This window comes from Lolium perenne, chromosome 7 (genome assembly GCF_019359855.2).
Source record: "Lolium perenne isolate Kyuss_39 chromosome 7, Kyuss_2.0, whole genome shotgun sequence".
In the NCBI taxonomy this organism is placed as follows: domain Eukaryota; kingdom Viridiplantae; phylum Streptophyta; class Magnoliopsida; order Poales; family Poaceae; genus Lolium; species Lolium perenne.
The window spans coordinates 223,564,713-223,634,541 of NC_067250.2; the positions used below are offsets into that span (position 1 = coordinate 223,564,713).

General features: G+C 45.5%; 6 protein-coding genes and 1 long non-coding RNA gene across 10 annotated transcripts; 4 read left to right on the forward strand and 3 right to left on the reverse strand.

Annotated features, from left to right (window-relative positions):
• The first annotated feature begins 2,733 nt into the window (after positions 1–2,733).
• LOC127313688 (transcription factor bHLH144) lies at positions 2,734–5,983 on the forward strand. 2 transcript variants are annotated; one of them, XM_051344166.2, is made up of 3 exons: positions 2,734–3,023; positions 3,110–3,318; positions 4,502–5,983. In XM_051344166.2, exon 3 carries the CDS (start codon positions 4,771–4,773, stop codon positions 5,575–5,577), a length of 807 nt encoding a protein of 268 aa, XP_051200126.1. In that variant the 5' UTR covers positions 2,734–3,023; positions 3,110–3,318; positions 4,502–4,770; the 3' UTR covers positions 5,578–5,983. The 2 variants fall into 2 exon arrangements, with proteins under 2 accessions (XP_051200126.1, XP_051200125.1); XM_051344165.2 differs by having other exon boundaries at positions 3,113–3,318.
• Positions 5,984–12,011: 6,028 nt separating this feature from the next.
• On the forward strand, positions 12,012–14,951 carry LOC127313690 (F-box protein At4g09920). Its single transcript, XM_051344168.2, has 5 exons — positions 12,012–12,290; positions 12,365–13,279; positions 13,390–13,551; positions 13,637–13,787; positions 14,584–14,951. Exons 2-5 carry the CDS (start codon positions 12,392–12,394, stop codon positions 14,598–14,600), a joined length of 1,218 nt encoding a protein of 405 aa, XP_051200128.1. The 5' UTR covers positions 12,012–12,290; positions 12,365–12,391; the 3' UTR covers positions 14,601–14,951.
• A 186-nt stretch (positions 14,952–15,137) lies between these two features.
• Positions 15,138–21,367, reverse strand: LOC127313689 (pyrophosphate--fructose 6-phosphate 1-phosphotransferase subunit alpha). The gene is made up of 19 exons (XM_051344167.2): positions 21,014–21,367; positions 20,548–20,717; positions 20,313–20,425; positions 20,136–20,210; positions 19,930–20,043; positions 19,766–19,833; positions 19,600–19,683; positions 19,430–19,483; positions 19,255–19,335; positions 19,079–19,172; positions 18,858–18,931; positions 18,669–18,779; positions 18,528–18,572; positions 18,388–18,444; positions 18,202–18,306; positions 17,982–18,098; positions 16,151–16,254; positions 15,613–15,778; positions 15,138–15,528 (listed from the first exon to the last, which is right to left on the reverse strand). The coding sequence occupies exons 1-19, from the start codon at positions 21,104–21,106 to the stop codon at positions 15,391–15,393; spliced, it is 1,863 nt and encodes a 620-aa protein (XP_051200127.1). The 5' UTR covers positions 21,107–21,367; the 3' UTR covers positions 15,138–15,390.
• A 7,014-nt stretch (positions 21,368–28,381) lies between these two features.
• LOC127313691 (large ribosomal subunit protein eL20z) lies at positions 28,382–36,061 on the reverse strand. The gene is made up of 4 exons (XM_051344169.2): positions 35,819–36,061; positions 35,626–35,746; positions 34,976–35,090; positions 28,382–28,747 (listed from the first exon to the last, which is right to left on the reverse strand). Exons 1-4 carry the CDS (start codon positions 35,967–35,969, stop codon positions 28,688–28,690), a joined length of 447 nt encoding a protein of 148 aa, XP_051200129.1. The 5' UTR covers positions 35,970–36,061; the 3' UTR covers positions 28,382–28,687.
• A 575-nt stretch (positions 36,062–36,636) lies between these two features.
• LOC127313692 (uncharacterized) lies at positions 36,637–39,470 on the forward strand. 3 transcript variants are annotated; one of them, XR_007859176.2, is made up of 5 exons: positions 36,637–36,896; positions 37,070–37,213; positions 38,087–38,638; positions 38,759–38,898; positions 39,000–39,470. It is a non-coding gene; the product is annotated as an uncharacterized lncRNA (long non-coding RNA). The 3 variants fall into 3 exon arrangements; XR_011749747.1 differs by lacking the exon at positions 39,000–39,470 and having other exon boundaries at positions 38,087–38,263; positions 38,356–38,638; positions 38,759–38,930; XR_011749746.1 differs by lacking the exon at positions 39,000–39,470 and having other exon boundaries at positions 38,759–38,930.
• An 8,399-nt stretch (positions 39,471–47,869) lies between these two features.
• On the forward strand, positions 47,870–49,206 carry LOC127313694 (uncharacterized). The gene has a single exon (XM_051344170.2). The coding sequence runs from the start codon at positions 47,931–47,933 to the stop codon at positions 49,146–49,148; it is 1,218 nt and encodes a 405-aa protein (XP_051200130.1). The 5' UTR covers positions 47,870–47,930; the 3' UTR covers positions 49,149–49,206.
• An 80-nt stretch (positions 49,207–49,286) lies between these two features.
• On the reverse strand, positions 49,287–50,987 carry LOC127313696 (uncharacterized protein At2g34460, chloroplastic). Its single transcript, XM_051344171.2, has 4 exons — positions 50,640–50,987; positions 50,433–50,549; positions 50,041–50,313; positions 49,287–49,710 (listed from the first exon to the last, which is right to left on the reverse strand). Exons 1-4 carry the CDS (start codon positions 50,937–50,939, stop codon positions 49,543–49,545), a joined length of 858 nt encoding a protein of 285 aa, XP_051200131.1. The 5' UTR covers positions 50,940–50,987; the 3' UTR covers positions 49,287–49,542.
• Positions 50,988–69,829: the final 18,842 nt, after the last annotated feature.

The window sequence follows — 69,829 nt, forward strand, 5'->3', positions numbered from 1 at the left end:
CATGCCTTTCTCCTACTGGTCGATTAAACCTTGGTTTCGTACTGAGGGAAAACCTGCTGATGTGCTCATCACACCTTGCTCTTGGGGTTTCCCAATCGCTTCCACAACAACTGCCAACAAGATTGTCTGACACCATCACCGGAGCACCATCAGATACCATATTCTGTTTATCTTGAAATAAAGCCCGATATTGATCCTATACACATGGAGGAAATAGGTATAACTATTCAACTTGCTAACAGAGAATTTATTAGACCTCTTGGTATGGTGAGAGATGTTGAAGTATTAGTAGGAAAGATTAAGTATCTCGCCGATTTTATTGTGCTCCGTTGCTCCCAAGATGCATTTTGTCCTATTATATTTGGTAGACCTTTCTTACATACTGTTGGTGCTGAAATTGATTTGCCAAAAGAGAGAGTGTTGCCAAAAGCCGATGATGTGCCTTGAACGAGCAGACTCCCCACGGTCTGCGCCAATTGACGATGGAGTTCCTCGGCAATGCCCACCATGAGGGGCTTAGGGTTGATGGAATCCTGCAGGTTAGCACGAGACATCAGATACCAAACGAGCGAGAGGCGAGTTACCCAGGTTCGGGTCCCTCGATGAGGTGAAACCCTTACTCCTGCTTGTCTGATCTTGATTATCGATGAAAAAAGTTATAATGGGGCAGCCGATAGGCTGCGTAGTGGGGATCTCGCCGGGTGGCAAGATTTATAGGTGTTGGTGTATGCGTGATTGTGTAAGTTGTGTAGCCAGGATCCGGCAGGCCCTCTCGTGGCCTTTATATAGAAGGCCAGGTCCCAAGAGTCATGCATTGATTCAACTAAGTTACAGGTAAGATCTAATCTATCTTTTCCTTAATCGACATCGCCTTGCCTTGTCCATCAAGAATCCGCCTTTTTCCATCTTTCCACCGCTGCAACCGATATATTGGTCTATCATGGGCTACGGTGTCCCTCGTGGGCCCCTAGTTGGGCCAGAGGAGGTAGACTAATGTCGGGTACCCGAAGGGTAACGCCCACATCACCACTTGGGGAATTGGGGGCATAGGTGGGGTCGCCCTGTAGTTCATGTAGGGCTTGTTGCCGCAAGTCTTGGAGCGGCACGCCGACCGTGAGGATGGAACATGCGACACCTGGACCTTGTCTTGGTTCAAATGCCACCTGCACGGGAGTTGAACATTTGGGTATGACACTGGGATCTTGGCCTCCCAGCACATGCGGGCCACCTCCTCGGTGATGTAGATGCGACCGTGCACCCGTGGCTCCGACGGTGGCGGCGCCCGCAAGGCGAGCCGACCTCATGGTTGTGCCGGCCCTTCTTTCACGACCAGCTGCTCTTGGTCAATGCCGACATTGTGGGATCAGCTAGGGTTCGCGTGTGGACTGTGGTGGATGGAATTAGGGAGATGGGGAACGTGATTGTAAAGGTATGACGGGGCGAGGAGACTGTAGGTCGCTGGCACGGGGGACCCAGAGACATGCCATTGGTCCGCCTTTTATCATTTGATGAAACGTGTTTTTTTTTGCGAAACACAGTACCGATTAAGTCGCTCACAAATACGTTCATACACTCATTCGGTCATTCCTATGAAAGGACTTGCACTCAACCTTCTTATGAGCACATTCGAGTCTAAAAAGTAATTCGGTGGATCTTGAGATTGACGAAATCAACACAACCGCTTTCCTACCGCTCGAACTGAAGAATATTGTGGCCTTTTATGTGACAGCAAAAGTGAGCCAAACTGATAAACTGAAGCGATTGCCTAAGAGTTTGTTTCTCAAAAAAGGAAAAACGTGTTGCACTAGAGATTTAGTCCACCTGATCTGAGACGCGGATGACTTTTCGTTAGCGGGAAAGAGAAATTAGTCTACCTGAGACAGGACGGATTTGAGGTAGCTTAGGTGGCTAGCTAGCGTGTCACGACATGCATGGAAGCAAAGAAACAAGAGGGTGGTAGAGTAGGCAGGGGCGGGGGCGGGGGGCGGGGGAGAGCAATCCGTTGCAGTGTTTGCAAGGCGACAGCACGTGAAGTACAATCTCGATGGGCAATCTCGCATGTCCGGTGGTCCATCGGGGGCAAAGCCCCGCTGCCAGTACTCCTCCGCCATCATGCCTGTTCCCCCGCGTACGCCGTGGCGCGCCGCCATGACTAGCTACCATCCCCGTCGTCGTCGTGGGGCCCGTCTGCTCGTCCGGCGCGCGCCTACCCTACCACCGCCGCAGCAGCAGCAGCAGCGTCCCTAGGCCGGCCGGCCAGCCAGCGAGCGAGAGCGGCATCGATGGCCACGGCGGGCACGCGCATCGGACGGCCCGGGCGCTCGGCCGCCCGATGGTCGATCGGACGGCGCTCCCGGGGCAGCCGCACTCATGGTGGACGCGTGCGTGCGTGCGCGCGGCTTGCTTCGTGCTTGGGACTATGGGTGGATTGCGCCTCTGCCACGATGCCCACCTCCATTGACCGGGGGCCGAGCACATCATGGCCTCGCCCTATACCACACGGACATGTGGGTCACCAGTTCCGCCATGGCCCGCGTGTCATGCGGAGCTCCGGTGGCGAGGCGTGGTGGGGTGGTGCTTGTGCTTGTGCTCGGGGCACGTACGGTGGGAAGCGGCACGCGCACCCACCAGTAGCAGCACGAACCCATCGAGTGCGCACGCCACCTCATTTATTTCGACCTCCTTCCCCTTCATTCATTCGATTCCATCACTGCGCTGCGCCGCTCCGCTCCGCTCGCCATCCTCCTCCTCCTTCCTCTCTGTATCTACTCAAAAGGAGCGCACGCAGGGAATAAAAAGAATCATACAGCCACAGACACACACCAGCCAATCCCAGCAGGCATCCAACGCTATCCAACCCTGCTCCGTTCCTCCCTTGTATAAAACCCCCTGCCCCGCCAAGCCAAGCGCCATCCATCCCCTACCTCCATTCCACCTCCATCTCCTCTGTCTCAGAGATCATCAGCTAGCTGCAATTCTTCTTCAGAGATCACCCACCCTCGCCGACTCTTCTTGCCTGCTTGGTACTGCTGCACACCGCCGCCATTGCGCCGCCTCCTTCCGCTCAAGCACTCCCCTGCCTGACAACGCTGTTTCTTTCTGTCTGAAGCAGAGGACGATGCCAACGGCGCAGCTGCCGGCGCTCTCCGGCGGCATCCTCTGATCGGCCGATCGCCGATCAACCACCGGCCTTGGCATGCGCGCTGGGTTCAACCGGAGGGGCTAGACCGTTATGACAAGTACCGCCGTCGCCTACTACTACAGATTGGCGCAGCTGTGCCAGGCGAGGACGCACCCTCGCGCGCACAAGAACTACTCGTAAGCTCTACTGCTCATTTTCAAACTCATTTCTCTCATATATTTTATTTCAGCACTATCATTAATCTGCTTGCTTGGTAGTGGGCGTGAGGATGGTGATCATCATCACATCTTGCTGCTAGTTGTAGATAACCAACTTTCCTTCGTATTGCTGCTGCTGTGCGCCCGCCGCTAGTGTAGTGTCGATAGGAAAGCAAGTGCCGGCCCGAAATGCTGCGGCATGCAGACAGGAAAGCACCACGATCAGGCCCACCTTTTCAGCGCACGCACCCGTGTTGACAAACAATGCCTTGTGGGTCGTTGTTAATAAAACAAACAACAAAAGAAAAAAGATGGCCTTTTTTGCTCTCTGTGTTTTCAAGTGCATGCTATGCTACTGTCCTTTTGTTTCTTGTTCTGCGATTTGGTCAAAAGACATACAACGCTCGGATTTATGTATTCTTTGCCTCACAGAGGGGAGCATGACTATCTGCTTGTCGTTTGCTTCATATGATACAGAAATATCCTACTACGCCTAGTATACATGCATAGTTCAAACAAATAAATACACAAACTTCAGTAACAATAATCTGTAACATGAGAAAATACTACTTATGATTTAAACACAATATCTGCCTTAAAACATTTCGTTTGATTTATAATGCCATTTGTCACATCGCTAGTAGACCTGGCAAGCGTAATTTTGCTTAATTGTACACTTATATGTAGCTCTGCTTTTATTTTCGTAACAAAAATAGCCACTATCATGTTCAACATTCTCCATTTTGCTTGATTCTGCCGATAGTAGAAACTCAACTATTTCAAATTTTATTGAATTTTTTCTGAAACTCCACTATTTCAAATTGTTAATACTCACATTGCAGTATTTATAATGGAGTGGGCTGGCTAGTTGGCATTACATTTTACGACTGCAGTAGGCTCTATGTGTACTGTCGCACACTGCCCGGACAGATTTGTGCTCTGTTCTCACATTGCTTCAGGCATTCCTCGTCTGTGCTCTGTTCTCACATTTACAATCTCACCATACTCTTGAACGAGTTGATGATACATAAGACGCCTTTATCTTGCCCCTTCAGGCAGCATCACTTGTTCACAAGCACCTTTTTTTGTCTTCTGTTTAATTGTCTGCTTGTGAATTCTACGTGGTGACTAATGTATATTCCACTTGTGCTACTGCTTGCAGGCCGAATACTTCCGCCAGCCGCTCAAGCCAGTGACGTAGATTCGGCCAGAAATCTCCATACACCCCATCCAAAACAGCCTCATACCCAAACATCAAACTAACCAAATCAATTTCGAATTGAACCATCCAAACTCTGGCTCCAGTTAACCAAACACCCTCGAATTCTTCTTCGTTTCCTCTTCAGTCATAAGTAAACACCAATTTTCTTGATTTCCCCACAAAACCCAGCCAAAAAACCCATACAAGTCGAGAGCAACAAGAGGGAAGCGATGCAGGGAGACCCAGGCTACGGCTACGGTGGCTACGGCGGCTATGGCTACGGCTACGGTGGTGGCTACGGCAGCGGCTACGACATGGCCGCGTACGGCAACGGTGGAGCGTACTACGCCAACGATCACCGGTACCCCGCGGCGGCACCGCCGGCTCCGGCTGCCTATGAGGACCCACTCGCCGGTCGGAGGCAGCACGATTTCCCGGCACCGCTCACCGGGCTGGAGTTTCAGCCGTCGGACACCTGCCCCAAGAACTACGTCATCTTCGACCAGACCTACGACCGGAGCAGGGTCATGTACCACCCGTCGCTGGCCAACAACTTCGGCTCCTCGGGCGGCTACGACCAGCACTGCAACAACAACAACGGCGGCTACGACCAGAACTACGTCGGCAAGAGCACCTACTACGGCGGCGGCGACGACGGCGGCGGTGAGTGCTCCATCCGTCAGAAGGAGGACACGGACGAGATCGACGCGCTGATGAGCTCCGGGGACGGCGAGGAGGAGGACGACGTGCTGAGCACGGGCCGCACGCCCGGGTGCCGCGGCGGGGGCTCGCCGGACTCCACGTGCTCCTCCGGGTACGTGGTGAGCGTCAGCCCGACCGGCAACAACGCCACCGGCAACGGCGGAGGCGGCGAGAGGAAGAAGGACAGGATGAAGAAGATGATGAAGACGCTGAAGGGGATCATCCCCGGCGGCGACCGGATGGACACGCCGGCCGTGCTGGACGAGGCCGTGAGGTACCTCAAGTCGCTCAAGGTGGAGGTGAAGAAGCTCGGGGTGCGCGGGTCGAGGAGCTAGCTAGCTAGGTAGCGATCGATCGATCGGTCCAGCTCACATGCATGGGCCATGGCAATGTGGGCTGAGCATGGATGGACGAGCTCAGGTCATGATGGAGGCAGCCACATAAGACGAGGGTTGGTGCTCCTTTTTGCACTGCTGCCATGATATCATTCTCGTGAAGCTCTCGAGGATGTCAGTGGAAAGGGCAGGATAGAGTGGAAGGATCTCAGTTGCCGCGCGCACGCGTCTGACCTTGCGCTCGAGTTGCGCGCGTGCGTGCGTGCATCCATGGATTGTTGGTTTCTTTTGTAGTAGAAGTTGCTGCTTTTCTCTCCCCCCTTCTCCCCTCCCTCGTATCTGCTGATGCGGGCCGGCTGGTGTTGTAACTATCATGCTGATTATATACACCGTGTTTTTGTTTGCTTCTCCTCGCCATGAACGTCGGGCTTCGCCTTGCCATTTTGTTGCAATGGCGATTGAATGAAAATCTCTCGTAATACGACTTTGTTGGGGTCAGAAAAAATGTTGTACTCCTCCTGCCCCAAATTAATTGGCGCACATCAAGTAATTTCTATGAAATTGTCTAAATTTATTCAAGTTTTTTTTCTTTAAAATGTACTTCCCCACTTTTCTGATGATTACACTCGTTCAATGCTAGGACTGTACTATACCCCCAACATGTGTTCAAATCTTGCACGGCTTAAATTGCATATTGGACCACCTATTTGAGTCACTTGATGGCAACTCCACCACGTTAACTCCACTCACATGTACCCCTTGCTCCATTGCCTTTTTCCTCGTGCTTGACTTGTTATTGGAGGATGGTGTACCAGATATGAATGGAGGACCTGTTCAGCTAGTGTACATGTTTTCCATCAACAATCTGAATAGTGTCAAGTACTAGATATCGAAGAAATTTCAACTTTCATTTATCAAAGTGCTCTGATTGTTATATGTGTCCGCAAACTATGTTGTGTACTCCTCGTTGTTGTAGAGTTTTTTTTCACGTGTTTACATTTTGGTCATGCTAAAATACTCTATGACATTCGAGTTTAAGTTCAAGACAAAAATTCAATTTCGGCATAGAAGACCTCAAACCTGTAAAACCATCCAAGAAACACCGACCGTCTTAGACCGGTTTTGATACTTCAAACGACCAAATATAAAAATATACGACCAAAATATGTGTAACATGGTCAATAAACCTTTGACCTCAGGGCCACTAGCCATCTGAGCCTTCCAAAGCCTTATTTATCTCCTCATTCGCCCATAGGATCGAACTACGTATATACATCAAGTACAAAAAGAGGGGTAGAGTCAATTCCGTCACCACCACTTTCAGACTCCCATAATGGCAAGTTTTGGTAGATAAAGATTTAGATGACCAAGAATCATACAACTATCATTTAGACGCTTAAATATGAATTAAAAAGCTACAGACATGAGGAACAACCTTCATGCTTTGACTTTATCTCCACCTTAAGGGGTCAAAATATACGAAATCTAAGAACTATTCATGTGGAGACATATCTTGAATCAACTCCGAATTCCGCCGCACCTTGAAATTTCATAGTGATTCATCCAGTTCCAATAAAGTTCATGCATATTAGCGAAGAAAAACAAGAACTTGTGCATTTTTTTCAACTATTAATAGCTTAGTCCTTCATAAAAATATTAGAAGTTGGTACATATTATTGGAGATATGTCATTGTACTTCAAAGGGATATTTATGTTTACTTGTATAAGGAATAATTGGGATTGTTGCCTACTCATGCTCAAAATTGCTTCTAGCATGTACATGTTTGAATGTTGCGATAACTTTGGATGATTTTGGAGCAAAATACATTGTTATCTATAAATTTGAATGGAATGAACATTGTACTCCAAAAATTCAAGAAATGCATGCTTTGCCATTTTTATACCACTCTCTTTCACTTACATGTGATTTTTCACTTAAACAAGTTTATGGTGCTAAGACGGTGTTCCTTAATTTCGTGGACCAATGGCGTATTTTGCTCATTGTGTTGGAATTTAAGAACCAATGGTCTATTTTGTTCCTTATTTTGGTTGGGTAATAGGAGCAACGCAACAATGTCACACACACACGAGAACATCTTGCATGTTGGGATTTTATGGTGCATGCATCAGACGCCTTGATTGTGAAGGCAGCAGATTCCCTGAAAAATATCACCAAGACCGACGCCTTGTGTTTGACTTCATTTTAACCTACTACAACCTCTCCATAAGCTGGAGTGACTCGAGTATCATGTTGCGAGCCACATGTAAGACGCATTGTGTGACCCACCCTAGTGTTTATCTAGAAAGAAGCATTTAGGGAGGGTGGCTAGCAATTGATGGCAACATTGCGTGAGAATTTGATAATTGATTACGCATTATGTAGTCACCATAATCGGTGATTGGTGTATCGAGTTCCATTAATGGATGACTGATATTGGACATGACTTAATAGATAGTTTTTCAAGACCCATCTGGAACCGGCCCATTAATTCTCCACGTGGCACAATGAATGGTTATCTGTTGTACTAAACTTTTTTTTTATACTACATTACTTTGCTTATTACATTTAGCATTGTACAACCTAATGTTCTTTGTTATACAATTCTAGCATATATCGTCACAATTATTGTAAATTTAAAACTTGGTTACAATATACTCCCTTCGATCCATAATAAGTGTGAAGGCTTTAGTTCAAATTTGGACCAAATTGAACTAAAGCCCAGACACTTATTATGGATCAGTGGGAATACCACATATTAACTTATTTCACCCTCTAGACACTTTATCTTAAAACACACTTCATTAAACCTGGTCCTTTAGATCTCAGAAAAATAAAATAGAAGAAAATATCCATAGAGTAATAGTAGGATTAGATGAATTATGGTGTATATGTATGCATTCACCATCACCGTAGAATCTTTAATGTCTTTGAAGGTAGATTGGAAATGTATTGCATAATAAATATCTGGGTAAAGGTTTCTAGAATGTTATTGTGTCATTTCGTCTAAATGTAAATAAGATACTAAATTTGGTGTTCACATGGCGCATGTACACCCCGGTATAGAACGATATTCTAAGACATATAGACCCATTTTAGTATGTTTCCAAGTAGAACACATAATTTTATGCACCCATAGGTTTTCAAATTTACACTTTGAAATTTTTGGTCAAAGTCAAAGCTTTGTTGACCTTTTTTTTACAAAGGGAGTTGACTTTGACCGTAAATATACAAACCAAAAATTTGAAAACCGACAAGTGCACGAAATTCAATGTTTGCGAGAAAATAAGCCAGAAATGATTTTATACGACTTGGAAAATTGTTTCTAGGGAGTGTACACACACACCCTCGGTACCATGACATTTCCAATGTAAGTACAAAAATAATTCAAAACTGTAAGAGGTGTTTGTCGTCAACTTTTTGCAAAGATTGTTTGTTGGTTTGTCTGTAGCTGGCAACACATACATATTCAACATTTGGTATCTTCTGTGATATATGTATAGAAAAAATAAAACAAAATATAAGATTATAGAGGTGTGTATTGGTTTCTTATCTTTGTTTGATATACATATTTTCCCTGTGCCAGTTATAGATTCAAACTTTGTGCACCTTGGTCACCCTCTTATCATTCCAGGGAAAGATAGAAATGTTGCTTATAATTTTATACTAGATAAATTTAAATCCAAACTTTCAACTTATAAAGCAGATCAACTTTCTCATGCTGCTAGATTGGAGCTTATCAAATATGTCTTCTCGTCTATCCCTGTCTACTACAACTTTCTCATGCTGCTAGATTGGAGCTTATCAAATATGTCTTCTCGCCTATCCATGTCTACTACATATTTAATATTCTCTTCACAGAAAAGTTTATTGCAAACCTCACTGGCATCATTAGGAACTTCCGGTGGACAGGTATCGGGCAAGAACCAAACTCGAAAAGTTTATGTCTAAGAGCTTGGAAAGACATATACACGCCAAAAAAAGAAGGTGAGTTAGGCATTAGGAACTTGCAGGCCATGAATTAAGCTCTTATTGTGATGGCAGCTTGGAGACTAGCAGATCAACCAAACAACTTTCTCCACCTTGTTTTAAAATCAAAATACTTCCCTGATTCATCTATTTGGCGCCCAAATTCAAATGCTCCAAAATCAGCTTTCTGGGCCACCATTCTCAAAGTCCTTCCTATTCTCAAAGCCCATTCCTTCTATCAGATCACTATGGGCCAAATATCTATTTGGTGCACTCCGTGGTGTGAAAGTTGGGCTCATATTTATATGACAATCTTATAATCCAGCCCGAAAACTACTCTTACCCCAGTCAAGTCAAGGACTTATGGATACCTGGAATTCTCAACTTATTGACACTTTGTTTCAGGAACAGATGGCGGAAGAAATAAAAAACACTGCAATTATTACTGCTCAGGATGAAGATTGTCTTTGCTGGAAACTAACCCATGCAGGTTAATGTAGCACCAAAAGCACGTACAAAGCATGTCTCGAGCGACTGTTTGAACAGGGGGAGCCAAGGCCAAGACAGGTCAGTACTTCTACCAAACAATTACTTCAAACTATTTGGAAGAACAACAACATTATACCCAGAATAAAAATCTTTGGTTGGAGAATCATAAGACAAGCCATTTCCTCGGGTACCAGAGCGGGTAAGTACAGTAAACATATAAGCAAACTATGTTGCATATGCCATTTGGAAGAAACAGATCAACATTTATTTTTCTTGTGTGCTTTTGCTAGAGCAGCATGGTCTATGCACCCATGGCACTTAAGTGTTGACCAATTTGCTTCTCCATCTGATTCTATCTCTCAGATTCTTACCAGACTTTTTAATATGAATTGCCCCAATGGTTCTATTGAAAACTTCCTTACTTTTATGTGGTGTCTATGAAAATCTAGAAATGATTATCTCTTTAACAAAAAAAAAAGATTCTACTCATCTCCAGAGATACCCAATGACAATTGCTATTAAAAAAACCTGGAGGATGTTGTACATGTATCATGACCAGGTTACAGGCTAGGTTGAATACACATGGAGATCAAACTAGGTCGGATTTACATATAGAAGGAAGCAAGATCTTCACGGACGCGGCATGGAAGAGAAGGAAATCACAAGATACTCAAGAAAATTGCAAGACCGGAATTGGAGTCTACTGTCAATTTCCCGGACAAGGTCGAGAAGAAACGGTCATGATTCAGGCCTCGACAACATACTCTTCTTCGCCATTGCTTGCGAACGCTGCTGCACTTCTGTTTGCAACAAAAGTTGCTGCCCAGGTCCAAGCACAAGGAGCTACATTTTTTATTGACAACCTCGCTCTGGCAAGAGCAGCTTCAGTGACAGCAGTTACAAATGATCAGGTACCATGGGAACTTAGACAACAAATAGCAGACTATAAAAGAGCTTCACAAGAACTCCAGTCCAAGATATATCACATAAATAGAAATCTAAATGGAGTAGCCCATGATTGTGCACAACATGCAACTCGACGGCCAATGTTTTTACCTATCTTCACTTGTCTAAATTCAGTTCTATAATGAAGTGCAACTTAACCAAGACAAGAAAAGTTACACTCAAAGTCTCAGAGAAGGGTTGTTAGAACCGGTTCAAATGGAAATGTGTCAGATTTTGGAATCGTTAGTGTTTTGCTACTATGTATTGATTCGTCCGTGAGTTTCACACATGCATGCTATTTTGTACTTGCTTCAGCCTTTCTCTCTCACATTTCTGCCAAAGGCTCCACGCATACATGCAAAGAAGCGCACAATAAAGTTGATTCGCTTTTGTTGTTAGAGTTCATGAACCTGTCCTTACTATGTGTTGAATCGATTCTTTAACCTCTTTGAATCGTTTTTGGTGTAGTGCATGGTCTTAGGGCCCACCACACTGGACATGCATCTTGCAATTATATCACTGACTAGTGGATTTTATCATAATCGAGTAAATCTGCAATTGAACATATCTGTGTGACATATACTACACTAAAAATCGGTGGCTTGTGTCATTGGAGAAAAAAATGTATAGTGAGTTGTCCAGCGGAAAGTCATTTTGGCTCCCGAGCACGAGTAATCTCGCCATATTAGAAAATTTAAAAAAACATTTAATTTTTTAAACAATTATGAAACAAAATTCTAAAAACAGATAATGATATATCCCACTAACACCCAAAATCTCAGTTTAAAATATTTTGTATTCAAAGCTACATAAATAATGAAAAAGTCTGCATTTTCTTAGAGATTTGAAATTGCTGTGCTCAGATCTACACTTTTGTTATTTTCCTGTAGCCGAATCTACACATTTTTTTCCAATTAAAAACTTGTAGGTTTGTAAGATATATTACTGGTTCCATCCTACAGAAAAAATCGAAAAAATTTAAAACTATTTTTTTAATGAAGAGTGTCCATATGGACCAAATCTCTGTCTTGTACGATTTCCTCAGTGGTTTCTCTCTCTGTCCCGATCGACCAAAATAGGCGGCGAGCTAGGTCAGTGGCCGGCTGGCTGCTGCCGTCGCCGTCACTGCTTCGGTGTACGGATCGCCGCCGGTCCGGCGATTATCGCCGCCCTGGTCCTCTCCTAGGTCAGAGGCAGGGTTGCCGCAGGGAGGGATCCCAATTCCCAAACCATCCTGCGGCGGCTACTCTCGGGGAGTCCATCCTCTGCTTCTCTGCTGTTTCCTGTGACAAGCGAACTCGCCGGCGGCCAGGTGAGGTCAACGCATCAAGCTTTCCTGCCCCACTCTCTCCACTTTTCTGTCATCTGACATTTCTTGCTTCCCAGTCCGACGCCCGACGACTGTTCGGCGAAATGCCTCCAGGGGAACAGAACAGGACTGCGCCGCCGGTGAGAGCGGGCGACCGCATCGGCGCCCTCCCCGACGATATCCTCCACCACCTCCTCTCCTTCCTCCCAGTGCAGTCGGCCGTGCGAACGTGTGTGCTTGCTCGGCGCTGGCGCCACCTTTGGAGGTTCACCACAGGTCTGCGCATCGTCGGCATTCAGAGACAGGGGCCTGTCCAGGAACTGCGGAAGTTCCTGGACCATCTGCTCATCCTGCGTGACCGCAGGGTCCTAGACACCGTTGAGATCGAATTCAGTGAATTCTTGAAAGAAGACGTGCCCTATGTGAACTTATGGACCCGATTTGCTGTGCTATGGCAAGTACGTGAGCTCAGCCTTCATATCAATCACTGTGAATTTCTCCACCTGGACGGCCTGCCTCTTGTCTCTCAGCATCTGAAGACATTAGACCTTCATGGTGTAGGCCTACAAGAGACCTTTCTTGACTTTTCTAGCTGCCCAGCATTGGAGGATCTGAAGATGAAAGATTGCGAGATCAATGTTCATAAGATATCCTCCTGTGCCCTGAAGCGCTTGAGCATCATTTATTGCCAGTCCAAACTGAATTGCCAGGCCCGTGTATGTACTCCATGCCTCATCTCGCTGGAACTAGATAAGTTTGCAGGTAGAACCCCTTTTCTTGAGAACATGGTGTTGCTAGAGAACGCACGTGTGGATCTTGGCAGTTCCTGTGAAGATTTCTGTTTGAATTATGACGAATTTGGCTCTTTCTGTGGAGATAATGATACTGGATGTGAGAATTGTGTTGCTAATAATGATGGCAGCAACGAATGTGTGCTATTGGGTGGTATCTCAAATGCTACACATATGGAGTTGATATCTGAATCTGACATTGTATGTTACTCGTCTTTGGCTCCTTTTTATTACCATTTCAGTGTTGCATTATCTACTATATCACTCGACATTCTCAGCAGTGTTGCTCATTTGTTTTGTATTTATTTCAGTTTATTTTCACAAGAGATTTGAAGCGGTGCCCTACATTCAGCAAGTTAAAGACTCTATTACTCAATGAATACTGGTGCATGGCTCCTGACTTGGATCCATTAGCTTGCATTCTGAAGAACTCACCAATTCTAGAGAAGCTCAGTCTTCAACTTTTTTCCAGTGTATGAATTTTCTAAATGGACAATTGCTGCATCTTAAAGTTAGTATTGATTATTAATCTTGGTTAAATATCTCTGCTTACTGTAGGGTGGAGATATCATTGAAATGATAGGAAGCTACAGTTCAGTGGAGAGGTCGTCTGCAATATCAGAGCACCTTAAGATAGTTGAAGTCAAGTTTCATGAGATGGACATGACAACTCGCAAAGTTCTGAAGTTCCTCTGTACATTTAACATACGTAAGCTAACTAATGACACTTTATATGCTTTCTATACTGCGAAATTAGCGTTCATATGTGGGAAAGAAAGAAAGGAATGAAGAAGAAACTCCTAAATCATGTATTAAGGATCATGTTGTAGGAATACAAAATTATTTGAGGCATAAGATATCTGGACCACATCTGGTGAGATGAAAAAGGGGAAATCAATATAATCCATTTTGCTGGCAATTTTCTTGATGTGATGCATAAATGGCAACACAACATTGTGGGCTTGTTGATTCGTTCTGGTCTTGTGGGCACTAGCACTAATGTCTGGATTGATTACTTCAGAGTACTCGCACAGTATCTTGGAGTGTTGCTTAGCTGTAATAAAAATATTTTGACTCATGTTGTTGAATAGTTAGTTTCGACAATTAAGAATTTTTATAAGATCATTAGATATGAGCAGCTCCTTGCCGTTATGGGCTTAATTAACTGCTTTGTGAAGTGTGATGTCCTTAGTTCCTTACACTATATACATGTAGTTACATGTACAGCTGTGTGATATCCTTAAATTCTTTTTCTCTTGGTCCCTCTCTTTGTTCTTTGGAGGTCTGGCTGTCATGATTGTTTGATTCACTTTCTCTTGCTGCAAAGTGCTTATAACACTTTCTGCCTTCTCATTTGGAAGCAGTTTAGCGAGATGTTTTTTGTTAGATTATCAGATTAAGATAGTAGCCATATCAAAGTATAATGAAAGTTTGTGCCCCTGGTATAGTGAATCTCCTTCATAGCCTTACGTAATCCCTTATCGTGACTTTCCATTTGTGTACAGGATTCAGCATCGAGTAGGGGTGAGAAGACCAGGGTTGTTGGTGGATCTACCAGTTCTTTACTATTCGGAACAAGGCTTAAGTATAGTGCAACTGTCGAGAAGGTTTCCATATATTTTGGCATGTGTATCTTATGCAATTTCTGCTCAGAGTAGCGGAGTATCTGCAGTATAGCTTATTTTGACCACTAGTCTATCTACTTGGACTTCGTTTTGTCCTATCATGTAATTTGTACTGCACCTTGATCTGTTTATGCTGGATTTCTTCAGATCCTGAATTGGTCAATGCTCTCAGCAAAGGAAAAAAACAACTACCTCGGAGTGTAACTTGGAAAAGTGAAATAAGAGGTGTTAAGTTGCAGTGTACATCATTGATCACCATTGCCCGGTTCAAAAATTCCAAACTAAAGAAAAAAAATTCAGTTTTCTCCAGAATCGAAATTTGTGAACTTAAAGCAGAATGAGTTGTTGGAAAAATATGTACAACTTCTTGGAGATGTCTCACGCTTCCAAGTACAATTTTCTTGGTTACCCAGCTTTGCACAGTGCAAGTTCAGTTTACTACAAACTGAAGGTTCACATTAATTTAACTCAAATGCATTGTTTGCTTCCAGTCTCATACAAGGACCGACTTCTATTATTTCAATTTTCAACATAATAACAGAAACTGATATGCTTTCACATGCCTGTCCTTCAGAAAAGGAACAGAAATGAAAAACAGAATAGCTGAAGAAGCCAGCCTCCTGTAGTAGAAACAAAACTGGGCTGTGGGCTCACAAGTCACAGCAACTGTCATGTAGTTATTCACGCTCAGTTGAAATGGTAGAGAGGCAGTTCAGCATTGAGAGGGTGGGACATCACTGTCAGCACGTCCGTCACCGAGATCATTGAGCTTATCGCTGCTTTCAGGGTATCCCTCGAGCAACCAGGCTTCACGATTGTCCTCACCTGGAAGTAAATTCATTGGTAGGCTTGGCACTGTTAGAAACATGAGACAAGCAAACAAAATGCAACAGGGTTTCCGTCATGAACCTTGTCAAGATATAGTTTTAGCATCTCAATGTCGCCCATGTAGTCCTGGTCTTCAATGGTCAGCGTGATGGGCTTTGCATCTGAACCAGGTCCTGCAAATTGAATACCTCCGGGAGTCCTGTAGAAGTCGTCAAGGAGAAAACTCGAAGCTTTTCCTCTCAGTAACCTGATCAGTCATACAGAAGAAAATTCAGTCTGTATAATATATAAGACCGTGAGGAGATAAAACATAGGGCAATTGTTATTAGGGACTAAGCAAGCATTATTTTTTCCTTGCCTTCTTCTTTTAAATTATATCTGTGACCATATAAATCATCGATATAACTTTAAATGTGACAATCTTATCAATAATTAAACTAAGCAGTTTTGCTATAAGAAGTACGAAGGTTTCTCCCAAGTCCCAACAATATGAATAATGGTTTTGGTAATAAGAGTTCACATTACTTATTTTGGTGTAATAAGTAAGGAACAATCTTCTATGCTCCATGGCATTCCTTTTGTAGCCTTAAAGAAAAAGGAAAGATACACATAGACTTACTCGTATGCCTTCCCTTTCAGGTCAATAGGGGAAGGATGAATGGCAGGCTTTCCTGTAGGGATTGCTCCAGGGCCACGTAAATGCCTCTTGACACTCATCATTGCCTGGTGATTGCAACACAACATATTACTGAGTCAGTCAGGACTACTTAAGCATATAGTAATATTTCTGTATTTCATTCAGATAATACTTAAACACAACAAATCAAATAGAAGTGGAAGGAGTAGTCTATATACTAGAAGCGTGTGGCGACCTAACCTCCTCTCCCCCCGTGCCGGCGGCGCCGCGCCACGTCGGGGCCCAGCCACCGGAGCCTCACTTCGTCCTCCCTAGGGCGCCCCCCTCCTCCGCCGCCGTCGCCGGAAGCGCTGCCGGGCAAAGCCCTGCGGCGTGGCGGTGGCGGCGGCCGTTCCTCTCACCCCCACGACCGGAGGGCACGGCGGCGTCGTCCGGCCAGGCTTCTCCTTGATGCGGCGGCGCAGGGAGGCGACGGCCATGGCGTCGATCTGCATGCGGCGGCCGGGCGGCGGCTGTGAAGATCGGGTCCAATCTAGGTCCGTTTGGGCCGCGGCGGGCGTCGATCTGCATGTCGTGGCTCTGCCTCCTCCTCGGCAGTGAGGCGTTCGTGGGCATCTCTCGCGTCATGAGGAAATCTGGGGCAGCAGCCCCGGGCATGGTGGTGGTGGTCATCTTCTTCGTCGGAGGTGGTCGGCCAGGCTGGTAGTCTTGTGTGGGGGATCATGGGATCTCACACAGGTCTCCGGCAGTGGTGATCTAGTCCGGGGTGTCATGGCGGCGGTGAAAACTGAGCCTCGATCTCGATCTTGGCGGATGATGGCGGCATCGGTCGACGTCGTTACCTTGTCGAAGGCATCATCTTTGCCCGTCTTGGCACTACACTCGGCGAGTTGGGGATGCGCGACTGCCGGTGAAAACCGTGCTCCGACCTCGGTTGGCGGACGATGGCGAGCCGCTACCTTCTTGAAGGCATCGTCATCGCAGTCTGCGGTCTCTCACTCGTGCTGCTCCAGGGGAAACCCTAGGTCCGGGTCTCCCGGATCGGACGATGGCGGCGCGCCCTGCGTCGTTCTACCTCTTGGGGCATCGTTTTTGGAGCAGCTGCTGGATGTTGGCAGATGTCGGTGGAGTGGTATTCATCTACCACATTGTTGGCGCTGAGTCTCAGTGGCATGGTGCTGCAGGGTATCGACGGCAGATGTGGGATGATGTATGCGTGCAGGATGGTGGAGCCGTCTGGCGTCATGGTGGCATCGACGGCAGGTCTTGCAAGGTGTCTTGCAAGGTTAATGCCATGATCTCTCTTGAAGATGGAGTCCAGGAAGACGGCGGTAGCAACTTCTGTGGCGTGTGCGTTGGCGTGCATTGAGAGTCTGCTCGACTGGATGTGCTTCTCACCTGCTATTGGGCGGTTTGAGAAGGCATTTAGTTTTTTGGATGATGTGAGTTGGTGTATTGTCACCTTCTTCATCCCACTGTAGGTATAGTAAGGTTGCTTCGAGATTGATCTTTTGTATTGTTCTTGTAAGGTTTTTGTGAATAATCTAATAAAAAAAGTCGTGTGCATCCTTTGGATGCAGAAGCTAGGGCGATATTTCCCCCATTTCAAAAGAAAAAAAAAACTAGAAGCGTGTATTATCGAAGCAATTCGTCATTACAATACCAGTTAGTGCTAGGGGACAAAGATAGCTCAATCAAGCTGTATGTCCGGAAAAGTAAAACAACCAATTTTTTTTTGTAAAGACCATGCTTTTATTGAAGTCTAAAAGAAAAGTTGAAGGGATAAGAAGTAAAAAAAAAAAGGAAATCTTACCGTTAGTGGAGCAGCAGCACAACGCCACTTGTGTACAGGATCCTTCAGATTAGCCACAGTTGCCATGTAGCCAGTCAAACCGGCTGCTATCATATGTAGGGAGATGTGGCCAAGGGCCTGCATTGTTCAATGTTGATAATATTTATCTCTTTTTACAACTTATATTTAGAGTATTGTCATCAGGTAATTAAAAAAATAACATACAATATACAATCCTTACATAAGCATAGTCACAGTCAAAGTTTGACGGTAGGGACCCTCGAGCCTGATATCCAAAGAAATGGCAGACTGAACTGAACTTCTTTCCCTTGTATCTCCCTTCTTTCTGAAAATCAAGTAAAACGATCAGCGGGAACAGATCCAGAAATTTAAAACCAGGAAAAAAACAGCAGTAGTGAAAACTCACTGTTCTTTTTATCATCTCTGCTTCTACTAAGTGTGCTAACAGTTGCTCAGTGTCAATCTGTAAAAAGGACATTATGATTGCCAATAACTGCATGACAAAAGTTCTGGCAGCTATAGTTTAATGCATCCTGGCTCACAAACCTGGGATAACTGGGCAGAGTTGTCAGATTCTTGGTGGAGGAGGAGCTGAGTGAAAAAATAAAAAAGTATTTGGATCTTAATTTATGTTAAACAGTTGAAGTCACAAATATTAAACAATGAAATTTTGCTGAAATGCAGTACCTCTCTCCTGATGAAGGGTGGCAAGAACTGGAACAATGCAGCTGCCCATGGAGACAACTTTGATGACATCTCTGGAACAGGAACATTACTGTTGTGGAGGATACTTATTTCCTGGAATGGTTGAACAGAAACCAGTAAGGTAAACGAATTTATGTTTTCCATTTTATGAGGTAGCCAGAACCATTATACCTGAATGAGTGCATACATTTCTGGAATGCTTTCTATCAGTCCTTCTGGAATAAGGAGGACACCATGGTATTTATCTGAACAAAGGATACCGGGCATCAGTTTATCACGATATAAAAAAAAAATCCTATGTGGTTAACCTATGTATACATACACCCAAAAATTTATCGACAAAGTTTTATTCAACTTATTTCGCGAACGAAACACCAAAGTACTGTACAAACCTAACTCTGCCCTGGCTTGTACCCCGTCACATATCTTATTTATACATTCCATCAGTGTGAGTTTTGACAATGCCACCTCCTCTCCCATGATAAGCTGCATGGAGAAGTTGAGAGAATTAGATGATTGCTCTTCTCATACCTAGTCAAGTTTGGCCTACAAGTTAGATGATCCGTACCATGTTTGGGTGCGATTGGAGTGCACATTCGAAGGCAACATGAGATGCTTTTCGACCCATCAAACGAACAAAATAGTAGTACTGTTAGGAAAAGGCATATCAGTCAAGTTCCATATGATTGATATGTAAGTATAAGTATTTAATTTAGAATCTAAATGGCTGACATTACAGTTACCTTTCCAGCTGAGATTGCATCGAGGCAAACATTGCTTATAAGCTGAGAATTCACCTGAAAAAGAATTTCCATACAATAATGAGAGGAGTGACGAACTAATAGTGGTAAACTGTATCTGATGCCTCCTTTCTAAGTGTCCGCAGAGTTGCTTGCAGCCACCGATGGTTTACCTTGCACACCGTATCAAATCCAACGGTTGTCTCAACAAACTGGTTTTTGAGATCGCCATTAAGTGAAACAGGCACGCCAACAACCTATTCAGGAAAGACATTAGCTCCTGAGAGACTTTTGGTGCCCTTGAACAATATGACCATCTTATGTTGCAGCTTCCAGTACCTTGGTCTTACAGTTGTTCTGGACAAGGGTCTCTGCAAGCTGTGCAGCATCTGAATTGGAAGTCACTCCTGGTAATGAAGAGTAGGAGCAAAGTTAGTAGAAGTAACTAGCTTGGTTCAACTTCAACTAAGTACAGTAACTTTATTGGTTTCTCGTATTAGTACCTCCAACAATGACCAGGCCATCCAAGTTCAGGCTGCCGCACGTGGCCATAGCAGCGCTCACTTGCTTGCTTGTTCGGATCTGATCGATACTCCTGCCCAGCAAATCGAAACCACCTTGGCACAGAAATGGGCAAAGATTTGTCAGTCGTCATCCATAGACAGAACAGAAGCATGTGAAGAATGAAGCGGAAAATAAAACTGCCAACCCTGGTTCTTGTATGACGCAAGAACATCGTTTGTGATCTCCAGTGTCTTGTTCGAAAACAGTCCCTCAGTCCCACCTATATATACGCAAGCACAAACCACTGTAAGTAAACAGGCAAACAAAAAAAAGTCCTTCAGTTATTTTGTCAAACAAAATCATGTCAGAAAATCAAGATTACCGATGAATCCATAGAGGGTACTCTGGGGATTGTGAGCCTTGAGAGCATCGTGGAGGCCCCAGACGACGTTGTGGCCTCCAGGCGACTGCCTCCCGGAGAACACCACGCCCACCCTGCAAAACGCAATCAGCCTTGCATCACTGTCTCAGAACACTATATATCTGTAGCTAGTCCTAAGTCCCAACGCTGCAGGATTCCTGATCGGTCAAAGGACCCTGTTGAGCTTGAGACGGACCTGATCGGTGGGCGCTCCTCGACGGCTGCGTTGCCGGCGGCGGCGTCCGGCGCGAGGAAGGTGACGAGCCGCTGGCCGTAGGTGTGCGGGAAGGCCTGGGCGACGGCGTCGGCGCCGATGGGGTCGATGGTGGTGGTCGCGTCGCCGTACTCCACTCGCACCGTCGCTCCCTGGGACAGTTAATAACGGATTAAATTCGGCGAAGATCGATTCTTTCTTCACCCCCCCTGGCGCGACAGGTTTTAGGAACATAAAACAGAGGAAACAGAGCATAGCATGTGATCATCAACCGTGTTACTAGTACCAACTTTTACCCTGTTCCTTTGACCGCTAGCTTCATCTTTACTAGCTTCTTAAGTATCAAATTAGCTTCTTAAGTAATATCTAGCTTCTTAAGTCTCAAATTAGCAACAGAGATTCCAAGAAAACGATGAGGGGGCGGGGTTGGTGGATGATCGATGATCACCTGGAGGCAGGGCGGGAGGCGGGGCTGGTACAGCGCCCTCCTCTGCTGCAGAGGCCCCGCGAGCTCCGTGGGCGCGCCGTAGTCCGCGTTCATCTCTCTCTCTCTCTCTCTCAAACTAGCCACTCGTTGCAGAACTGTAGTAGCTCTGTTGCTGCACTCTGGTCGCTGCTGATGAAGGAGGAGGAGGGCGAAGCGAGGATATGAGAGTGTGGTGATGTCGTCAAGTGTGGTGGCGCGTGCTGCGGCGCCTGCGGTTCGCTGTCTGTTTCGTCAAACCACGGGGAGCCGGCGCTGCCCGTCGGAGACCATGGGCTGCCCCCTGACTTGCTCTTCTTTTTGCGTTCTCCTTGGAATATTCCTACCTGGTTGTTTGTATTTTTTACGGTGCGTGCCTCTTTCTTCACCGAGAAGGCGGGCCGGAAAGCGACGCCCACTTCGGATTGATTTGACGGCTGCTATAGCTTTAGAGTTTGCTTTTAGTCTAGCGATAGATGCTAGAAAAATTGGCGCCGCCAGGTGTCACTGCCACTCCTTAGTAAAATAGTACACGAAAAACAAATCAACAGAAATTAGTATCCACTCACAACCAGAAAGTGGTGGTTTGATACCAGCATCATTCCAAGTACTCTCCAGTTCAGGCTCTTGGGGTTTAGTTAAAGTTCAATTTTACAAAGTTTGACAAAAAAAGTATAAGAAAAACTATTAATATTTGGCTTGTGCTTCCATTGATTCTCAAGCCTTAAAAAAGTGTAAACCCCCGAAAGGATATTGTGATATCGTTTAATCTCAGCCATCATACCTCTAATTTCGAACGTGTAACGCTGTTCTTATGTTTCACTCAAGAAAACGTTTCAACCTTAGAGGTCTATGGAAGCATAAGCCTTATTCACCGCACCAAGTACATATAATATACACATTCACTTTATGACAATTCTAATGAAATGGACTTTATATTGTAAATGTGAATATTAATAAATATATAATCGAAGTTCACAAAAAATTTATTAAATTCGTAATCAAACGAATTGAATTAATTGGAGTACAATTTTTTTTTCTTCAAATGAGCTTCGGATATATTTGATTTCCTGCATTAAGTCGCACACCTCGATGGTTCGTCTGGCGCAGACAAGCCCGAGCCGAGACCGAACTGATGGCCATTTTGTGCTTGTTGTTTGGTCGACTCTATCTGAGATTTTGTGATCTGGTGGTGCGATTTGGTAGCCCACATGAGACCTTGTATTCCTCGGAACATGCTTTTTCTCCGTTTTATAAATAAATCCATCTGGACTGATATATAAAGTGATGAGGGAACCTGTAACACCTCGAAGAAAGGTGGAAGTAGAATGTGTGCATTTGCATAGCATGCATCTCAAAATGAGGGGAATTTTCAAACTTTCGTTTTGAAAAGATAGTGATTGAGTTTGAGCTCTAGTGTTGGATTTCACCTAGGTCAACACTAGGCTTTGAAATTCAAATTTCAACATGACTTTTGAATATTTTCAAATGTGGGGTAAACGAACCAACTTAAAAAAATGATGTTTGTACCCTACTTATAACCATTGTCTGCTTAGGAATTTAAGGTCACCTTTTAACACACTTTATTTGAATCCAAAATTGAGGTTTGAAATACTCAAACTTGAATTCAGATATTTTGAACCAAGATCTAAGTCTTTGGTCTGCACACATATATACCTCAGCCCAACACATACCAATGAGTGTATTTTTACACATATTTACCTTGTATTTTTGCATATGTAGTGATAGGATTTTGGTATTAGAGAATCTCCAGTCGTGTCCCCAAAGCGATTTGGGGCGCGCTGGACCAAAAAACGTTCCCAGCCGCGTCCTCCAAAGCCCTTTTTTGTCCGGCGCGGTCCGATACGGTGTCCGGCGCCCCGAGCCTGTCCCCGCCCCACAAGGGACGCACCGGGGACGCCGGACGCACCGAAAAGCGAGGCGAAGCAACGTAGGCCCGACCCGGCAGCGGCTCGGAAGCCTAAAACCCCGTCGCCTACCTTTGGTCAAGCGACGTTAATGGCGTCCCAATTTTCCCAGGCGACGCAGGGACGCGTCTCGTCGTGCATGGCCGCGTGGCCGTCTGCGCCAGCGTTATTGCGTGCAACTACTCGCTGCCGCGCTGTACATTAAGAGGCTCTGCGGTTTGTCCCAATCTCCTCACCGCTCCCAAAACCTTCTCCTCGCCGGCCCCAAATCTTCTCCTCGTCGCTCCATGCAATGTCGTCCTCGTCCTCCCGCAAGATCGCCGCTGCGAACGGCTTCAGCCGCGGCAAGTCTAACCGTGAAGGAGGCGTGTGTGTTGTACCACGCGGGATATCCTGTCCCGCCGGACATGCGCCTGCCAAGCATCGGCGGCTGGAAGATGGCTGTGAATGGCATTGGCGTCCCGCCGCCACCGACGCCAGGGACGGAGCGCTGGAAGGACGCCATCAGGGCCCGGCGGGCTGAACTCACCGCCCAGGAGCAGGCGGATCCGACCTGGACGGTGAAGAACAACGACGACTGGTGGGCCACGTACTTCAAGGCCAAGTACGACGTGGAGATGCGCAACACCACCGGCCTCGTCGGCGGGCCAAACAACTGGAACAGGGATGGGCGCGCCCTGTTCTAGGGCGTTCCGGGGCGCACCGTCGACAACGTCATCCGCGGCATCCGCAACGGCGCTCCAAGGTTGGAGGCGCCTCCCTCACCGCCACCGTCTCCCCTGCGCAATGGCAGCCGAGGAGGACCACGTACTTGTCCTCCTCGAACTCTTCTTCCTTAGGACCGACCCGATCGACGTCGTCCTCGTCGTACCGCTCGGCGCCCTACACCGTCCCCAATTGCGTGAATGAGGAGCCGGCGACGCCCGTCAATCCGAGGCGCGGTGGCACCGGTAGCGCCGGCCGGCGGCAGCAAGAGAGGCGCGGTGGCGCTCTCCTCATCCCGAAGCCGGAGGTGAAGGAGGAGCTGGAGGAAGCGTCGCAGGAGGCGCTGCTCGCGGAGTACGAGCGGCAGCAGCGCCTCATCGCCAGCAGCGACAACCCCGTGGACTGCCGAGGGCTGCGAGCGGCGTTCTTGGCGTCGCTCAACGACAAGGACGCCTGGAGGGGCGACGTCGAGACGGCGATCGCCATGTTTATCCGCGACTCCGGCAAGCCTCTCGTGGACCTCACCGATGACGGCGAGGCAGGGCTAAGCGGCCTGGTGAAGGACGAGCCCGTCGATGAGCCCGACGAGCGCGTCAAGCAGGAGGTCGTCACCGACGACATATACAACTTCCATCAGTACTACGACGCCTCCGGCCACCACAAGTACTACTAGATTAGGTTTAGTTTAAATTTAGTCGAATCTATGTAATATATGTCATTGGATGAATTTAATCGAATCTCGCACAAGTTTAAAATTTCCGAAATTTTGTTTTGGGGACGTGACTGGGGAGCGACGTCCCCCAAACGCGGCACGAACAAAACACGTCCTCCAAACGCTCGATCCGGCGCGGTTTGGGGGCGGTATGGGGGACGCGAGTGGAGATGCTCTTAATGGTGGTCGTGCGCACCTTTTACACTTGTTTCCACATGATCCCAAATTATGAATGTATTGATAAACATATCATTTGGAGCTGTCATATTGGACATAAATATGATATTTTGAAGCGATAAAAGTCATCTAAATAATTTTCCACGAACCTAGGTGAAGAGGCAATGATATAGGCAACTCCATAAGGTTTAATGAAAGTAGGTACGCCTGCCTGTACCGCGCACCCGTACCATGTGGTACCGCCTCGTCAAGTAGTTTCACAACGCGAAGACAGATCTGAGATCCGACATTAACAGACACCACAACTCACATAGACCTCACCTTCGGAAGGGATCTACGCGGGGAACTTGCAGAAGGAAATCAACACGGATCATTGGAGGCCAAGGCATCATCCCCCATCGTCAACCGATGCATCTCCATCACCATCACCATTCCCATCTCATTTACTCTCATCTTATTGTAATTACAATTGATATTGTGGATTTGCACTTGTATTCATCCATATACTCATATTCATTCCATGTACCGATGATGATGTTGTTGATTATTTCCGTGCGTGACTAATGTACCTTGTTCTTGGGGAGATGGAGAAACCCTAGCAATACTATGATATGAAATAAAGGTGATTTATAACTTTCATTCATGATTAGTTTTCTCTCTAGATATTATATGAAGTTGACCATGTAATATTTACCTTCGGGACTAGAGAGGGGATTGCCTTTGGACATGTGGTAGTATGTACGGTGCTAAGTGACATAATGTGCCGATGTGCTATTCATATGGTCAAGTAAGCCAAGGAGAAATTCACAAAGCTCATATCAATATCCATGTGGAAACCCTTAATTGCGAGGGATAGGAGTTGCTTGCTTACAATCATTGTAGTGGTTATTCAGGATGAAATATCAGATGGCTTGTCTATGATTATCTTTTTATGGAACTCTTTCCACACATATATGTTATGAAGAAAGGCATAGATTTATCCTAATCACGATGAACCAATGCTAAAGGTGGATCAAACGTTTCCCGAAAACATTTTGCCTTACTAAAGTTTCATTAATATTTACATCGCAGTTGTATTTCTATTTACTTTACTTTTTAGTATTACTTTACACACCAAACAACTCTATTTAAAAATATTCCAATTATCCTTTGATAGATAGTGATGAGGGGCACAAAGACCTTAACCAAATAGCTCTCTATGTAGTTCGGTACTCTTAATTTTGAAACAAGCTACAATATAGTTGTGCACTTGCAGTCATCAAATACATACGATCTCATATATCACTTAATACAAAGAATGCAAAACATAAATTTGAATTATACAAATTTAAGACAAATTCAAAAAGTCGTATAAAATAGAATGAAAAATAGAAAATATAAGACAAAAATGAAAATGTGCAAAATTTAATTCTCATTCATTGTAATATCATATCTAAAACCTATCTATCCATCTTCATCTCCATCTTAGCTTTGATCTTCTGACCTACAACATCCATATTAATGACAATTAATATGAAAAAGAGGGAGCGCCATAGATGGTGAGATTAACTTGAACGGACCAAGATGGTTGGTAGATATGAATATATGTACCAGGAAATTAGGGTTCATTGTCGGGGTGGCGGGGGAGAAGAGTGTGAGGGGAGGCTCCTCACTGGAAGACGATCGCGACTAGGCGGCGAGCATCCCTAATTGTGCGTACATGATCTAGTGGTAAGCAAAAGAACAAGAGGCAGGAGTACATGATCGGCTAACGGAGTGGCAGCAGATCTGGAGGCAACAAGGTCATCGATGAGTAGTCCAAGGAGGTAGAGCTCGGTGGATGTAGGGCTCGTGGTCGCCAGAGGGAGGCAGTGGATTTTGGGGAGGCATCGCTCGTGGTCAGCGTGCGAAGGGGGTCAGAGGGTGAGGCAATTGCGAGCCGTGGATTTCCTTCCCGACCTCTCGAGGTTGGAAACCTCTCCCGGGAAGGGTCGTGGAAAGGGCAGGGATATCCATGTGTGTCCGAATGGCCCCATTGGAATTCCAAGCAATTTGGCTTGTGTATACTCCAACCAGGGAAAAGGCAGGGATCCTCCCCAGCCTGTCGGAACCAAACAAGCCCTAAACGGTTTTAGAGAATTCAAAATATATTTAGAGGTTCTAGGTTGTCCTCTAAATCCTAATGTTTTTTTTATCTTCTTCTTGACCTTACAAAACCATCTACCTCCTCCAAACCATAATATTTTATACTTCTATGTAGGAACCAAACACAATTCAACAACCCTAAAATCAATATTTTTATAATTTTTATTCAAATTCCAACAAATGTTTTGCATGCACTAACCAAAACCATAGGTGATCAATGTTACACAATCAAAGTTGCACATCTCATATGATCACAAATAGTTCTGGGTCATATCATCACAAAAAATCCATCCATCACCCAAAGCAAATGCAACGAAAAAATATAGATGGAACAAACATAGCATAGGGTAACACAGTAGTACCAAATGATCGCACTGAAGACTACGCTACCCTTGATAAGACAATTGGTGTGTCACAAGGTCATTGCTTGTCGCCAAACCACAAGAAATTTGTGAAGTTAGTCGGTTTTCCTCCGTGATCTAATTGGAGTTCTCAGGGTGGAGTTCCAGGGAGTCATACTCATAGTCTATCTCTTGGTTTTCTCTCATCCTCTATGATCATTTTGTGTAGGATCACACAAAACAGTTGCGATGTTTCCCTAGGTATGCTGGTCCCGAGAAGGTCCACACACAATTTCAAATCAATCTTGCAACACTCAACATACTCACTCAATGGTCTTCCTCATTGCTTTTCAAATACTTGGCAAAGTGGACTCCTTCTCACCGTGAGGATTTGATATTTTCTTCACAAAGTTTAACCAAGAAGGGTAGAAACCATCAATAAGATAGTTCCCCATATTATACTCATGGAAATTGACCTTGAATTCGCATGTTGGAGCTTCTCCATTTTCTAGCCTTTGCAAACACCAGTGATGTTTTCAAGACATTGATGCCATTGTGAGTACCTGCATCCCAAAGAAATAATACCATATCTATAGGTCCTCAAATGCAAGACCTTAAATGTTAATAACCACTGAAGTGACCCGGCATGCAATCAATGTTCCCAATCATCCATGAACCTTGTATCTTCACACATTGCCAAGGCTTGCAGTGTCCTCATCATTGGATGTTCTGAGGTACTCTTCTCCGAGGACTTACATATAGTCTCTACAAATGTCCGCGCACTATTGGGGTGGTGTCCTCCCCCAATGTGCATATATTCATTAGCGACATTTTTAGGGATATTTTTTAAAACCAACTTGTTGTCGGTGTTGAGACAAAACACCTGCGAGTATCTTCCTTCGTCCCTGACATTAGGGATCATGATTCTACGGCAACAAACATGATTTTACAAACAATGAGAAGAAATAAATACTAACTAATAAAGTGGGTTATCGTGATGCAAATAAGGTTAAAACATCAAACTCCACAAGCTTTAAATAAATCAATTCAACACGTGTATAGGTATTTGTACAAAGTTCGATTAGTTCAGCATTTTTTGAATCCAACAAATCTAAAGGATCCTAAAACTTCTATTGGTCCAGCGTGACGAGATGTAACTGTTATTTCATATTAATGAAGTCGCCATGGCGGCCTTCCCTCAAAGAGATCCTAAAAGTTACTTGAATGTTTTCTGGATAATTCACATGTATTATCATTTTAGAGTTCATGTGAGAATGTAAGAGGAGACTGGGAGGGCCAAGGAATAGGAACCGCCTTATCATGTATTTTCTGTGAAAAGATGTTGTTTCATCAAGACTTCGACTCCTGGAAACAAATGATCTTGCTACCAATTACAACATATTTTCTCATAAAACAAATTGTTGGTCTACAATTCACCACAAAGGTTACATATTTACAACCCTGTGAATATTATCCAAGCAAAGATATTGTTTTAAAACATATGTTAATCAACTGTGTTCTTCACATGGATGGGCAGTATATTACAACTATAGACATATGGTGTTTAAATTACAGAAACCTGTGGATTTGGATTGCAACTTCCAGCATTAACGAAAGAGGACATGAAGAATGTGGCACTTATAGTTACAATTTGGATTGATGACATCCAGCATCACCAGAAAGGTTGCATTCTTATGCCATTGAGCATGAATGGGACTAGTGCAAAAATGCCCTGCAAGAGAATCCTTTGTTACAGCAAACAAAACTGAAATTAATTAAATGCATCACAGCACATTGAGCTTGACCTCGACAATCTAATTGACCAAATTTATTTGGTAACATCTTTCTCTGTAACATAGAGGTTCACAGGAGAGCAAGCTTTATACCCACTTCTTACAATTGGGGCCATTATTGTAGATATACCATTCAACATAAATTAAACCAAAGGTAATATACATCAAGCCGCAAGGCAATTGATGGCACTCCTTTGTTCTATGTTCATTGCTCTAAACATATAAATTCTAAAAGATGCTGCAAACAGATCTATGTATTTCAGTATTTCAGCTGGGTTGGTCATATACTAACAAGTCGATACCATATAGCATAAGTGACAGCTCTACTACTTAGAGTTGTTGCTACTCACACATATAGTGGACACACACAGACTCAAATAGAACTGAATGACACGAGCAGTTTTGGTGCAGCAAAAGAAGCTGCGTTTTCTTCACTCACTTGGTTACTGCTTGGTGTTGAACTGATACAATGGGGGGCTATTTATACTACTAGTGAGCTACACAAACCAGCTCACGTACTACACCTCTAGTGTGAACACTTGACTAGTGGAAGCTGAGAATTTCAGCCGCACTTCTCTGATACTCTATCCTGACATTCTTCAGCTTATCACTGTAGCTTATCTCTATCCTGACATTCTTCAGCTTATCACTGCAGCTTATCACCTTCCATCTTTGTCAGTCTATCTCCTGCAGCCTTGCAGGTTCTTGTTTGCTTCGTGCCCACTTGCTCTACCTAGAAGTTTCACACTAACAACAAACTACTACTAGTGGTAGATGCACGTACAGGTGCATGCCTTATTTGTGGCTAAGCAAACTTGCTACTACTACTCTACTAGCAACTGATTAAACAACAATTCTCCCCCTAATCTAGTTGCGGTAGAGGTTGATGACGCCAATTCTTTCTCGCAGATTTTGAAACTGAACGCGACCAAGTGCCTTGGTCAGAATATCTGCGAGTTGGTCTTCTGTGCCGATGTACTCGACCGTGACAGTTCCATCCTCAATGCAGTCCCTGATGTAGTGGTACCGCGTGTCGATGTGCTTGCTACGGTCATGGTACACTGGATTCTTGCACAGTTGGATCGCAGACTTATTGTCCACGATCAGATTAGCGACAAGAGGAGCAGATCCCAGCAAGTCGCCGAGCAAACGGCCGAGCCAAACACCTTGACACGCCGTCGTCGCAGCTGCGATGTACTCAGATTCGCAGGACGACAATGCCACCACCCTTTGCTTCTGGCTCTGCCATGACACTGGGCAATTTCCGAAGAAGAAGAGTGTACCTGTAGTACTCTTCCTGTCATCGATATCACCAGCATGATCTGCATCGCTGTAGCCGATCAGGTGTGCACCTTCTGGCGCGGAGGAGAACGAACAGCCGGTGTCGATCGTCCCCGCAATGTAGCGGAGCAGGTGCTTCACAGCACTCAGGTGCTCTGTGGTGGGCGCTTCCATGAAGCGGCTCACCATGCCAACGGCGAAGCTGATGTCCGGCCTCGTGTGCACGAGGTAACGCAGACTGCCGACAATGCTGCGGTACAGCGTGACGTCGACCGGAGGATTCGTGCTCCTCTTCGAGAGCTTGAGCCTTGGTTCCATCGGCACATGAGCTGCGTTGCAGTCAGCCATGCCCGCCTTTTCGAGCACCTTCGCTGCGAAGGCGCTCGCTTCGCCGTGATGTGGCCGGGAGCACGACATACCTCGATTCCCAGTGCAGGTGAGCAAGCCCGTGTCGCTCATCTTGAACTTGCCTTTGCACATCTCGCTTGAAGCTTGAGATTGCGGTGGTGCTCCCTCCCGTGACGACGAGATCGTCGACGTAGACGCCCGAGCAGAGTCGTGAGTCACCCTCTCCACGAGTGTACACGGCATGCTCCGAAGCACTCCGCACGAAACCGAGTGACACCCGGCCACGGCATGGAGCTTGGTGTTCCATGCGCGCGGGGCCCGACGGAGACCGTAGAGTGCCTTGTGGAGGCGCATCACCTTGCTCGCGTGGTTGCGGTCGTCGAATCCTGGCGGGTGAGTCACATACACTTCCTCCCGCAATTCACGGTTGTGGACTGCCGTCTTCTCGTGGATGTGGTGGACCTCCCACTTGAATTGGGCAGCGACGGCGATCAGGAGCCTGACAGAGTCCAGTCGCGCAACGGGGGCAAAGACTTCATCGAAGTCAATCCCTAGCCGCTGGACATATCCCTTCGCGACGAGCCTGGCCTTGTGCTTGAGGACGTGACCGTCGGCGTCACGCTTGAGCTTGAAGATCCACTTCAATCCGATGGGCTTGTGACCCGGCGGCGGATCGCAAGTGACCATGTCCGGTTCTCCTCGATTGACCGCAGCTCATCGACCATGGCGAGCCGCCAATCTTCGTCTCCTTCGGCCTCGGCGAGTGTTGTCGGCTCGCTTTGTGGGAGTGAGGAGGAGGCGCTCCGCCGCCCTGGATTCTCCTCATCCGGGGTTGAGGAAGTCTCGAATGTTGCGGTAGCGAGCGAGACTTGGGTCAACTCCGGCATCCAGTTCTCGATGCCTCCATCTGCTTGGTGGAGAGACGAAACGCACGGGCTGGTGCGATGCCACGAGAGATGGGCCGACCCACCAATGGCGGCCCGGTCGGAGCCAATCTTGCTGTGGTGACGGCGAAGGAGAGCTTGATGCAGTGCCGCTTCACGGTTTCTCCGACTTGCCGCCGTTGGTTGCGACATCGTCCAACTCTCCACGGCGAGAGTGGCGGTGCCGTCATTGTGCTCTCCCCAATCCCACTCGCGGCCTCGTCGAAGATGACGTCGCGGGAGACATGGAGGCACTTCTTCTCCGGTCATATAGGCGATACGCCTTGCTTCCTTCCTCATACCCAAGCATCACCATCGGGCGGCTGCGGTCCTCAAGCTTCTTCAAGCCTGGTTTCGTCTCCTTCGCGTATGCCTTGCAGCCGAATACGCGAAGAAAGTGAACGCTAGGTTTTCTGCCATACCAGGCTTCAAATGGTGTCTTCCCTTCCAGGCTCCTTGTCAAGGATCCGTTTAGGACGAACACCGCCGTTGCTGCCGCTTCTCCCCGAACTTAGCCGGGACGGATTTCGCCTTGAGCATGCTCGGACGGCGCCAACGATCGTCCTGGTTCCGCCGTTCCACTACCCCATTACGTTGTGGAGAATAGGGCGGTGAGGTGACGCCGGACGCCATGCTCTCGCGCACCACTCGGCGAACTCGTTCGCCGTGAACTCGCCGCCCGCCCGATCGGTGCGAGCACGCGCAGAGGACGTTGCGTCTCCTTCTCCGTCTCGGCCCGGAAACGCCGAATTGCCGCACGCCTCATCCTTCGACTCGAGTGCGGCCACATGTACCGCCGTTGTCGTCGACGAGCAAGAGGAAGTACTTCTTCCTCCCGGTGTTCTTTGGCGAGATTGGACCGCAGAGGTCACCGTGCACGAGCTCAAGAGGCGTCGTGGCACGGTGCAGTTGGTTGCCGCAGAAATGGGGAGCGCCGGTGCTTCCTCGCGATGCGAGCTTCGCAAAGCTGCTCGGCATGGCCGATGGTGGGGAGACCGCGCACCACTCCCTTCCTCGACATCTTCTCGAGGCTATCGAAGCTACGATGGACGAAGCGTGAGTGCCGGCGCCACGCGTCGTCATTGGCGTGCGCCGCCGTACACACCGGTCGCACGATTTGGAGCTGCGCCACGTAGAGTCTGTTCGTCGTCCTTGGCACCTTGGCGATCGGGACCTTGGCACGATCGCGGACCTCCATGTAGCCGTGCTCGACGTGGGTGGGGTACCCGAGCTCGTCTAGGCGCCCAATGCCGACGATGTTCGACTTGAGCCGTGGGATCCAAAGACACGCCGGCCGCCTCGTGATGTCGCTCGTTGTTGATGACGAAGAGGACGGTTCGCGGCCGCAGATGTCGACAACCGATCCATCGCCGAAGCGCACCTTGCCGGAGACGATCTGTCCAGCTCGGCGAAGACGCCGTCGTCGCCGGTCATGTGGTTCGACGCTCCCGTGTCGAGGTACCACGCTGCGTCGATGTCGTGCGCCGTGCGCTCGAACACGACGCGGCGCGCTCCTCGTTGAGATACACCGCTCCCCGTAGGCGGTGCAGTGGATCGATCGATGTCGAGGAGGCTCCGCACGAGCGGTGCGGAGATGCGGGCTCGACGACGGTGGCCATGTGCGGCTCGGGTCCTTTTCCGCCATTCTCGTCCTGGATCGGGTGCGCCGCCGCGAGCCTTCGTCGCGCCGCTTCTTGCGGCGCCGCGCTTCCAGTGCCTTCTTGCCACAATAGTGGCGATTCTGTGATCGGCGTTGCTGCTGGAGCCTTGCGATAGCGAGGACTTGGGCGGTGGCTTGCCACCCTTTTGTCCACCGCCACCGTTCCCGCCGTAGTCGCCTCCCCGCCGCTTCCTCCTTCTCGTCCTCCCACCGCTTCTCTGTCGCCAGCAAGTTGCCACCGGAGGCGGTGGAGCCGCTCGAGTTCGGGCGATCCTCGACGGCCCGAAGGTGTCCGACAACCTCCTCCACGGTGAGTGTGGCCGGGTTCATCATCGTCTCCATCGAGAAAGCGATCTCGCACAACCGTTTTGGGACAACGAGAGAGGAATTTCCTTACTATCTTCTCATCATCGCAGTATCCCCGAGGGAGCGCATGGTGGCGGCGAGGTTCGTGATGCGCAACCCGAACTCGTCGATGCGCTCGCCGTTCTTGAAGGCGATCGTCTCGAATTCTGTCCGCGCCCGCCGCACGCGTGAATCGCGCACACGATCGTTGCCCTGGTGCTGCACCTTGATCGCCTCCCACGCCGCCTTGGCGCTCCCCTTCCCGATCAGCATCGGATGCATCTCGGGTGGAGTGGAGCGGAGCAGTGCCGCCAAGGCCTGCTTGTCCTCTCGCCGAGATCGCGGTGTCCTCGATTGCGTCCCGAGAGCGATGCCGCTGCAGTTCACCTCCATCACCATGGCCCGATTGGTGTAGTCTCCGCGCTTGAGCATCGGGAAGACGAGGCTCGTACCGCCGCCTCCGCCGCTAGTCATCTCGCGGATCACCTCCCGCCGTACCACGACCTCGCCCCCGCCGTGTCGCACCTGCTCCGTCCCCGACTTGGCGATCGCCGTCGCTCGTTTGCCGGAGGAGGGGTTGCGGACGCAAGCCGCTGCTGGAGAGGTGGTGGTGCCGACATCTCCCAGGTTGCTCTGATACCAATTGACAGCTCTACTACTTAGAGTTGTTGCTACTCACACATATAGTGGACACACACAGACTCAAATAGAACTGAATGACACGAGCAGTTTTGGTGCAGCAAAAGAAGCTGCGTTTTCTTCACTCACTTGGTTACTGCTTGGTGTTGAACTGATACAATGGGGGGCTATTTATACTACTAGTGAGCTACACAAACCAGCTCACGTACTACACCTCTAGTGTGAACACTTGACTAGTGGAAGCTGAGAATTTCAGCCGCACTTCTCTGATACTCTATCCTGACATTCTTCAGCTTATCACTGCAGCTTATCACCTTCCATCTTTGTCAGTCTATCTCCTGCAGCCTTGCAGGTTCTTGTTTGCTTCGTGCCCACTTGCTCTACCTAGAAGTTTCACACTAACAACAAACTACTACTAGTGGTAGATGCACGTACAGGTGCATGCCTTATTTGTGGCTAAGCAAACTTGCTACTACTACTCTACTAGCAACTGATTAAACAACAATAAGTAGGATGTTGTGTTCATCATTGCATGCTGCTACCATTTCAAAAACTGTAAGCATCCTTGGGTGCTAATGGGATAATTGCCGCCATGAAGATAGCTGAATGACAGAGCATATGGGACCTATCTAAATAACTCTCCTTTTCATTCAATTTATATCCATGTTTATTAGTTATTAACTAAATATATATCTGCGTACAGAAGAAGAACGTCACTTCACTAATGCCTTTTGTTGTACTTATTAATCAGTAGCCTCCTAGCAAACAGGTAGTTATAACCGTGACTAACAAAAGGAGCATCAGTGCTACTGGTATATTGCTTAAACTGAAGATGAAGCGCTTCACTTTTTCTTTTTTGAGATAAAGAAGCGCTTCCAGTTACAGCACACATGATTTCCATTTAGTTTGCACCGGAAATAAAATACTATATGTCTATATTTGCATCAGTTGTAGAAACTGGGGGCACTTACAGCAATTGTGCAGGCAATCAATCCAGGCTTCTCCCGGTGATCAAATGCAACAAAGAATAGAAGGAAAGCACCAGTATACCAGGGAATCGCAGCCAAGAAGAACCCGAATAAGAACCTTCAAAACAAAACCAATACACAGTCATCAGTATGGATCCATTGTTCTTTCATTTTAGATTGGCAGGTAAGAGCAATGAACTTACGCAAACTCCTTAATATGAAATAATACACCTATGATAAAGATCGATGTCAGTTACTAGATAGCAGAGCAGTAGACTCCACAGATAACTATGCCAGTTTAGGACAATCCTGTTCTGCTTATCCAAGTTATGTCCTAATCAAAATCCAGTACCATTTAACTGCTACATTATGCGATTGTACCTAAGGACCTTGCCCAACTAGACCAACAAGAGTACTAGTGCCTCCCAAACGGTTACTAGCAAGGATGAACTCTTCTTTTGGTCCTGAAGCATATATACTCTAGATGTTGCTACATGAACTTCCTGCTGGAGACATCTACCCGTCCAACCCCCCACTAACACACTAAGCAGCAACCACGTACAAGTGCCCATGCTGTTACCAGTTCCAAAGTGTTCCTAACTTTGGCAGATCATCTCAAGTCAATCCGCACCGATCACATTGGAGACACTTACAGAGCCCAGCCGAGGCCGACGCCCCAGAACGGCAGCCGCGGCTCCCGGACTGGGAGGCCCTCCGCGAAGACCTGCTGCTGGACGGTGCACGGGAAAGCAACAACGCTCTCAGCACCGCACCCTGCACATCAAGAAGAGCCGTTTCAGTCTCTACAGAACCAGAAGGGGGGAGCGCGGGAGAAGGAGCGCCGACCGTTCAGGGAGGGGCTGTAGGCGGCTGCTGCGACCGGCGGCGGGGGCGGAGGGGGGAAGGTGCCGTAGTAGTGGGGGTACGGGGGAGGGCTGGCGCCGGCGAAGGGGGAGACGGAGGGCAGCTTGGCGCTGGGGTCCCTGGTCTCTTGCATCGCCCTGGACGAGATCTCAAGGTGTGGTGGACCTTTTGGGAGGGGCTGAAAAAGGTCGCCAGTTCTGGACTTCTGGGCACGAATTTGGAAGGTGGAAGTGCGTCTATCGTGTGACGTTTTGTTTTAACACAGTCGTGTGACGTTTGTTGGTGATTCCGCTGGAGAATGGGAGAAGGTGGTGGAGTATGATCTCAAATCACTCAACAAATGATTTATTTTAGATGAGGTGAATTGACTTGGCCAATTTTGTAAAGTTTGAATTTCATCAATACTTATTCTTTTACCTTGCATTGATCACAACTAGTGCATTTCGGAAAGAAGGAAATAACACTTTTAGTGGCCCTAGTCTTCTATTGGTTGGTGGCTATAGTTGAAGTTGTGCTCAAGCACATTATACACTATATCAAAGCTAACCCACTTTGCTCAAATCTCAGCGTTTTGGGTACTATTCATGTTACTATTTTGTCCAATCGGTCTTTGACACGTCTTTGATTTTTAATGTAGATAGAGATAGGTAATCGTAGATCCTTATCTTCAGGATTTATTTTTTCCTTTTTTCTTGCGTGGGAAATCTGTGGTTACCGGCTTCTCTCCGGTTTCCTTTTTATCTCTTCCGAAAATCCCTCTCTCTCTCTCTCTTCTTTAATTTACCTTCAGTTTCCGGTTCTCCCGTTTCCTTGATCGTGCCGCAGCAGTCAAAGCGGTGGGAGCAGTTTCCGGCAGACATTTATCACTCCACCAGGAAATCTTGCCTCCATCCCCGAGATTCCTTCCCCCTCCCGTTTCCTCTCCTCTCACCTTATTCATTGCTTTTCTCCAACCAATCCAAGGGCGGATGGCCTCCATGGACGCCGCTCAAGCATCTCAAAATCTTTCACGGGCACTGCTGGCCGCATGGTATCGCTCCCGCTCCATCCTTTTCCTAAGGTTGGTGCTCTCCTCTCTCTCGCTGGTAGTAGTGGCGCCTCCCTGCTAGACCTCCTCGATGTCTTCCGCCAGCTTCAGCAATGGATTCATGGATGCCGATGGGAATGAACTACAATGTCGAGTAAACTCCCAAGGGGCTTCCTCTTTCCCATCTCACATCCTCTCATTTTCAGGAACCATTGGACATGGCAAGGACGGAGATGGATGCGTGTACAAGCGGATGCGACGTCCTCACTAGGCTCAGCCGCCCAAGCCCCGAGTGGAGGACGATGGCGAGCTCGACCCCACACTTCTCTTCTCCGTCCTGGAGGAATAAGGTAACCAGTGAAGTTCCCTGTCTTCCCTTTCTGCAGGCAGCAGATGGAAGAGAAGCGAAGGTATCTCACAGACGACGTGCAGTGCACTCAGCTCCTGCCCCTCCGTACCTCTCTGCAGCAGCGCCAGGCTTCTCTTTCCATGCCTCACCGTTCTGACCCCCGACATCTGTACTGTGGAGTTGAATCGGTCTTTCGCTTCGAGACGTTCTCCATCCATATGTACTCAGCTTTTGAAGATTTACTAATTAGAGCTCCTAAACGCATCCCAAATCCTACCACTTTATAGTATAGATCCTGATAGTAATGTGCTGTTGTAAATTCAGCTGGATGGCATGTTCAATTTGGCAGCAGATTTCTGTTCTCAACATCTTTTTCCACGGAGAGCTATCTACCTGAAAATACAGGCCATAATGAATAACTATCTCCATCTTATGCTATACGATTCCAGTGTTCAGCTAGCACATCCAAGAGTATATTTAAACAACTTTCTAGCTCACCTAGATAAGTTTCGATTAGAAAGATATTGTCAGCTGCCTGCTTACTATCTTTTCCATTCTTTTTGTACATTTTTTTTATTTTGATCTTCGCGACAACTTAGAACTAACCAGGAGAAAGGGAAGGAAAACGCATGAGAAGATCAGTTTTGATTAGAAAGATATTGTCAGCTTGCCTGTTACTATCTTTTCCATTATTTTTGTACATTTTTTTATTTTGATCTTCGCGACAACTTAGAATTAACCAGGAGAAAGGGAAGGAAAATGCATGAGAAAAGCTCATTATTTTTCCATCTGATCCTATTCTTTCAGGAGTAGCTGAATTTTTTTTATTTCTGCAATTGGTATAATAATTAATCAATATATGCTATTTTTTCAGGGCTTCGATGGCGCGGTGATGTGCCACCTCTGTGTTTCACAATTGCCATCATGTTTGCTACTTCAGAACTTGATGTTCTCACTTCGTGTGCTGGAAGGAAGACTGAACATTCATTAAGTTAGCTCAATGTCTTTTTTGCTGAGTTGTCATATTAACATAGTGATGGCGTTTGACATTGTAAGAGTACATTGAACTATTCTTCATGTCTCATGAAACATATGCATAGTTTATTGCATGGTTGGACAGACACTCATTTTCTTGCACTTCAGCGACTACAACGTCCACAGCTTCAACAGATGGATGCATGAAGCAGCCAGGCAGCACAACTGTAATAACATAAGCTTTCTAATTGGTGATGTTTCATCCCCTGAGCGTGCCTTCCAGGTCATTTACTCTTACTGCATTATCATCATTTGTTTAAGTATTCTACAACTAATGCACTAATTAGTATTCATGTGATACTGAGGAAAATGATGTTCCTCTCCTCATGTATATCTGATTTAGGGTGGCTTTATTTTTTATGCGGGTGCAGTCCGTTCAGTCCTCATGAAGGTCATCTTTTCTTCCATTTTTCACTTTGTTCATATATCATGTGGTACTGATAGCTAGACCAATTAGTTCTGAATTGTTGCAACAAAATTTTGATGTGTTGATCGTTGATATTTTGAATAGGTTATATAAAGAGGACACAAACTACACAGTGAGTTGGCATCAGCTTCTTTATCAGTATGATTCTTTGCTCAAGAGAGGCTATGTAGCTTAAAGAGATGACAACCTGACAACTCATTGGCGTTGCTTATTTTGAACATGAGGTCGTCTTATCTAAATTATTATTTTCTATCCAGTCTTCAATTATTCACACTGCAATAATAGGTAACTGAATGTTCCTCCCATTTGGAGTCTTTATTTGTAGTAGTAAGGAACACAACAGCTCCTCACCTTGACGGTGGCCTCCGGCCCTGCCAGTGATCTGCCACCGCTGGGTTAGCGCTAGACGACTAACAGTGCTGATGTCTGCTCCAGAACAGGGAGCATGGCATCTCCTGGAAGCCGCCCTGCTGCCACCCAAATAACGACCAGAATATGAACGATGCAGTCAGCAAGGTGGTGCGCGGAGGACCGGGCTAGCAGACGAAGCCCACAGTAGGAGCTGGTACCTTTCCCATTCTATTGCAATATGCAAGGAATAGTTTGTGTTTTTCATAACCACCGATTCACATTGGTTCTAAGTATGAATTCGCTCTATTTTTGGTTTTTTTAGCTAACACGATGCAGCCATCAGTAAGTTCTAGCTTATAATGACGCTAATTATTAAAAGAGCTATTAGTTGTTTTCATGAGAAGTACACTTAGGATAAGTTGATATTGCAGGCAGTGGCGTAGCTATGTAGCCGCCAGGGGGGGCGCCGCCCCCCCCCCCCCCCCCCCAGCCCAAGAAAGATTTGCCTAATATCCCTTCATATTTAACAGTTTTTGGCTAAAAATAGTCTATATTTGGCCCATTTGCCCCCCAGCAGTGGCCCAAGCTCCGCCACTGATTGCAGGGTTCCTTGCCAGCCTGAAGGAGGGTTGGTCTACAGGCTCGAGCCATTCACGGTTGTTGCTGCCTGGTCCAAATACAGGACAGCAAACCACCTCTATAAGATTAGAATTAGTCAGAACACAAAGGTCAATGATGTCGTGCCGGTGCCTGGAAACTTTCATTTATACGCATATGACGCAAAGCCATTTGATTATGTGCACTGCCCGATGGTAGAGATGCAACTCTGCTTGCCAATGCTTGACTTGCATTTGTATTCTATTTGACAGTGGTTCTATGAATTTGATTTGATCTTCATACTTTAAAGCTTATCATGGGATTTTGAGTGTACAAGCGATAGCCGTAGGTAAGGAAAATATTTTCATGTCTCAATGCTAGCTAGCATAGGCAGTTTATCTGGTTCTCTAATATATCTACGGCATAAAAAAGTAGAATGCAACTTCTTTGTTTTATTGTTTTCTCATCAGTGATGTGCGGATGATCCATCCTGAGCACTTTTGCCTTTTGGTGACACAACTGTTGTTCCTGGAGGTGATTTTAGACGAGTCTTTCAGTTAGTTAGCAAACATTATATACATAGAAATTAAGAAGTGATTTCAGTCATTCTTGCCAACCACAAGGAGCAAGCTCATTTTCTTTGACATCACTTCGTGTATTACCACAGGGTTGCTTGTGTGCAATTTAAATTTCATGAACAATTGAGAATGGCTGGTGTTTCACAAAAAAAAAGAGAATGGCTGGTGGATCGATCAATTTACCAATTTGCCTCATGAAATTTCTGGCCACGCATGGGAATCCGGGGTCTGAGACAAAATAAACACCAATCCAATCGGTGGGAGTATTAACTAGGGGAAAGAGAAGGGAGTACCTGAATGGGGGAGAAGCACGGAGGAAGGTGGCGCTGGGAATGGTGGGCGTCTACGAGCTGCGCGAGCCCTTGGGCGGACGATCCCAATCCACGTCAGTGTGGCATGCGGTTTAGCTATTCACCGGCGACCCCGCGGCAGTGAAGCAGGTACGGCTCGCCGGCCACCTCCACGACAGCCTCGACCGCGAGCTCCGCTTCCTTGCCGCCATGAGCCACCCCATCATCGACTCATCCGCGGCTGCTGGGGAGTGGGGATGGAGAGACCGAGGTCGCCGGCGGCACAGCTCCTCCTTTCTCTCGCTCGGATCTTCCCGTTGTTGTGGCACTCCGAGGACTTAGAGCGGCTGATGAAGGAGAAAGGCCCCCTTGTTGTTCCACCTTCGCTGCCAGCGCCGGAAAGAGTGGACAGGACGCCGCCACGACAAGTGAGGAGAGGTGGGTGAAGGAGAGATGGGCCGCCGGTTCAATTGGGAAGGGGTTCGGGCTGCCGCGCATCACGGCGAGCGGCCGGGCTGAGTGACCCGGCGGCATGCATGCGAGCTAGGCGGAGGCAAGACATGCGTGCGTGCGAAGGTGACGAGGTGTGCAGCAAAATTACAGGAAACTATCTGGGTTGTAGGTGCATGAGAGAAATCACCTATCTACCAAGGAGCTGGATGGAGTTGTTGCCAGGCTAGGAGAGGGGAAGACTAGCAGCGATGCTGAATTTAGGAGCGGAGTGGCAGTCGGAGAAGAGAGAGATAGAGGATGTGAGAGTTGTTGAAGAGAAGACTTCATCCACTCAGACCAGCTGTCTGGGGCTTTCGGGCCTCTTCCCCGTTAAAAAAAAAAGAACTCAGGGACCAGCTGATTTTTTTTTGTTCTATTTTCATAATGAACAGTTTACCTTACTTTCCTAACCTAATTTTATATTATCTCTCTCTTTAAAAAAATGAATATTTGATTAAATTTGAATGTATGCACTAAATAGTGTCTAGATAAATCTAAATTTAGACAAATTTATGATACCTTTTATAGATGGAGAAAGTACATGTTTTATATATACTATATATTAAAGCTAAAGGGGTTTGCTTTCACCACATTGCTCCATGTGCATGCACTGTTCATGTCCATTTTCTTCCAATCAAAATCTGCCACGTAGACTATACTATAATGTGTTTTTTTCTTTTTTTTTTCCTTCCTTCTTTGACACACTACGATTCTAATTTTAGACGCAAAAACTTTTTATCAATAATCTTCCCGGTTATAGCTAACTACATCTACCTCTCAAACAAAAAGGTTACATATGTCTAAAACGGTGTATTTTATATCTCTTCTTTTAACACATCTTTGTGGGCATAATTTTCAGAACTTATATTCTTTTAGCTCCTATAAAAAAAATTACTGGACGTTTATCTTCTGGCGCAACTTTCCGTCCTTAATCTTTGATGCAACTCGATTCGGTATATATTTCCGGTCGTAAATTTTCAACGGTAGCTAGCCTATGTCTACAGTTCTATTTTCTCAGCTCCTTTTAATTACTCGATGGTTATTTTTCGGCACAACTTTCCGTTCCAATCAGCCCTATGACATGTAGCCTATGCTACAATGTGTTTATTTTTCATTTTTCTTAGCTTGCACCATAGTGCTCCACGTTGATGCATTGTAGACATCTATTTTAATCCAATCAATCTCCGCCACATAGACTACTACAATGTGCTTTTGTTTCCTTTTTTCTTATTTTTTAAGTCTTTTGGATTATGTAATTTTACATGCAACAACGCTACAATGTGTTTATTTTTCATTTTTCTTAGCTTGCACCATAGTGCTCCCCCGTTGATGCATTGTAGACATCTATTTTAATCCAATCAATCTCTGCCACATAGACTACTACAATGTGCTTTTGTTTCTTTTTTTCTTCTTTTTTAAGACTTTTGGATTATATAATTTTACATGCAACAACTTTTTATCTTTAATTTTTCGGATGTATGTCTACCTCTCAAACAAAAAAATTATCTACATCTACAACAATATTTTTATGTCTCTTCTTTTAACACTATTTACTGGTATTTTTGCTTGACATGCCTTTATAGCCATATTTCGTAGACCGTATAATTTTTAGCTCCTTTAAAAAAAATACTTGATGGTAATCTTATGGCACAACTTTCCGGCCTTAATATTTGATGCAACTCGATTTGATACATATTTTAGGCCGCAACATTTTGACGTTAGTTAGCCTACTTCTTCGATTGTATTTTCCCAACTCCTTTTATTTACTCGATGGTCATTTTCCGGCACAACTTTCAGTTTCAATCAGCCTGCGCCATGTGGTATATGCTACAATATGTTTTTTTATTTTTAGTTTTTCTCTTTTGGGACTTTTGGTATTTTATTATTTCAGGGTGCATATTCCAACGACGATAATTTCTCAACGGTTCAACGACATAGTAATTTCAACCCCAAGTTTAGTTTCAGCAATAGTTTTTTGTGAGGCGGCAACTCCCTATATTATTTTTGTAGAAAGCAATTTCTCAGTAGATATCTTGAACATTGCCCATGTCAACTATGAAACACATCTTTAACTACCTACTATTAATTATTTAAGATTGCATATTTCTCCGTAGCTCATTTTGCAACGACGCTGAAGGGTAGTAATTTTTACACGAACCTTCAACCTCAACTGTGGTTCTGGATAATAATTGCCCACCAATATTTTTTAATAGTGAATAATTCTTCAATGGTGATTAAAAAAGAAAAATCCAACATCCTCCCCCTCTTTTACTCGGGGAAAATAATATTGTGTTCTTCTGTGATAACATCGAAAAAAATATACTTACTCCACCATCCGTCACATTTTCACCTAGGATAACCTTCTTCTACAATAACTTTCGGCCGGAGAAATACTACCATTTCCTTTTATAGCAACACCGAAAATAAAAGTATTCCACCATCTGCCGCTTATTACATCAGCACTTCCGCGGTATTTCAGCAACCTAGATATTGTTTTATTTCTACAATATTTTAACCAGCGATCTAGACACAAAAGCACTCCACCATCCGCCGTCTATTTCATAGGCACTTCCGCGGTACTTCAATAACCCATATATTTATTATTTCTACAAAATTATAACCAACGATCTTCATACAAGGGCACAGTCGAGTTTTATATGTTTCTTCAGCTATTTTTGAAAAGGAATCCCGCATTCTTAAACGTAAAAAATATTGTTTTTAAAAAAGAATGCCGCACTGTAAACAACGCGGGCGCGGCGTGCGCCGCAAACTTCCTAGTCTCATTTATTTCCAAACATGCAAATGACCCTATTCTACTCAGTAAAATAGTATGAAATGTAGACAACCAAGTGTTTTCAATTCAGTTCTTCGTCATTAATCTTCTATTTAATTGATTATGTGCATTTTTAGTGCACAATATTAAAACAGTGCAAATATTGTGGTTAATATTTCTTGAAAATATGTTTCAATCTCGTGGATTAGAAGCGAACAAACAATAGACTATACGCAAACTTTTTAAGAATTATATCGTTTCCCACTCAGCCAACGGATGCGGCGTGTCGCCGCGCCGCAAACTTCCTAGTACAACTAAAATCTCGTGAAACCGCAAGACATTAGTAGACCGTTTGATTTGATTGTGATTCATGCTCATCGAGTCGGAAACGGCGACGAAACACATGGCAACTTTGACATTGCTGGAGCTCCATGACTTTAGAGCATCTTCAGCCGCGTCCCTCGTAGCGTCCCCCAAACCGCGCCGGATTGAGCGTTTGGGGGACGTGTTTTGTTCGTGCCGCCTTTGGGGGACGTCGCTCCCCAGCCGCGTCCCCCAAAACGCCTCCCCCAAACATTTAAAATACTTTTTTTTGGCATTTTTATTTCAATTTCCACAAACTAATACATAATTGGGAACGTGGTTTACACGAAAACACAGTTAGGAACATGATTTTCCACAAACTAATACATAGTTTGAACCGTCGTGGACACAAATATAAAATTTTGCAAAGAAACTAAACCTAACTAGGCCGTGCATCGAAGGTTTCCTGTGTTCGCTGCTAAGAAAGAACACTCGAGGGCACACTCAGTCACCTAAACTGGAAAATCCAGCGGGAGGATGGTGCCCTTGTTGGTTCTACCGATGAGGCGAACAGGCAGAAACCTCCGTGCACGTGTTCGCTGCGAAGAAACAACACTCAGTCGTCCTCCTCGTCGGTGCTGTCGTCATGGTAGTCCCGGCGGCAGCGCATCTCGTCGAAGACCTTGACGCTCATGTCCTTGTCGCCGAAGTAGGAGAACAGGAGGATGAAGCCGGCTTCGAGGCTGTGGTGCCGCGCGAACTTCTTCCAGCCGATGTTGAGGTACATCTTGCCGCGAGCGTCGTAGATCACGTCGACGATCCACCGGTAGTAGCCGCACGCAGCCTCCCGCAGATGCATCGTGCGCGGGCAGTTGTCGCCGGCGACGTAGTCGGCGAAGGAGTCCGGCAGCCTCTGGATGCCGCGCAGGTCGCCCTTGAGGACGAGGACGAACTCGAACAGCACGTCCGGCTCCACGTCCATCTCCGATGATAAAGCCGACGGCGTGGGAGGGGACGACGAGCGTTCACCTCTGCCGCGGCCACGACCACGACCACGACCACGGCCGCGAGGTCGGCCTCCGCCTCTACCAGACATAGCGTCGAGTCTTGTTGAGATGGTGGCGGCTAGGGTTTGGGAGAGAGGCGCTAGGGTTTGTGTGTGAGAGGGACGATGAGAGGCGGCCCTTTTATAGGCCGGAGAGAGGCGGAGGAGCGGTGGCGCTCATTAACGCCGGCACGCAGAGCTAGGCGCGACGGGAGTACGGGACGCGTCGCTGCGTCGCTGCGGGAACTGCACCGTCGCTGCAAAGCCAATAACTTCCGTCGCGAGGTAGGCGACGGTTAGGTTAAAATTTATTGTGTCGCTGACGAGTCGGCCCCGCCACTCCCCGCCTCGCTTTTCGGTGTGTCCGGCGTCCCCGGTGCGTCCCCTGTGGGACGGGGACGGGCTCGGGGCGCCGGACACCGTATCGGGGCGCGCCGGACAAAAATGGACTTTGGGGGACGCGGGCGTGCGAAGACAGGGACCACCATGAACTATGCACGCCAGAGTTGGATGGAGTAGCAGAGAAGGTCTCCGTGTACGGTCGGTTGCGCGCCGTATGCGCCGGAGTAGACGAAGTGGTTGCAAGAAGAAAATTGAGCACATGCGGTGCAAACAAAAAAATTAGACTGCAACTCTGGCGGTATGATCATTGTGGACGAAGATGACGAGGTGGTTGTCGATGGCGATTGAACTGTAGCGGTAGTAGATGTCGGGGATCGAACCCGTTTTATTCATCTACATGCAGGAGCGGCGACGCAGAACCCGTTGGCGTTGACGAAGACCTTGATTGGTGATGACGGCGACGATGCAGCGGCAGAGTTGTTGGTGTAGATGGTGGTTGGCGATGATGACCAGCGACGATGATGCGGCCCTTTGTTGATGGCAAGGCGCATAGTTGGGACGGGTGTCCCGGTTGGTGTTGGCGAAGATGATCCGACATGGTGGCGCCGTGCGGTCGGAGAAGTCGGCGATGGCGCATGAAGGCGTCCCTTGGGGCGCTGCGTGGAGCCTCCTTGGCACGGTCATTGCCGGGGATTTTCTGGAGATGAGTCAACACCGAGGTTGGAGTAGAGGCGCGTGACGACAACATCGCGAGCAGACTATTTGGTGGCTAACGAAAAAGAGAGAAAGAAATAGATCTGAAACAAAATTTGCTAAACTACGAAACTAATCTAAAGAAAAACTTAGCAACGAGATCGGATGCCCCCGACGGAGATCATGGAGATCGATCTCCCCGGGGGCGGCGGAATCGGTGGGTGGCTAAACCCTAGGTCGCAGAAAGAACCGCTCTGATACCATGAAGGCAATAATAGTTGTATTGATTCTAGATTGATATTGCGTGATTACATTGAGAGCCTCTTAGACTGATTATATAGTAGTACAAGACTTGGGGACTAAGAAGCCTACTAGAGATAGAATCCTAAACTACCAAATATAGCAAACCGTGTCCTACTCTAATACCTAATTGTGGTATACTCTAACACTGGAGATGCTCTTATTCTTTAGTCTAAAGGGCTGTGTAATTTGTGAGTGCATTGCTGGTGTCCATGTGCGTACACATCTATCTTAAGTCGGGAGATTTGATCATATGCCCTTTTTTATTTTGGCCCTTTATCATAAGTCCCTATTTTCTTTGGCTTCCTAAGTTTTAAACCGGATCATATGGATTTCTGTTATTTTGGATACATATGATTATTCTTTCATATGAAAAGATTTCATTGTTCCATCCCACGAAAGCACATATTTGACGCAAAATGTGTCCCATTATCTATGACACCTGTGCCATGTGTGTGAGTGGGTACATATGGCGGAGGCTCCCCATTTTGAAAAAAGGGTATGTAAATATGGTGGTGTGAGTATGTGCATCTAGACCGTGGTCTGTGTTAAAGCAGAAATTAAACTTATTGTCACTCACACGCTAGCTTAAGATTTTTGTTTACAGACCTGCCCACGTATAGTATATATACCTTCACTCTACGAACGTATGCATGCACAATCTATCTCTATGGGCATCTCTGATAGGCTAACCTCGAAAATTGAGCCGATGGGTATTGAGATTGAAAAACATGTGACCCGCTATCGACGAAAACGTCACCTTCCCTTATTTACTTCTCTTGTATTTCCTGCCCAGAGGATTTATGCCTGGCAGGAGATTCATCTCCTCCCAACCCCACACATACTCTTGAAAAAAAAAATACACTGATATGATGGAGAGTTTTTAATCTAGGGATATCTCGAGATTATCCCCTCCAAACCTAGCGAAATAAATGGACTATTAGGAATTTTCGGGATTCGGGATAATCTTTTCCGATTCCATAAATAGCTAGAAATAAACAATGTCTAAAGAAAATATTACGAGACACCAAAACATTACATTGGGGTTTGTCTAGTGGGCTTGATACCACTAAGCTCCTAGGCTCCTAACCATTCAATCATAAGTTGGTTCTCCTAGTGACTTAAATTTGACGGGCTACCGTGCTCGCATACGCGCGGCGACCCAATTTCATGGAGCATGAGTTGTTCTAAAAAAAAAATCATAAAACATCCGCGCCTGAAATTGCTTATTCCCGCTCAAGAAGGAAATTTGCAAATTTCGCGCCAGGTCGATCTCTACAAGATGGATACAAAATCCCCTCGAGTTTTATTCATTCACGGGAATTGTGGACTTAATTGCTCGTTTCCTTCTCGCGCAACACGTATTTAGGATCTAGCCAGGGTAATTGATCTCCCAGCCGCGGTAGCAAGCTTTCTTTTTCATCGACATCTTCCAGTCTTCCAGATCGATCTATCATCTATCGCTCGTGGTGCCTCTCGTTCCAGACATTGGATGGGTCGATCCAAGAAGAGAGGCCGTAATCCGGCCGATGACCTCACCGACGACCTCGTGGTGGAGATCCTGTCGCGGCTGCCGGCCAAGTCCGTGTGCCGCTTCAAGTGCGTCTCCAAGCACTGGTGCCATGGCCTCATCGCCCACCCTGACCACCGCTCCAGGCTCCCCCAGACTCTCTCCGGCTTCTTCCGCAGCTCAGAGACACGGATCGACGACGGCACGAAGTCGTCCCCCATCATCGACAGCGACGACGACGACGACTTGTACGAATCGGATCACGACACGGAATGGACAATAGCTCCCAATTTCGTGAGCATACTAGGAAAGAAGAAAGAAAAGCACGCCGTCGTCTCTGACCCCGCGCTGTCATTCTTGACGGGCTACAGAAGCGTCATCCCCAAGAGCTGCTCCGACGGCTTGCTCCTCTGCCTCTGCTGGAAGGTGGCATCCACGACCGAATCCGACTACGTGGTGTGCAACCCGGCCACCCAGCAGTGGGTGAGCGTCCCCGGCAATGGCCACCGGTTCAGGACGGACATGCGGATGTTCCTCGCCGCCGCCGCATCGGGCCACTTCCACATCTTCGCGCTCCTGCACGACGAGGATTGGGAGTGGTACACAGAAGACGTCGACATATACTCCTCGGAAGCCGGAGCGTGGAGCCACCACGAAAGCGGCTGGGCCTGGGACACCAAGGTGTCCCACCGCGGCGTCTTCCACCACGGCATGCTGCATCTGGTCACAATCAGCTCGACGATCGTCGCCGTTAACACGGAAGGGACGACTTGGAGAACCATCCCTTTGCTGGAATCCATGGCCACCACGTACCGCTATTCGTCCAACGGCCCTTTCATCGGCGTGTCCCAGGAGCGCTTCCATTACGTGAGCCACCGGCGCAGGGATGAGCACACCCTGTCGGTGTGGATTCTCGGCGACGGCGGCGACGACGAAAACCAGTGGACCTACAGGTACAGCATCAGCACCACCCGTATTTTCGGAGCCAAGATCACTGATCTTGAGGAGTACTCTTTGGTTGGGATCCATCCGGAATGCAACACCGTCTTCTTCGGTGTGAAAAGGAACCGGAAGTACGTGTTGCTGTCGTATGACATGGACCGTGGGAAAGTTCGTACTCTCGGCAATATCAGATTCGGTGGGTGGTCGTACAGGCCGTATCTTCCGTATGTTCCCTCTTTCTCAAGAATCGTTGGCTGATCGAGGTCTTGTTGGGGTGAAAGCCTGCAACTTGTTACACCAAACATTTTCAGACGCATTTCATTCACTACTTTGAAAACTTATTTGTCTTTCGAGATTGTAAGAGCTTCATTTTCTTAGCCAGATACACTTGCTGCAGAGTCCAAGTATACACTTGATATCTATTAATATATCGGCCTTTTATCAGAAATGAAAGTACATATATGTTGTACAAACGCATAGGAAGCCAACCTCCTTTGTTTCTCTGGCTAAAACAACACAGTAGGTTTTCGGTGAGAAGTTCTATAGATGAACGATCGCTGAAATATCTCTTACAGTTTACAACACTCTTCACAGAGGCCCTAGTATTAGGCACAGTACTACTAGTTCCTAGTATCTATTTAGGCTCAAGCACTCATTTCTGTTTAATAGAAGCAAACATATCCTTGAGAGGCTGACTTGGAGCATCAGCTCGGGTGACAATCTCGACGACTTTGTAGGAAGACTCCTCCGGGCATAACAATGCCTCCACAGCCACTTCTGCAACCTGGTCTCTCGATATGGAGCCATCGTAGAGAGTATCCTGCAAATGGTTCACATACAAACATCACATTCTTTACTTGTAACTTGTAAGAACGGTCGCTTGATAACAAGGCATCCAAGTTTTTATCGAGCAAGTGAATTGCATCATAAGTACCCAAAACTTGCAATGCTAACAATATGATTTGACAAGCTACTGGAGGCTATTCTTACTATATCCACACAAGAAATAATAGAATGATTTCAGCACTAACTATGGAACTTCAGGATTACGTGACGAAGATGTACACTACTACTAATCAGAGTGAGACAGAGACCGAATGGAAGACCTGAGATGCAAATTATATTCTTCTTAAAACTGCACAAGCTTTACCTCTGGCTCTATGACTATACTCCCGGTCGGCGGTTGGTCTGTAAGCCCTCCAGGCCTTATGATGGTGTAATTTATTCCTGATCCCCTGATGTATTTCTCTGCTTGCAGCTTTGCAACGAGTACTAAGCCGAACAGATTAAGCACAATGTAGGCTGGATTCAGAAGCTGACCCATCGCGGCACCATTTACTAAAATGGAGCTGACGAGTATGAATCTTGTAACTCCAGCCTTTCGGCATGCTTCCACGAGACTCACAGTCCCTAAGTTGTCCACCTGCAATTGCACAAATTTTCACCTAGCTATCACTTGCAGTAGCACAACTGAACACTGACATGGACCAGCAATTCAGGTAACGAACTGAAACTCCCAATTGGATTAGTTCGCAGACAAACCTTCCAGGGAGCAAAAGGATCGAACGAGCGCCTGAACCCCGTCGCGCAGATGACGGCGTCGACGCCGCGCACGGCCTCAACCAGCTTGTCGGCGCCCTCCGTCACGTCGGCCCTCACCTGCAGTTCAGCCGACACGCATCTCACAACACAGCTACTGACAGAATAACAGTAGTAGCAAACTAACTACTGAAGTGGAAATGAACTAACGAGCTGTAGGTTGGGGTCCTGGGGGAGGCTGCCGCGGGCCCTGCCCACGTCCGTCGTGCCGGCGACGACGCCGAAGCCCCTCTCCAGCAGCTTCTCGACGACCCGCTTGCCGGTCTTCCCCGTCGAGCCGGCAACGAACACGGTGGTCGTCTTCTTGGCGTCCGGAGCGCTCGCCGACGCGCCGTCCATCGTGGTGGCGGCCGGGCAGGTGAGGTGGAGCTTTCTGGTGGCGGGGGAGAGGCAGGCGAGCACGGGAGGCAGGAGGGGACGGGCGGTGGTGGCGTGGAAGACACCGGCCATTGGTTTTGTGTGGCCTCTGGTCTGTTACTTTGAGATGTCTCTAGTACACTAGTACCGTCTTGCTTGTACTTTGTTGTATTGGGCATGCGTTGTAAATTCTTTTTTGCATGTAGTCATGCTTTATTATTTCAAAAAATATTATAATACTACGTTTGGGGTATATTTGTTTTTGAAAAAAGCGATATGCGGGCTTGCTTCAACCATGGTAGAGATTACATGTCGCACATAGAATACCTTGTATTGTTATGTGAAACATAGTCTTTGCTACCAGAAAAACTTTATACTATCGTACTAATTGCGCTTGGCTATTTTCTTTTATTAAAACTAGTAAGACTGCTCGCGCGTTGCTACGGTTTAATTTTTACAAAAATATTTTATAGACCAGGGCAACTTCTCAACCAAAAAGATGCCGATGTAGGAAATTATTTATATAACTCATTTTAAGTATTCTTGGTACGGATTGTAATGCAGCGAACTAATAATCAAATATAAGGCAGATTGTACCATCTCTAATTTTTTCTATCAAGATACTCTATTCACGAAGCCCACAAACTAAGGTTCATGATAAAAGATGGCAAAAGTGCAAAGAAGCTTAAGAACGCAAACACTGTTGAAATCACGTAACCAGCACAGTGATTTGTCGCACGCTTTTTCCTGTCACTCATGATGAAGTCAGAAATGCCACCCAAGGCCGGTCCATAGATTTCAGGGGGCCCTAAGTCGAAACGACATCAAGACTCCAGGTTCATAATGGCAAAACTTTCCTAGGAAAGGGGGCCATGGCCCCCTGGTCTAGAAAATTCCTTAAAGATATCTATTTGTACTAAATATTTAAATATCACTTAATAAAGTTTAAGCATGGTTAGTGCTCTAGAAAATTCCTTAAAGATCAAGATGTTGACCAAGATAGATCTCTGCCCATGTTAAAAAATTAAATTAAATAAATATGATGAGGACCCAAAGAATTTATTTGTCTCCAAAATCTCTGATCTTTGTGAGAACCCAAAGAATGAGGAAGATACTGGTCATACGGATCTGGCATGTCAAAGTGCGGAAAAAACACGTGGACATAAGAAAATATTTGTTGATAATTAAAAGGTTAGACTTAGCTAGAAAACTAAAAACAATAAAAAATAGTATGTAGTTATGAGAGCTTTTATTTGGAATGGCGAAGGTTTTAGAGATGGGCTGAACATTTATTCATCCAAGAGTCGTTCGTGACCATAAATTAGATATTCTGGCTTTGTTAGAAATAAACCAATCTAACTTCTCAACTCTGTTTTTAAGAAACTTAGCAACACGACATTATTTCTTTTGGTTTTTTCTAACACCTCATGGGAGGTTTTATGGAGTCACTCAATGTCAAAAAGAATCGGGAGACTTTTGTGTTGTGTCGTCTAAGATCCAAAGTTGGATTTGAATGAAACTTCATAACAGTTTATGGGGAGCTGAAGAGGCTAACAAACACCCTTTTTCTAACTGAGCTAGTTCAATTTTTCAATAATCATGATCTTCCTATGATGGTAGGGTAATTTTAATATTATTTGGGAACCACATGAGACAAGACAAACAATGATAATTACAATGCATGTGCCCCTTTGTTTTTAATGCCATAATCGTAAGTCTAAATCTAAGAGAAATAATTCTCTCTGGAAGCCAATATATTTGGGCTAGCTGCCTAGAAACACCAACATATGAAAAATAGATCGTGTTCAAGAAAGTGTGGATTGGGAGCAAAAGTTTCCATTCATAACGGTAAGAGCATTGTCGGAAATTCTCTTATCGTGGAAACAATCCTCCTAAAATATGGAAAAAAACAAAATAAGACATATGAGATGCGTCCTAAAAGGATGGACGCGTCATGGATGTGGTATTTATAAAACGTAAAAGGAAAGACTAATTGCCTCTCAATACATCCAAGAGTGGTATGTTGAGAGATACAAATGATCGGTTGACAAAACCAATACAGGAGTAGAGGGCAAAAGTTAAACACGTGCAAAAGAAAGGGGAAACGATATAAAATATTCCATCTTACTGCAAATTAGAAACATAGAATGAAGAAAATGTTTTCAGTTAGAACAATACGAGGGGTCCATAGTAGGGGACGAAAATCAGAAAGTGAATATCACATAATTCTACAGGAAGTTATTAGGGACACCGGCTTATTTCTCTTTAAGAGAAGATAGTAAAAAACCTGTGCGTTGCAACGGGATGGAAAAAATAACTTTTCTGTAAAAACGTGGGCCCAATCCAAATTTTGCTTTAAGCTACATCGAACCAAATTATAGTAGAATCAGTTTTCCTTTTCTTCTCACTCTTTAGTTTTTATTCTTCTTATTTGAGCTACTCTCAGATATATTGAATTGCTTCAACTGACATCGTGTAGTATATTATCCAAGCAGTATGATTAGCTGGATCGTCCACGCTCACAAAATTCCACACACGCGTACATAAATGATAAGACAAAAATAGTATGTGCAGCCCTAACCAAAGGGGGGGGGGGGGGGGGGGGGCATAACTATAATAAGGCATTGCGGCTAATATAGTAAATCTGTTTAATTTGGCGTATGACTCGTGCAGACACGTACTGCCAAGATAAGTCTGTTTAATTTGACGTGTGACTCATCCTAACACTTACTGCCAAGATAAATCTGGTTAATTTGATGTATGACTCATCCTGACACATACTGCAAAGATGGTAAAATGTCATGGTGTACATTGATTTGGGAATTAAGCACAGTATACACATTACTGAATATAATCCCTCCGTTCCATCAATCTTGTCTGAGATTTATCAAAATTTGGATACCTAGATATTATTTGGTATCTAAATAAATTTGAATTTAAACAAATCTTAGATAACTTTTGTGGGACGAATGGAGTATATCTACGCATAGCTGGGAACCAATGCTTACAGGCCAAGAATTTAAATCATTTGCATGTATTTTTTGAAAGTGTGTAAAATATCCATTAAATTTTACTGACATAGCAAGCAACAACAGCCATACCTCTGCCTCTACTGTGTTGTATTTTTCTTTGTTAGTAGCTGCACCACCTTGCTTGTTATCCTAAATCAATTGATGGACTTGATTCCTTCTGCGTGACCAGTAACGATGGACAAATCGATCGATTACCAGAGTGGTCGTAGTGAATAAAAAAATCGAGCTGGACCTTGAGCTGTGAAGACGGATAATGATAGAGCTCCAATTGGTGTGATGCACACTACGCGTGTACATGGCCAGGAGGCAGGAGCTGCACCGCAGCGTCAGTTACGCGCGCGGCTGGTGCGCGGTTCTTCGTGGTGTCTTCCAGGAACTCACCTTATTTCAGAGTAGAGAGTACTAGTAATTGGCAAGCACTGGTAGGCAGTCGCACAGGACCACACGGTGCCTGCCGCTGGATCGATGGCAGCTTCATGAACACAGACATGATTCGCACATGGAGGAGCCTGCTTAATTGCTGATGTGTGGCCACGTTGTTGGCTTCTACGCTATCGCGAAGCTACAACATTGGTACCGCTAGCGCACTAAGCGCATCTCCAGCGCCGCGACATAAATCGGTGTCCGCGAGCGTCCGTTTGCGTCGCGCGGCGGACGCGAGAAAGACCGTTTTTATCCGTGCGTCCGTTTGCGTCTGGAGGTGGCTCCAGCGGCCCGACGCATTTCTACGTCGGCATGAAATATGAAGTTTGAAAATAATAAGATGCAAGAGATTCAACGAAATCATAGTCCTTATTACATCCAAATTTTAAAAAGTCTACATGAAAATAAGATGGTAGTCCTTTAGGCATGGTCTTCATGGCTAGCCAATGTCCACTGATGCTCAATCAGATCCATCTGCAGCCGTTTGCAGACGTTCTCGTCAGTGATTTCTACATTCATATGCAGATAGTTCTCCCAAGATAAAGTCCCAGGGAGTGGCGCAACTAGCTCACCTTGGAAGTCCCAGTGGTTCTTATTGCGGCCATCAGGACGCTAGTTCTCAACGATCATGTTGTGCATGATCACGCAGCATGTCATCATCTCATGCATGGTCTTCAGTGACCATGTTCTTGCTGGGTGACGGATAATTGCCGACCGAACTTGGAGCACACCAAATCCGCGCTTCACATCTTTCCTACAAGCCTCTTGCATCTTGGCAAACCTCCTCGTCTTCTCGGAGTTTGGATTACGGACAGTCTTCACTAGTGTGGTCCAGTCAGGGTAGATGCCATCAGCAAGATAATATGACTTGTCATATTCATTTCCATTGATCTCATAGCTCACCCGGGGAGCTTTGCCTTGCATGAGCCGGTTGAAAACCGGTGATCGGTGCAACACATTGATGTCATTGTTGGAACCGGCCATGCCAAAGAATGAATGTCAAATCCATAAATCTTGAGATATGTCAGCTTCAAGAATGACAGTCCGTCCCTCCGCATGCCCGCTGTACTGACCCTGCCATCCAAATGGACAGTTCTTCCACTCCCAGTCCATGCAATCTATGCTGCCAATCATTGCTGGGAACCCTCTAGACTCGTTGATAGACAACAGCCGCCTTTTATCCTCAACAGTTGGCTCCCTACAGTAATACTATCCGCTCGGCAAAACCGGTACATGGACTCAAGGCAGGTGCTCTCACCCATTCGAAGATACTCATCGAATATATCAGCAGCCATTCCATATGATAGCATGCGAATAGCGGCGGAGCATTTTTATACTTGCAGTGACAAAACTGAACACTGACACCGACAAGCAATTCAGGCATCCAACTGAACTCCCAACTCGATTAATTGGCAGACAAACCTTCCAGGGAGCAAAAGGATCGAACGAGCGCCTGAACCCCGTCGCGCAGATGACTGCTGGCGTGTAGTTAACACACGTCTGTTGGGAACCCCAAGAGGAAGGTGTGATGCGTACAGCAGCAAGTTTTCCCTCAGTAAGAAACCAAGGTTATCGAACCAGTAGGAGTCAAGGAACACGTGAAGGTTGTTGGTGACGGAGTGTAGTGCGGCGCAACACCAGGGATTCTGGCGCCAACGTGGAACCTGCACAACACAATCACAATACTTTGTCCCAACTTAACAGTGAGGTTGTCAATCTCACCGGCTTGCTGTAAACAAAGGATTAAATGTATAGTGTGGAAAATGATGTTTGTTTACGAAGAACAGTAAAGAACAAGTATTGCAGTAGATTGTATTTCAGATGTAAAAGAATGGACCGGGGTCCACAGTTCACTAGTGGTGTCTCTCCCATAAGATAAATAGCATGTTGGGTGAACAAATTACAGTTGGGAAATTGACAAATAGAGAGGGCATAACAATGCACATACATATCACGATGACTACTATGAGATTTAATCAGGGCATTACGACAAAGTACATAGACCGCTATCCAGCATGCATCTATGCCTAAAAAGTCCACCTTCAGGTTAGCATCCGCACCCCTTCTAGTATTAAGTTGCAAACAACAGACAATTGCATTAAGTATGGTGAGTAATGTAATCAACACAAATATCCTTAGACAAAGCATTGATGTTTTATCCCTAGTGGCAACAGCACATCCACAACCTTAGAACTTTCATCACATCGTCCCTGCATTCAATGGAGGCATGAACCCACTATCGAGCATAAATACTCCATCTTGGAGTTACAAGTATCAACTTGGCCAGAGCCTCTACTAGCAACGGAGAGCATGCAAGAACATAAACAACACATATATGATTGATAATCAACTTGACATAGTATTCCATATTCATCGGGTCCCAACAAACACAACATGTAGCATTACAAATAGATGATCTTGATCATGATAGGCAGCTCACAAGATCTAACATGATAGCACAATGAGGAGAAGACAACCATCTAGCTACTGCTATGGACCCATAGTCCAGGGGTGAACTACTCACACATCAATCCGGAGGCGATCATGGTGATGAAGAGTCCTCCGGGAGATGATTCCCCTCTCCGGCAGGGTGCCGGAGGTGATCTCCTGAATCCCCCGAGATGGGATTGGCGGCGGCGACGTCTCTGGAAGGTTTTCCGTATCGTGGCTCTCGGTACTGGGGTTTTCGCGACGAAGGCTATAAGTAGGCGGAAGGGTAGGGTTGGAGGCAGCGCGAGGGGCCCACACCATAGGGCGGGCGGGCCCCTCCCTGGCCGCGCCGACCTATGGTCTGGCCACCTCGTGGTGCTGGAGATATGCCCAAGAGGCAATAATAAAATGGTTATTATAATATATCTTTGTGTTTATGATAATGTTTGCATACCATGCTTTAATTGTATTAATCGAAACATTGATACATGTGTGTTATGTAAACAACAAGGAGTCCCAAGTAAGCCTCTTGAGTAACTAGCTTGTTGATTAATAGATGATCATGGTTTCGTGATCATGAACATTGGATGTTATTAATAACAAGGTTATGTCATTGAGTGAATGATATAATGGACACACACCCAATCAAGTGTAGCATAAGATCATGTCATTAAATTTATTTGCTATAAGCTTTCGATACATAGTTACCTAGTCCTTTCGACCATGAGATCATATAAATCACTTATGCCGAAAGGGTACTTTGATTACATCAAACGCCACTGCGTAAATGGGTGGTTATAAAGGTGGGATTAGGTATTCGGAAAGTATGAGTTGAGGCATATGGATCAATAGTGGGATTTGTCCATCCCGATGACGGATAGATATACTCTGGGCCCTCTCGGTGGAATATCGTCTAATTAGCTTGCAAGCATATGAATGGTTCATAAGATACCACATACCACGATACGAGTAAAGAGTACTTGTCAGGAGACGAGGTTGAATGAGGTATAGAGATACCGATGATCAAACCTCGGACAAGTAAAATATAGTGTGACAAAGGGAATCAGTATCGTATGTAAATGGTTCAATCGATCACTAAGTCATCGTTGAATATGTGGGAGCCATTATGGATCTCCAGATCCCGCTACTGGTTATTGGTCGGAGAGAAGTCTCAACCATGTCTGCATAGTTCACGAACCGTAGGGTGACACACTTAAGGTTTGATGTCGTTTGAAGTAGATATGGAATATGGAATGGAGCTCGAATGTTGTTCGGCGTCTCGGATGGGATCCAAGACATCACGAGGAGGTTCGGAATGGTCCGGAGAATAAGATTCATATATGGGAAGTCATTTTCCGGGGTTCAGAAAAAGTCCGGTGTTTTGACCGGAGTTTCTAGAAGGTTTTGGAAGGACCGGAATAGTCCGGAATATTATGGAAGGTTCCGGAAGTGTCCGGGACGACCCGGGATCTCTAAGGAAGTCCGGAGGGTTCCATAATAGGTGCAACCACGTTGCCTTAAGGGAAAAGGAGTCTTTCCTTAATGCAATTTCGGAATTGGCAAAAGAGTCCGAGTAGGACTAGGTTTTCGGAACCGGAAACCTATCGGAACTCAGTCAAACTTGGGGGCAGGTTTTTGGACGACCCAAGGGGCTTGGCCACCTATTTAAAGAGGCCAAGGGGCACCCCAAGGGCACCTCAAGTCGCAGCCCTAGCTCCCCAAGTTGCAGCACCACCCTGCGCCCAAACCCTAGCTACTCCCTCCTCTTCCTTCTTCTCCTGCAGCGCTTGCGGCGAAGCCCTGCCGGAGATCTCCACCACCACCGTCACCGCACCGTCGTGATGCCGGGATTCCGAGGAGGATCTACTACTTCCGCTGCCCGCTGGAACGGGGAGGTGGACGTCGTCTTCATCAACACCGTACGTGTGACCGAGTACAGAGGTGTTGCCCGATTGTGGCACTGTCAAGTTCTTCTACGCGCTTTTGCAAGCGGTCAAGATCTTCTACGCGCTTTTGCAAACGGCAAGTGATCGACTACATCCACCACGAGATCTAATCTCGTTAGGCTTTGGAAATCTTCGAGGGTTAGTCTCATGATCTTCTCGTTGCTACCGTCTACTAGATTAGATCTTGGCTTCTGTTTTCGTTCTTGCGGTAGGAAATTTTTTTGTTTTCTATGCTACGAATCCCATCAGTGGTATCAGAGTCGTGTCTATGCATAGATTGGTTGCACGAGTAGAACACAATGGTTTTGTGGGCGTTGATGCTTTGTTGTCTTTAGTTGTAAGGGTATATTGCCACTATGTGTGGTTTTGGTAATCAATGACAACCCCTATGGACTAATGTTTTTATTGAGTTTATATGAAGGAATATTCCATAGGTTCTACTTGTATTCCATGTGTTGGATTCAAGTATGGATGCCATGAAGATAAAGATACACCTTGTGTATTGGCATCAAGATCATCGATTTAAAGACATATATGTGATATGATCAAGAAGAAGAAATGAAGATGGAGTTCTTATGTGGAACTCAATATTAGCCATGCTCTATCTTAAGTGAGTATGTGAAGATACAAGGTTGAGTTGGGCAAGTTCAAGATGAGCATCTCAAGTGAATCACATGCTTGAAGCTTGCCGTCCATTTGGTGATAATGGACTAGTGAAGATGTGCATCAATGGAGCTTTCCCATCATAGTGTATGGGGGAGCATTTGTGAGTCTTCACGAAGCAACATTGGTCAAGTGAGGCATTCCGGCTTGAGTGAAGCTTGAAGAGTTATCATCAAGATCAAGCGGGATGCGCAAGGCAAAGGTATGGCCTTGCTAGGTTTTCCTTTTACCGGTCTCAAGGTGGATGTTGGGAGACCGGATTATAGGATAGATAGCCGCACTATTAAGAGGGGCTTTCGGTTGAGTAACTTGATCACATCGTCTTAGGGAGCTCAATCCTTTGCATACTTTGCATATCCTTATTTCTTCTTGGTGTTTCTCTGTGTGAGGTTCTTGAGCTTGTTGCTAGCTTTACAACAAGCCCAAGTTCATCGAAAACGGAGTTCGCATGCATCTTCTATTGCGTTTTCGAGGTTGGGTGATTTTACCGGTTATTCATGATATAAGGTTCTACCTTTTATATTCATGATAAAATTCCCTTCTACAGATTCTTGAGTTTGCACTTTCTATAGGATAGCATTTGTTGTTATCTTCCAAACAAAATTAGTTTCATTCGAATCGGAGTTCGAGAGCATTAGCTATTAAAGAAAAAGGAAAAAGGGAAAAGAATAAAAAAAGGAAAAAGAAAAACAGGAGGAGGGGCTGCCGGTCGGCCACCCGGCCTGCCAGGGCATGCGCCGGCCCACCCGGCCAGGACCGGGCGCCAACCGTACCGGGCGCCAACCGGACCAGGCCAGGCGCCGGCCCACCCGGCCACTGACCAGCCTGCTGCCTCGCCCGGCCCAGCGCGCGGTTCCCGCCGGCCTGCTCGGCTGCCGCCCCGGCTCGACCGGCCTCTGGCCGGGCTGGGCCCTCTCCGTCCTCACGCAGCCCACACGCTGCGGCGCCCTCACACTATTTGCCTCCTGTGCGCGTGCGTTGCCCTGCCCGGCTGCTGGGCCGGTCGGACCGGACGGGCCGCCGGCCTCCTCAGCGCCCAGTCCGGTCGGACGGCCTGGCAACCGGCTGGGCCTCTTTTTCTGCTCGTTTTTTATGCGATTTTCACACAGTTTTCTCCCCAGCGGTTATTTCTTCCTCCCCTGCTATAAATACCTTTCTCCCACCTTGAGACAAGTACTTCTTCCCTTTCTCTCACCTCCATTGTTGCATTTGAAGAAGTTGCTCTCTCTCTTGTTCCCCCCCATGATTCTTGCTCATTCTTGAGGGATCTAAGAGAGGAGATCTAGATCTACACTACCACCAAACCATTTCTCCTCTAAGTGAGGGGAACTCTTGGGATCTAGATCTTGGAGTCTTTTGTTGACTTTCCCCATTGTTCTTCCTTTCCAATCTCATCCTAGCATTTGTTGTTTGGGTGGGATTTGAGAGTGAAGGACTTGAACACCTCTAGTGTTCTTGCTTTGCATCATTGCATAGTGTTGAGCTCTCCACCACGATTAGTTCGAGCGAGAGACTGTGAGCTTGTTACTCTTGGAGGGAGACCTCCTAGTTGGCTTGGTGATTGGTGCTCCGGTGATCTCTTCAAGAAGATTGTGAAGAGGCCCGGGCTTCTCCTTCGTGGAGCTTGTGAAGTGGTTGTGGAGCTTGCCATCTCCGGAGCGGAGAAAAAGCTAACCATAAGGAAAGGGCCATTATCCTTCGTGGGTGTGGTTCGGAGAATAGGGTGAGCCTTCGTGGCGCGGGGAATCCTTCGTGGACCTCCACTCCTCCAAACGTGACGTACCTTCTTGCAAAGGAAGGGAACACGGGAATACATCCTCGTCTCCGCGTGCCTCGGTTATTTCTATACCCGAGCTCTCTTTCCTTGTGATAGCCATCGTGCTTGAAGTACATATATCTTGCTATCACTTGTGCTACATATATCTTGTGCCTATCTTGCTTAGCTCTAGTTGCCATTGTTACACTTAGTTGAGCTTAGCATATTTAGGGTTTGTTCTTGTAAACTAAACGATAGTTTAATTCCGCATTATTACAAGACAAATCCGTAAGAGTTTTTAATTGCCTATTCACCCCCCCCCTCTAGGCGACATCTCGATCTTTCAATTGGTATCAGAGCAAGGTCTCTCCTTGTTTAAGGCTTCACCGCCTTGAGAGTAAAGATGTCGGCTAGTATAGTGCACAATGACACAATTATCTTTGTTGGCACAAATTATCTTTTGTGGCGAAATTGCTTGCTTTGCAATCTTCAGACCTTGTGTCCAAACATTGACCAATTTCTAGATGTAGGTTTTTCTCCTCCGATGGATCCTCAAAATCTATCTTTAGAGGATGAGAAAAACTTACATCTTGAAGCTCTAGTATCTAATGAGCTTTTGTTCTCCTTGAGACCCGATTTTCGTAGGTTCTTGATATATATAAAGCGAAAGTCGTCTCATGAGATGTGGATCAAGCTTAAAGAAATTTTTGGTGGATCCATTTCTCATTTGGTCGGTGGTGTCTCCGAGGAGCTCTCTTCCCCTTCACATCATGAAGAGCTCCAAGTTGCTTCCACCTCCGGCCGTGATGATATATCATCTACTTCCACTTCACCAACGTGTTGCAAGACACAAGGTAATGATATGGTGAGTGGTGAGGGGAATTGCAATGTTGATATTGTGCTCAATAGTGATGATCCTTCATCTCTATCCCATTGCAATGCTTCCTCTTTGGACTTAAATACATCTAGCATTGAAAATATTCTACATGCTTGTGTTGATAGTCCTTGCATATCATGTGTAATTTGCTTACATAAATCCCATGATGATATGCTTGCCTTGTCTTGCTCCCATAATCAAATTGCTTCTATTTCCTCTAGTTGTTTGTTGACTAACAATGTAGAGGAAACCGAACACTCTATGGATCAAGACATGTTTTCAAATGAGGATTCAAGAATTTCTTCATCTTCATCCTCCGGTATGCACATGTGCCTGATACGTCCCAAACGTATCTATAATTTCTTATGTTCCATGCTACTTTTATGATGATACTCACATGTTTTATACACATTATATGTCGTTATTATGCATTTTCCGGCACTAACCTATTGACGAGATGCCGAAGAGCCAGTTGTTGTTTTCTGTTGTTTTTGGTTTCAGAAATCTTAGTAAGGAAATATTCTCGAAATTGGACGAAATCAACGCCCAGGATCCTATTTTCACACGAAGCTTCCAGAAGACCGAAGAGGATAAGAAGTGGGGCCACGAGGCGGCCACACACTAGGCGGCGCGGCACAGGCCTTGGCCGCACCGGCCTGTTGTGTGGGGCCCTCGTGTGGCCCCCGATCCGCTCTTCCGCCTACTTAAAGCCTCCGTCGCGAAACCCCCCCAAAGATCGAGAGCCACGATACGGAAAACCTTCCAGAGACGCCACCGCCGCCAATCCCATCTCGGGGGATTCAGGAGATCGCCTCCGGCACCCTGCCAGAGAGGGGAATCATCTCCCGGAGGTCTCTTCATCGCCATGATCGCCTCCGGATCGATGTGTGAGTAGTTCACCCCTGGACCATGGGTCCATAGCAGTAGCTAGATGGTCGTCTTCTCCTAATTGTGCTATCATGCTCGATCTTGTGAGCTGCCTATGATGATCAAGATCGTTTCTTTGTAATCCTACATGTTGTGTTTGTTGGGATCCGATGGATATTGAATACTATGTCAAGTTGATTATCAATCTATCATATGTGTTGTTTATGTTCTTGCATGCTCTCCGTTGCTAGTAGAGGCTCTGGCCAAGTTGATACTTGTGACTCCAAGAAGGAGTATTTATGCTCGATAGTGGGTTCATGCCTCCATTAAATGCGGGACGATGACGGAAAGTTCTAAGGTTGTGGATGTGCTGTTGCCACTAGGGATAAAACATCGATGCTCTGTCTAAGGATATTTGTGTTGATTACATTACGCACCATACTTAATGCAATTGTATGTTGCTTGCAACTTAATACCGGAAGGGGTTCGGATGATAACCTGAAAGTGGACTTTTTAGGCATAGATGCATGCTGGATGGCGATCTATGTACTTTGTCGTAATGCCCTGATTAAATCTCATAGTACTCATCATGATATATGTATGTGCATTGTTATGCCTTCTTTATTTGTCAATTGCCCAACTGTAATTTGTTCACCCAACATGCTATTTATCTTATGGGAGAGACACCGCTAGTGAACTGTGGACCCCGGTCTATTCTTTACATCTGAAATACAATCTACTGCAATACTTGTTCTTTACCGTTCTTCGCAAACAATCATCTTCCACACAATATGGTTAATCCTTTGTTTACAGCAAGCCGGTGAGATTGACAACCTCGCTGTTACGTTGGGGCAAAGTTCTGTGATTGTGTTGTGCAGGTTCCACGTTGGCGCCGGAATCCCTGGTGTTGCGCCGCACTACACTCCTCCGCCATCAACCTTCAACGTGCTTCTTGGCTCCTACTGGTTCGATAAACCTTGGTTTCTTACTGAGGGAAACTTGCTTATATACGCATCATACCTTCCACTTGGGGTTCCCAACAGACGTGTGCTTTATGCGTATCAAGCTAAATTTCTGGCGCCGTTGCCGGGGAGATCAAGACACGCTGCAAGGGGAGTCTCCACTTCCAATCTCTTTACTTTATTTTTGTCTTGCTTTATTTTATTTACTGCTTTGTTTGCTCTTATATCAAAATACAAAAAAATAGTTGCTAGCTTTACTTTTATTTACTGTCTTGTTTGCGTTCTCTATATTAAAAGCACAAAAAAATTAGTTACTTGCATTTACACTACTTAATTTAGTTTGCTTTACTTATTTTTACTACTGTTAAAATGAATACTCCTGAGAACACTAAGTTGTGTGATTTCACTAGTTAGGCTTAATGGAAAACAACAAAAATATTAGAGATCTTTATAGTATTTATCTTGAGTTAGGACATGAGGTGTTTGAAGAGAAAATTAAAAAACCCATGGAACTTTGTTTGCAAAATAGTTGTAGTAATGTTATTAGCATGAACTCTTTGAACACTATTATTGCTAATACTATGGAAGAATTTAAGCTTGGGGAAGCTGGTTTTGATGAGCATGATATTTTTAGTCCCCCAATCATGGAGGAGAGAATTTACTTTGATGACACTTTTCCTCCCATTTATGATGATAGTGGTATTTTGGTGCCACCTACTATTGAGGATAAAGTTTATTATGATTATACTATGCCTCCTACATTTGATGATTATGGTGATGAGAATAATAATGATAGCTACTATGTTGAATTTGCTCCCACTACAATTAATAAGAATGACTATGCTTATGTTGGGAGTAGTAATTATTTTATGCATGAGACTCATGATAAGAATGCTTTATGTGATGGTTATATTGTTGAGTTTGTTCATGATGCTACTGGAAATTATTTTGAGAGGGGAAAATATGGTTGTAGAAATTTTCATGTTACTAAAATACCTCTCTATATGCTGAAATTTTTGAAGTTACACTTGTTTTGCCTTCCTATGCTATTCACTTTGTTCTTCATTGACTTGTTTATTTACAAGATTCCTTTTCATAGGAAGTGGGTTAGGCTTAAATTTATTTCATACTTGCTTTTTGATGCTCTTTTTGCTTCAACTCTCATCCTTATGCGAGTGCATCATTAAATTTACTGAGCCCATCTTAATGGCTATAAAGAAAGCACTTCTTGGGAGATAACCCATATTTTTATTTTGCTACTGTTTTGTTGAGTCTTGGAAGTTTTTACTACTGTAGCAACCTCTCCTTATCTTTATTTTATCGCATTGTTGTGCCAAGTAAAGTCTTTGATAGTAAAGTCAATACTAGATTTGGATTACTGCGCAGAAACAGATTTCTTGCTGTCACGAATTTGGGTATGGTTCTCTGTAGGTAACTCAGAAAAAACTGCCAATTTACGTGCGTGATCCTCAGATATGTACGCAACTTTCATTCAATTTGGGCATTTTCATCTGAGCAAGTTAAGTGCCCCTGTAAAATTCGTCTTTACGGACTGTTCTGTTTTGACAGATTCTGCCTTTTATTTCGCATTGCCTGTTTTGCTATGTTCGATGGATTTCTTTGTTCCATTAACTTTCAGTAGCTTTGTGCAATGTCCAGAAGTGTTAAGAATGATTATGTCACCTATGAATGTATGAATTTTCAAATATGCACTAACCCTCTAATGAGTTTGTTTCGAGTTTGGTGTGGAGGAAGTTTTCAAGGGTCAAGAGAGGAGGATGATACAATATGATCAAGAAGAGTGAAAAGTCTAAGCTTGGGGATGCCCCCGTGGTTCATCCCTGCATATTTCAAGAAGACTCAAGCATCTAAGCTTGGGGATGCCCAAGGCATCCCCTTCTTCATCGACAACATTATCAGGTTCCTCTAATGAAACTATATTTTTATTCAGTCACATCTTATGTGCTTTGCTTGGAGCGTCTGTTTGCTTTAGTTTTTGTTTTGTTTGAATAAAGTCGGATCCCACAATACTTTATATTGGAGATATTACGCTCCGCTGTTTCGTATGAACAGATGTGTTCTTAGCTTTATCTTTAATGTTCATTGCGAAAGTTGAACTACCTCATTCATTGATATATGGTTGGAAACGGAAAATGCCGCATGTGGTAATTGGTATAATGTCTTGAATAATGTGATACTTGGCAATTGTTGTGCTCATATAGATCATGTTTAAGCTCTTGCATCATGTACTTTGCACCTATTAATGAATAACTACATAGAGCATGTTAAAATTTGGTTTGCATGATTGTTCTCTCTAAGTCTAGATATTTTCTGGTTGAGGTGTTTGAACAACAAGGAGACAATGTAAAGTCTTATAATAGTTACAATATGTTCATATGTGAGCTTTGCTGCACCTTTTATACTTGAGTTTGCTTCAAACAACCTTGCTAGCCTAGCCTTGTATTGAGAGGGATTCTTCTCGTGCATCCAAATCCTTGAGCCAAATACTATGCCATTTGTGTCCACCATACCTACCTACCACATGGTATTTCTCCGCCATTCCAAAGTACATTACTTGAGTGCTACCTTTAAAATTTCTATTCTTTACCTTTACAATATATAGCTCATGGGACAAAATAGCTTAAAAACTATCGTGGTGAAAAATATGTACTTATGTGTCTTATTTCTTAGTAAGTTGCTTGTTGAGCGGTAACCATGTTTTCTGGGGACGCCATCAACTCTTTTACCTTTGTTGAATATCATGTGAGTTGCTATGCATGTTCGTCTTGTCTGAAGTAAGGGCGGTTTTCACAATCAAATGATTTGAGTATGCATACTGTTAGAGAAGAACATTGGGCCGCTAACTAAAGCCATGATTCATGGTGGAAGTTTCAGTGTGGACATAAAACCTCAATCTCTTATGAGAATATTAACTGTTGTTGAATGCTTAAGCATTAAAAGAGGAGTCCATTATCTGTTGTCTATGTTGTCCCGGTATGAATGTCTAAGTTGAGAATAATCAAAAGCGAGAAATCCAATGCGAGCTTTCTCCTTAGACCTTTGTATAGGCAGCATAGAGGTACCCCTTTGTGACACTTGGTTGAAACATATGTTATGCAATGATAATCCGTGTTAACCCAAGCTAATTAGGACAAGGTGCGAGCACTATTAGTATACTATGCATGAGGCTTGCAACTTATAAGATGTCTTATACATAACTCATATGCTTTATTACTACCGTTGACAAAATTGTTTCTTGTTTTCAAAATGAAAAGCTCTAGCACAAAAATAGTAATCCATGCTTCCCTCTGCGAACGGCCATTCTTTTACTTTATGTTGAGTCAGTTTACCTACTTCTTTCTATCCCAGAAGCAAACACTTGTGTAAACTGTGTACATTGATTCTTACATGTTTACCTATTGCACTTGTTATATTACTTTGTGTTGACAATTATCCATGAGATATACATGTTGAAGTTGAAAGCAACCGCTGAAACTTACATCTTCCTTTGTGTTGTTTCAAAGCTTTCTACTAAGAACTTATTGCTTATGAGTTAACTGTTATGCAAGTCTTATTGATGCTTGTCTTGAAAGTATTATTCATGAAAAGTCTTTGCTATATGATTCATTTGTTTACTCATTATCTTCATCATTGCTTCGAATCTCTGCATTCATCTCATATGCTTTACAATAGTATGATCAAGATTATGATAGCATGTCACTTCAGAAATTATCTTTGTTATCGTTTACCTACTCGAGGGCGAGTAGGAACTAAGCTTGGGGATGCTTGATACGTCCCAAACGTATCTATAATTTCTTATGTTCCATGCTACTTTTATGATGATACTCACATGTTTTATACACATTATATGTCATTATTATGCATTTTCCGGCACTAACCTATTGACGAGATGCCGAAGAGCCAGTTGCTGTTTTCTGCTGTTTTTGGTTTGAGAAATCCTAGTAAGGAAATATTCTCGGAATTGGACGAAATCAACGCCAAGGGTCCTATTTTCACACGAAGCTTCCAGAAGACCGAAGAGGATAAGAAGTGGGGCCACGAGGCGGCCACACACTAGGGCGGCGCGGCCTGGGCCTTGGCCGCGCCAGCCTGTTGTGTGGGGCCCTCGTGTGGCCCCCTGATCCGCCCTTCCGCCTACTTAAAGCCTCCGTCGCGAAACCCCCAGTACCGAGAGCCACGATACGGAAAACCTTCCAGAGACGCCACCGCCGCCAATCCCATCTCGGTGGATTCAGGAGATCGCCTCCGGCACCCTGCCGGAGAGGGGAATCATCTCCCGGAGGTCTCTTCATCGCCATGATCGCCTCCGGATCGATGTGTGAGTAGTTCACCCCTGGACCATGGGTCCATAGCAGTAGCTAGATGGTCGTCTTCTCCTAATTGTGCTATCATGCTCGATCTTGTGAGCTGCCTATCATGATCAAGATCGTTTCTTTATAATCCTACATGTTGTGTTTGTTGGGATCCGATGGATATTGAATACTATGTCAAGTTGATTATCAATCTATCATATGTGTTGTTTATGTTCTTGCATGCTCTCCGTTGCTAGTAGAGGCTCTGGCCAAGTTGATACTTGTGACTCCAAGAGGGAGTATTTATGCTCGATAGTGGGTTCATGCCTCCATTAAATGCAGGACGATGTGACGAAAGTTCTAAGGTTGTGGATGTGCTGTTGCCACTAGGGATAAAACATCGATGCTTTGTCTAAGGATATTTGTGTTGATTACATTACGCACCATACTTAATGCAATTGTCTGTTGCTTGCAACTTAATACCGGAAGGGGTTCGGATGATAACCTGAAAGTGGACTTTTTAGGCATAGATGCATGCTGGATGGCGGTCTATGTACTTTGTCGTAATGCCCTGATTAAATCTCATAGTACTCATCATGATATATGTATGTGCATTGTTATGCCTTCTTTATTTGTCAATTGCCCAACTGTAATTTGTTCACCCAACATGCTATTTATCTTATGGGAGAGACACCGCTAGTGAACTGTGGACCCCGGTCTATTCTTTACATCTGAAATACAATCTACTGCAATACTTGTTCTTTACTGTTCTTCGCAAGCAATCATCTTCCACACAATACGGTTAATCCTTTGTTTACAGCAAGCCGGTGAGATTGACAACCTCGCTGTGACGTTGGGGCAAAGTTCTGTGATTGTGTTGTGCAGGTTCCACGTTGGCGCCGGAATCCCTGGTGTTGCGCCGCACTACACTCCTCCGCCATCAACCTTCAACGTGCTTCTTGGCTCCTACTGGTTCGATAAACCTTGGTTTCTTACTGAGGGAAACTTGCTTCTATACGCATCATACCTTCCACTTGGGGTTCCCAACGGACGTGTGCTTTACGCGTATCAGTGCCTTATGGCAAATGGATCAAAGGTATCTCCTACTTTGACTCCTAACACTTCCTCTAATAATGAGAGTGATGATGATGATAATGATGAAGAATATAATATCTTGGTGCATAATATGGCAATGGTATATGCTTCTCTTCATGGTAATAAAGAAGCTCGTGCTAATCTCGAACACTCTATGGATACCTTGAGTAAATATAGGGAAACCATAGTGGAGTTGGAGTCCCATGTTGAAAATGGGGAAATGAGATTCACTCTCCTCAAGCATGAGCTAAAAGATGAGAAGCATACTAATTTTATGCTTACACAAAAAATTGAATCCTATATGCATGAAAATGAGAAAAATGTTGTTGATGCTTGTGCTACTAACTCTACTTCTTGTGAAGCATCTATCTTAAAGGAGAATGTTGAGTTAAGGGCTCAACTTGAGTTGCTAACTAGCAATTATAGGGAATTGGAAGAAATTCATAAAAAGCTCTCGGGCTCTCATGATGACCTTCTGATTTCCTATGATGGGCTAAAGTTATCTCATGAGGCTAGTATCACTAAGGTAACATCTTGTGAGCCTCATGTGGACATTAGCACAATCTCTACTACAAATGCTATATTGACATGTGCTAGTCCTAGCAGTCCATCTAGTCAA

Excerpts from the sequence above, each read along its gene's own strand:
- LOC127313696 (XM_051344171.2), bottom strand. The coding sequence starts at position 50,939 with ATGGCCGGTGTCTTCCACGCCACCACCGCCCGTCCCCTCCTGCCTCCC. Across the intron at positions 50,314-50,432 it reads ATCCTTTTGCTCCCTGGAAG|GTGGACAACTTAGGGACTGT; the intron begins GTTTGTCTGCGA and ends GTGCAATTGCAG. Across the intron at positions 49,711-50,040 it reads GTATAGTCATAGAGCCAGAG|GATACTCTCTACGATGGCTC; the intron begins GTAAAGCTTGTG and ends AACCATTTGCAG.
- LOC127313694 (XM_051344170.2), top strand. The coding sequence starts at position 47,931 with ATGGGTCGATCCAAGAAGAGAGGCCGTAATCCGGCCGATGACCTCACC.
- LOC127313690 (XM_051344168.2), top strand. The coding sequence starts at position 12,392 with ATGCCTCCAGGGGAACAGAACAGGACTGCGCCGCCGGTGAGAGCGGGC. Across the intron at positions 13,280-13,389 it reads TGATATCTGAATCTGACATT|TTTATTTTCACAAGAGATTT; the intron begins GTATGTTACTCG and ends TATTTATTTCAG. Across the intron at positions 13,552-13,636 it reads GTCTTCAACTTTTTTCCAGT|GGTGGAGATATCATTGAAAT; the intron begins GTATGAATTTTC and ends TGCTTACTGTAG.
- LOC127313688 (XM_051344166.2), top strand. The coding sequence starts at position 4,771 with ATGCAGGGAGACCCAGGCTACGGCTACGGTGGCTACGGCGGCTATGGC.
- LOC127313691 (XM_051344169.2), bottom strand. The coding sequence starts at position 35,969 with ATGCAAGAGACCAGGGACCCCAGCGCCAAGCTGCCCTCCGTCTCCCCC. Across the intron at positions 35,747-35,818 it reads CTACAGCCCCTCCCTGAACG|GGTGCGGTGCTGAGAGCGTT; the intron begins GTCGGCGCTCCT and ends CTTGATGTGCAG. Across the intron at positions 35,091-35,625 it reads GTCGGCCTCGGCTGGGCTCT|GTTCTTATTCGGGTTCTTCT; the intron begins GTAAGTGTCTCC and ends TTTGTTTTGAAG.
- LOC127313689 (XM_051344167.2), bottom strand. The coding sequence starts at position 21,106 with ATGAACGCGGACTACGGCGCGCCCACGGAGCTCGCGGGGCCTCTGCAG. Across the intron at positions 19,684-19,765 it reads AGAACAACTGTAAGACCAAG|GTTGTTGGCGTGCCTGTTTC; the intron begins GTACTGGAAGCT and ends TTTCCTGAATAG. Across the intron at positions 15,529-15,612 it reads TAAAACTATATCTTGACAAG|GTGAGGACAATCGTGAAGCC; the intron begins GTTCATGACGGA and ends ATTTACTTCCAG.